Source organism: Peromyscus eremicus, unplaced genomic scaffold, assembly GCF_949786415.1.
Source record: "Peromyscus eremicus unplaced genomic scaffold, PerEre_H2_v1 PerEre#2#unplaced_1518, whole genome shotgun sequence".
Taxonomy (NCBI): domain Eukaryota; kingdom Metazoa; phylum Chordata; class Mammalia; order Rodentia; family Cricetidae; genus Peromyscus; species Peromyscus eremicus.
Genome location: NW_026735753.1, coordinates 1 through 64,115, shown reverse-complemented (window position 1 = coordinate 64,115; position 64,115 = coordinate 1). Strand labels below are relative to the sequence as shown.

The 64,115-nt window shown below is 44.8% G+C and overlaps 2 protein-coding genes and 1 pseudogene across 2 annotated transcripts; 1 reads left to right on the top strand and 2 right to left on the bottom strand.

The window, feature by feature from the left end:
* Window positions 1–32,326: 32,326 nt before the first annotated feature.
* On the bottom strand, window positions 32,327–33,101 carry LOC131902046 (gap junction gamma-3 protein-like; annotated as a pseudogene).
* Window positions 33,102–52,738: 19,637 nt separating this feature from the next.
* LOC131902048 (zinc-alpha-2-glycoprotein-like) lies at window positions 52,739–59,748 on the top strand. Its single transcript, XM_059253096.1, has 4 exons — window positions 52,739–52,803; window positions 54,973–55,253; window positions 57,285–57,560; window positions 59,218–59,748. The coding sequence occupies exons 1-4, from the start codon at window positions 52,739–52,741 to the stop codon at window positions 59,538–59,540; spliced, it is 945 nt and encodes a 314-aa protein (XP_059109079.1). The 3' UTR covers window positions 59,541–59,748.
* Window positions 59,749–62,723: 2,975 nt separating this feature from the next.
* Window positions 62,724–63,251, bottom strand: LOC131902047 (small ubiquitin-related modifier 2-like). The gene has a single exon (XM_059253095.1). It carries the CDS (start codon window positions 63,229–63,231, stop codon window positions 62,902–62,904), a length of 330 nt encoding a protein of 109 aa, XP_059109078.1. The 5' UTR covers window positions 63,232–63,251; the 3' UTR covers window positions 62,724–62,901.
* Between the last annotated feature and the right edge of the window lie 864 nt (window positions 63,252–64,115).

Here is a 64,115-nt window from a genome sequence, read left to right as displayed (position 1 = left end):
CACACACTAGAAGGAGGGATCTTTCCTCTCTCCGTCCCTTTCTTTTTCACACCAGGTCTTAGGAAGAGTGAGAGATACATGGAGGAAGAGGTGTTCAGGGCCAGTCAGCAAAAGCTAAGTGGCAGAACATGCAGAACTAGATACAACTTAACAAGCCTAGCCCTAGAAAACATTCTGGCTAGGCCTGGTCCTATCATCACACAGAAATCTGGAAATTATTAGATTAAACAAAATAGCCCAAATTCACAAAGACAAACATGATGTGTTCTCTCCAATATTTGGATCTTTGTATGTGTGTATTTATGTGGATGCTAGTGTTGGTATAGTTCATGAAACTAGAAAGGAAACCACAAGAGTGGAAAAAGAAGTTTTGAGAAGAGAAGAGTGAGGTGAAATAACGCACGTGACCTGAAAGGGCAAAGGGAACCACTGGGCATGGGAGGGGTCAAGGAGTGGAGAGACAGAGTGGAGAGGGAGAAGGATCGACGGAAGCAAATTATGTGATAAAATGTCATAATGAACCATATTGCTTTATATGCTTATATCAAAAAATTAAGAAGCTAGGGAAATGCCTCCGTTGGTAAAGTGCTTGCCATGCAAGTTTGAGGACCTGAGTTCAGATCCCCCACCCCTCCACAAAAAGCTAAGCATGGCAGTGAACACCTATAGTCCCAGCACCAAGGAGGAAAACAGGAGGATTCCTGGGGTTCACTCACCAGTCAGACTAGCCACGAAGTGGGGTCAGTGAGAGAGACCTTGTCTCAAAAAATAAGATGGAAAGGGACTGTTATCAACCTCTGACCTACAAATACACACACACGCACGCACGCACGCACGCACGCACGCACGAACGCACGCACACACACACACATGCACACACATACACACTAAGTAAGCAGGGCTGAGGCTGAGGAGATGGCTCAGAGGTTAAGAGTGTTTATTGTGTGAGCATGAGGACTTGAGTCTGAATCCCCAGCACCCACAGGAAAAACTAAGAGTGGTTATGCATTTTTGTCGCCTCAACACTGTCTGTAGCTTCAACACCCACTGGGTGGGTGGAGAGAAAAAGATCTGGGCCTGCTGACCTGGCTTCAGGTTCAGTGAGAAACCCTGTCTCAGGGAAATGTGGCAGGGAGTGATAAGGCAGGGCACCCAACAGCCTCCTCTGACCTCTGCACACATACACAGGCATGAGCACCTGCACATGTGTGCACCTACACAACACACACACACACACACACATACACACACACACACACACACACACACACACTCCTGCCTCTACTTCCCCAACATGCACAACCATAGCCAGTTCTGTACAATACAGATGTGGGAGACGGTACCCAGGGCCAAGCACTCTACCAACTGAGCCATATCCCCAGCTCCAGTAATTTTACAAATGTTTAAGGGGAAAAGCCATAATTTTTAAAGCCTGCCGGATTTCAAACTCTGCTGCAACTGGAGCCGGGGAGAACTGGGCTAGAAAGCAGTGAAGGGATGTCAGGTTCCTTCCCCGCCTCAGTTCCAACCGAATCCCTTGGAGGCTAAAAGGTGGGTTTAAGGGTGGATGCCGCAGGAATAGTAAAGTTCGTCTAATAAAGCCGCACCAGAGATCCAAGAGGAATCCAGGGTTCAGGCTCTGCTCTTCCCACACTGAGCAGAGCCCAGTGTGGAAGCCTTGGAACCCCAGGACCAAACACCTCTATGACACGTTTTTGGACAGACAACTGGGGATCCAGCAAAGCCTGGTGGTGTAGGCCTTTAACCCAGCTGCTGGTGCAGGGGGTCAGGGGGAGTGCAAGCTGGAGACTAGCCTGAGCTACATAAGCCTCAAAATAAAAAGGAGATGAGGAGGAAAAGGAAAAGAAGGTACAAGAGGAAGGTGGTGGGGAAGAGGAGGGGGGTGAAGGAGAAGTCAAAGAAGGAGAAGGGGAGAAGAGGGGAGGGAGGGGGAAGGGGAATGGAGGTGATAAAGAGGAGGAAGGGAGGGGAGGAGAAAGAGGTTAGGGATGTAACTCAGTGACAGAGGTCGCCTGCCTTGATTGTTCCATCCGAACGGCCGGGCTTGGAAAAATTCTGCAATCATCTAAGGTTATTCTCCAAAATGTAAAGTCAGGAAGAATAAATCCAGACAAAAGTACGTCCCTGCACCACCCGCACGTCCCCATAGAGGCCTTTGCCTGCTGGCGGGTGCATCCTGAGAGCATCAGTTGAGGTAAATTACACCGCAGTGTTCTTGCTCTCGGGCCCTGAGAGTTGTCCAGGTCCCAGCCAGGATATGGCGCCACCTAGCGACCACTTGGAGCAGTTACAGTGGAATTTAATTTTGTGCTCCTTCCCTAGCGGTTATAGCAAGCCCACAGCCAAGGCCACATTGTCTTTAATTATTTCTGAAATTTCTCCCTTCGCTTAAATGTGCGGGGTTGGGGGGTTGGGTGGAGGAGGGGAGGCGCTGACCAACCCTAATCCCACCGTTCCATCACAGGTGAGTTGGTTGACTCAAGTCAAAGCTTTTTCCACCCTCAAGAACCCCAATGCCTGCAGAAGGTGAGCAATGGGGGCATAGGATCGTCCCCTAGTGTGGGTGCTTCTCAGGGTCCGGAATTACGAACCAGTAAATTAACCTGCTACTGTTTCCAGAACACCTCAGAGACAGGAGACAGGGTGAGAAAGAAAGACCTACAGACTGAGACATCTGCTGCAACACGTGCGTCTTTCTTGGCCAAAGTTCCCTTAGGCCCCTAAAGTTCTAACAATGTCTCTCTGAGGCCAGATGAACCCTGGAAAGATTTATGTTGTAGTCTAGAAATATCGGTCTTGGTGAGATCATGTGCTTGCAGACAGCAGTAAGGACACCGGCTCTTTTTGCAAAGGGAGTCAGCATCTTGTCCCCTGGGAAAACTCCACTTCAAACCGTTCTCTGAGAAATGACCTGGATGAAGAACAGACAGGGTCTTGCATTCATGTGTGGGTGTGAATGTGTGGGTGTGGTGTTATGAGTGTATACGCTCGTGTGTGCAGGTGTGATCACCCATGCAGGCATTTGTGGAAGCCTGAGGTCAACTTCAGACTGTCTCCCTCAGTCACTGCTCCACCTTATAGCCTGTTTTGTTGGGAGCAACAGGGTCTTACTGTGCAGCCCTGGCTGGCCTATCACTTGCTATGTAGGGTAGGCTGGCCTCAAACTCAGAGATCTGCCTGCCTCTACCTCCCAGTGCCAGCTTAAAGGTATATGCCACCACGCCTGGCTCCTTGCTTGTTTTTAAGCCAAGGCCTGTCATTGAACCAGGAGCTGGCCAGCTAACCTGGCTGCTTACAAAGCCTCCAACAGCCCCTACCCACCCATTCCCATGGTGGTCCTGACTCTGACCCCTAGTGCTGGATCACAGGTGTGCACAGCCACACCCAACTTTATATGGGTGCTGGGAATCTGAACTCAGGTTCCCAAGTACTACCCACTGAGCCATCCCTCCAGCCCCAGGTGCTGCATTCTTGACACAGCCAGCAAAAACATTCAGGGAGCATATGACTACGGCAAACTGCCTCCTCCTCACATGTCCACTCTTGAGCTGGATGGATCCTTTATCTACATGGGTGGAGGAGGGGATGGCAAGTCGATTGCTCCCATTGATTGAAGCAGGGTTGCATCAGAATGCTACCAAAGCTTTGATGACTCTTTTCAGTGGTCCACAGTTAAGTTCTGCAGGGGACACACTCGCCAACACCAACCTCCAACTCTGTTCCCATGTATGAGGTGTGGTAGAAGGCTTCTGAGCTGAGATTTACAGAGGAGATCTCAGTGTGATCTCCAAGGAACAGGATGAAGCTTGCTCCTTGCTGACCCTGGAGAGCTGCGGGTGGCCCATTAGGTGACTAAGTCTAAGCAGTGTGGTTTGTTCTGCTTCTGAAGCGCCTTAGCCAAGGTTGGAGAGTAGGAAGGATGGGTTCTCTCCCAGCTTAGCTGCAGAGCGGGTGGGCATGTGGGCCCGGAAAGATGCATAAAAGCATAGACTGTCATCTGGGGAGACAGCTGCCACTAAAGTGCTTGCTATGTAGATATTAGGACCCAAATTCAAGCAAGCAGCACATATGTGTAATGCCAGGACTGGGGAGGCTGAGACAGGGGGATACCTGGGCTTGCTGGCTAGCCAGTCAAGACAAACCTGTGAGGTTCAGGTTCAGTGAGAGATCCTGTCTCAATATAAAGTGGGGAGTAACTGAGGCAGACACAAGACATCAGCTCTGGCCCCCACACAAATGCATATGCACATGCACAACACACACACACACACACACACACACACACACACACACACACAGAGCATGCAGTCCCCAGCAGCCCACACGTGGTAACCCAGACATCCTCCTGAAATAAACAGCCATGCAGGCAAGCTGGTGAAAGCAAACAGTAAAGGAACAACACTTGCAACATCCATAAAGGTCAATAGCCAAAAAAAAAAAAAAAAAAAAAAGCAAGTTTCACGGTGCGTGTGGTATCCATTGGTGGGGAGGAAATAGTGTTCGCTTGTCTTCAGCCCCAGCCCTGGATTCCAGAAGAACTCCTGACTCGTGCTTAAAGGATAACTAAGGCACGCAGCACCAAAGTTTGCTTTATTGGTCATGGATAAGGAAAAAGAAAATTTCTCAAAAGGAAAAAATAAATAAATAAATGGTGGAGGCCACTGCTGCAAAAACCACCCTGAAAAAAAAAAAACAAAAAACAAAAAAACAAACCACCCTGAAAAGAGCTGCAGGTGTGAGGCTTTTAAAGGGATTTGTCTTAGACAGGAGGGTGGCAAGGTAGTTAGGAATTCCAGGATAGTTAGGAATTCCCTCCCTCTCTTCCTCCCTCCCCTGTGGCAGCGTTCCCGCTGGCTGCACGGGGCCTGGCTCCAGAGAGCAGCACCTAGCCCTAATCCGTCTTTTGTTTAGCAGACACCTTTTGTTTCCCTCTCTGTGAATCTTGTCTCTGTGTAAACAAGGGTACAAAGGATATTTGGTGGCTTTCTCGCCTTCATAGCAAAGCTAGTGGGAGACTATATTGTTCAACCATGTGACTTACAAAAATTAGTGGTCTTTAAAGTCAACGAAGGGGCTGGGATGTAGTTCAGTTGGCAGAGTGTTTGCCTAGCATGCGCAAAGGTTCCATCCCCAGCACCACATAAAGCAAGTGTAGTGTCTCATGCCTGTAATCCCAGGGCTTGGGATGTAGAAGCATTGGAATCATTGTCAACCACGTAGGAAGTTGAAGGTCAGCTCAGGATACGTGAGATCCTGTCTAGATCAGTCAGTCAATGAAGTCTACTTGAAGCAAGGGAACCTCGAGGGTGTGTTTAGGTTTTCCCTTGAATTCACGAGATGTAATCTTCCAGAGTACATCTTGCCCACACTTTGGACATATTCAGAACTTTTGTAGAAGGAAGAATTCATTCTTACAACATGGTCTTAGCAACACCCAAATCCTCCTGCTGACACCAGGGTAGGGGATGTCACCGTATACTGTAAGAATGGCACACCTTCAAGCTATCTACCACCTGCTGTACACTCCTCCACCCCACTGCCGTTCTTTCATCTGAGGGACACAGAAGGTCTCTGTCCTTAGGCTGGCTTTCTCAGCTCTCAGCAGCCCCTGTGTGTGAAGCCTGTGAGCACACCTCTGCCCAGCCGGTTTGTGTGTCTGTCTTCAACGCTGTCTGAGGAGGAATTCCTCTAAGCTCTCTCATTGGCTGTGGAATCACCTCCCCTGGGCAGGATGCCAGGCCTCACGGAAAGAGCCATGTTCGCTGTGTAGACTTTCCTCCCGGGCACTATAGTAGCAATGGTGCCTGTCCTGCTGTCCCTGCCTCTCCTTCTGGGTCCTGCAGTCCTTCAGGAGACTGGTGAGTGGGCAAAACAGAGGAAGACTGGGGGAGAAATAAGGGGAAGGCAGAGAACAGAATGCTGGGCCATAAGAAGGATCCCTCGTGCACCTGGGATTCCCATATGTGCAGTGGTAAACCAGTTTTAAACCAGTTTGCAAAGTTACCAGTTAACCTAGATCACCCTTGTAGAAGCATTCTGGAAGTCACTGGACTTGTGTTAAATGAGACCTTAAGGAACATGAATCTGAGGGCTAGCGGTGTAGCTCAGTCCATAGGGTGCCTGCTGTGTATGCATGAAGCCTGGGGTTCACTATCCCAGCACCACACAAGCCATGTGTCTCATTCCTGTCATCCCACCACATGGGAGCTGGAAGCAGGAGGATCAGGGCTGGGGGGTGGTTCAGTATGATCTTGAGGACTCAAGTTCAGATCCCTAGGACCCACGGAAATCCAGATGTGGTCACATCTGTCTACAATCTCAGCTTTCCTATGGCAAGACAGGAGGCAGGGCAGAAGAATCCCCCAGAAGCCCATAGGCCAGCTAACATGGCTTGCGCAGCAACAAACAAGGTGGAAGGCAGGATTGACATCCAAGCGTGTCCTCTGACCCACCTGCACTCTGTGACATACCCATGAGCACACCCACCCACATAGACACACAAAAGACTTTTTTTTTCACATGGGAAAAGTATACCCAGAGAGGCAAAGTGACCTGCCCAGAGTCAGACAGTGGAACTGAATACGGACCTCATGAATTTCCTCTACTTTCTCTCTTGCCCCTCTTCTAAGATCCCAGGGGAAAAATACAGAGGCAGGCTAGAAGAGAGGAAACCAGGACCTTCCTCCGCAGTGAGATGAGGCAGCGGGGAACCAGTGAGATCCACAGTCAGTTCCAGGACAGGGAATGAGGCTGTTTGCTGCACACAAAATTTTGGATGAAGATTTCAAACTGCACCAGTTTAAAAACTTAGTGCATTCCCAGAATGTTACATAGTTATTTATGTCTGTTTTATAATAAGGCACTGTCTTTAGAATGTTAAGTATGTTCTAAAGGGGCTGTAAAGAGGGCTCAGCGCTTATGAGTACTTGTTGCTCTTGCAGAGGACCTGTGGTTTAGTTCCCAGAATCCACTTGGTAGTTTATAACTGCCTGTAACGCTAGCCCCAAGAGATCTGACACCCTTTTCTGGCCTCTTTGCATATTGCACACATGTACAGTATATATAATTTTTTAAATAAAGATTTTTTAATGTTAAGTATATTCTATACCAAAAATATGAATTAGTAAGGGGCCTCTAGAGAACAGAACTAATGGGATAGATATACAGGTAGATAGATGGATGGATGGATGGATGCATGGATGCATGGGTGCATGGATGGATGCAAAGATATAAACAGGGATAGGTAGATAGATGATGGCTGAATGAATAGATAGACAGGAAGATATAGACAGGTAATGGGTAGATGGATGAATATATGATAGATAGATAGATAGATAGATAGATAGATAGATAGATAGATAGATAGATAGTAGATAGATGATAGGTAGATAGACTGACAGGTAGAGGCAGATCCCTAGAGTTCATTTATGGCCCAACCTGCCTGAACTGATGAACTCCAGGTCCAGTGAGAAACCCCATCTCAAAAAAATAAGATGTCAGACCAGAGACATGGCTCAGAAGTAGTAGTACTTCCCACCAAGCCAGATAACTAAATTTGATCCCTAGGACCCACATGATAGAGAGAACCAACTCCTACAAGCTGTCCTCTGACTGCTATACACACAGTGGCATGTGCATGCTTGTGCACACACAGTCACACACACACACACACACACACAAATAGACACAATTTTTAAAAAAGATGGAAAGCTATAAAGGAAGACATCCCAACTTGACCTCTGACCTCTACATCATGCACATGTGCTCACACCCACAAGAACACATACATATCACACACACACACACACACACACACACACACACACACACACACAGAAATAATTTTACATGCAAATTAGAGGATACAGTGTAGAGACAACACACAGAACAGTTTCTGACATGGCATCCCCAGGAGAAACAGCGCCCCTTCACATGAGTGAACCTCCCACAGTGTGAGGCGGCAGTAAAAGCAGAGGAAGAAGCTCCATGGCCGGGTCCTCCCCAGTGGGTCTCCTGGGCATGAACCCCAACCCTTAGAATCTTCCCCTCTTCCACAGGGCCTTATTCTCTGATCTTCCTCTACACCAGCTTGTCCAGGCCCAGCAAAGGCATCCCCAGGTTTCAAGCCACCGCGTTTCTCAATGACCAGGCCTTCTTCCACTATGACAGCAACAGCAGGAAGGCGGAGCCCGTGGGGCCTTGGAGCCAGGTAGAAGGAATGGAGGACTGGGAGAAGGAGAGCCAGCTTCAGAGGGCCAGGGAGGAGATCTTCCTCGTGACCCTGAAAGACATCATGGACTATTACAAGGACAGTGCAGGTCAGTGAGATATTACAGACCAATGAGGTGGAGTGCTTTACCTGAGCAGCCCCATGAATATGACTGGAAAAGATTCCCCAGGCTGGAACTAGTCACACACACACACACACACACACACACACACACACACACACAAAGGAGGAGCAGTAAGCACAGATAGCCATGCACAGGTTCACCCACAACACCTCCCATCCTCCGTACTCACATTGACCTCCTCCTTCCCCATGGCTTCTTTTATTTTCACTCCAGACCTCAGCCCCTAAAAGAAGTGGTATCAGAGTCACTTCTTACCCAGGGACACTGACCTTTCAACTCCATGTTCCTGCCCACTTGAGAAAGTAATTCAACACTATCCAGGTGGAGAACAATAGAGGAACATCCCAGCACTCTGTGGGCTCTGAGTGTGCATGCACACTTACATGCACTTACACCAAACACACACACACACACACACACACACACACACACATATACTCTTGCAATCTCGTGTATGTACACACATGCACACGCACACACACAAACCATAGGATGGACAACCAGGAAAGGAAATCGGTCAAAAGAATATCAGTTAAAAGACAGGTTAGAACCAACAAACATGCTCTGTAATCACACGAAAGCCAATGTCAGCTCTTACTGCCTCTGAAATCTGTGGTGAGGGCAAGTTGTAGGATTTGGGGAAATTCTTTTTTTTTATTAAGAAATTTTTTTATTCATTTTACATACCAATCACAGATCCCCTTCTTCCCTCCTCCTGCCCCTCCAGCCTCCCTTTGGGGAAATTCTTAATGGATCTTAAGGCACACAACCATCTCAGAAGTCCAAATATCTAAAAGAGGACTCTGAAGAACATAGAACATTCTAGAACCAGGTGTTGTTCCACACAAATTAAGTAAGCCAACCTATCAGCAACACATGAGTAAACTAAAAAGGGCTTTCTTCCTTCCTGCTCTTGCATGTCCCAGAAATGTCCTCTGTGACCCATCTTTAGCCGGAAACACACTAAAATGACAATTTGGGATATGTAACTCATCCAGCCAAGTTGACATCATAGAAACACCAGAGTTCATCCAGTTGTCAATGTGGAACATATACACATCTTCCATAAGGCTGAATCTCCCAATGAATGTAATATCACACAACCAAGAAACCCTGTCTCAAAAAAAAAAAAAAAAAAAAAATCACACAGCCAAAGTCATGCTGACCCTTTGCCCAGAGGACTACACAACATTCGTTATTTCTGTGTTGGATGTGGTAAATTCTTCTAATTGAGTCAGATGCCCTGTTTATAACCTAATTTTTTATTTGGATTGATGTGCATGCATAAAAATCACATGAGGGGTTGAGGGGATGGCTCAGTCAGTAAAAGGCTTACAGCTAGTCCAGTCCCCAGAACCCATGTCAAAAGCCAGGAAGAGTGCCGTGCACTGTAATCCCAGACCTAGGAAAGTGGAGACAGGGGCTTCCCTGGGCTCACTAGCTAGCCAGTCTAGCTAAAATCAGTGAGTGTTGGGGACCGATTCCGGACAGCGGTGTCCTTACTTTATCAAACCTTACAAAAGCAGGAAGTTCCTGGCCTAACCTCAGGCTGTACAACTTTCTGGAGTACCTGCTAATCAGCCAGCTGCAGGGGCCTGGGACCAAAGTGACCTCACCCTCCCTTAGGAATTTTCCATCCTTCTCTCCGTGCTTCCCCTGATCCCCCTCCCTGCCTGAAGCCCTGTTTATAAGCCTCAAAACCCAGTCAATAAACGGAGACCTCGACGCAACTCAGAATGTCTCTGTCTTCCTTTATGCGCCTGGTCTCCTTTCTCTCTCGCCCCCATTGATCTTTCAGGAGGTGCCTCCTCGGGTCTCATCAAATAAACTGGCCCGCGGGACCGGCCAAGTGGCGCCCAACGTGGGGCTCGAGGAACGGTGACCTGCCGGAGGACGGATAACCGAAGGGGCCCCGGAGAGGATCAGGGTAGAGACGCCCGGACCGCATCACTCGTGCAACGCGGGAGAGTCTTGAGGTAAGTATGTCGTCCCATCGATCATGGGCAAAAATTTATCTAAAGAGGCTGTTTTCTAAAGGAGATGAAAAGGTAATCTTAGGGAGAGAGGAATAAGAGTTAAGAAAAAGGATTTGATAAAATTCTTCTAATATGTGGAGGAGAAATGTCCCTGGTTAGTGATTAATGGACCAGGAAATCACCCTCTGACTTGGAACAAGGTTGGAAAAGATATTAACAAATTAATCAGAGATGGGGAAAATGTTCCCGACGCCTTTTTTAGTTTTTAATGGTGTGATTAGAGATGTTCTAAAGGAAGCAGAGGGAGATGGGCGTGTTTCACATTTACTAGCCCTTGCAGAGGATTTTCTCTCAAACTCCCCCTGCCTGACACCCAAGGGTCCAGAGGTTTATTGACATCTACCGGTAAGAGCGCTCTCTGTCCTGTCTGTGTCTCTGTCATGTTACTTTTGTTTTGTACCGGTCGATCGATTTGTACTTTGCAGGCTCTCACTGGGGCAGACGTGTCCGGACAGTGAACCTGGCGGCAAAGGGAGACGTCCCAGAGCCCTAAGGCCACCTCAGAGGTGACGATTTGGTTTAGGAGCATCTTTGGGTATCTTCCCCCACAATGGGAGGAAGTGCCACTTTGTATTTTGTCCCGGGAATTTGTCAGAGCCATTTTGTGGGTTTTTTTGTATGTTTTGTTGTGATCATTGTTACTTTACTCTCTCCTTCTCTTCAAAGAAAAAAAAAATTTTTTTAACTAAACGAAAAAAGGGGAACTGCTGCAGGCCACAGGAATATATCATAAAAATTCAGCTGGTTATGGCAAAGTCACTACCTGGAGGAATCAGGGAATTCCTCCAGAGAAAGCCAAATCCTAAGGAGTTTTTGGTGTTACTTGGCTTGTTATATATCAGCTGTATTCTGTTATAAAAATCATGTGTGCCTTCATAGTTTTCCCAATTGATTTTTCCCTAAGAAGGGCTAACAATGTGCACTGATCACTCTCTAGACATACACATTCCAGGCATTTGGAGAACAGCCCCAGGAAAGGCTTTCTCTGGAATCAGATATCTCCCCTAGCCATTTTCAAGGACTAAAGGAGACACCACCCAGGTGGTCACCCAACTTCCGAGGACTAACAGTGATAACCACCCACAGGCGAGTCTCCTGACTTAAGGTAAATTCCACAAGGAGACACCGCCCAGGTGGTCACCCAACTTCCGAGGACTAACAGTGATAACCACCCACATACAAGTCTCCTGACTTAAGGTAAATTCCACAAGGAGACACCGCCTAGGAGAGGTGGATGTTAAGTAATAGCTTTACACAGTTTAGCTTGGACCCTCCCTTTTATATACCGGGACTTCCAGGGCACAGAAAGAAAAAGAAAAAAGAGAATGGAAGAACTAGATGGGTAAGAACTTGAGAGGAACAAACTGAGATGGGGAAGAACTAGATCGAAGGGCTAAAAGAGAGGACTAGAGGAATGAGATGGAAGATGAGGAAGAGCCAGATGGGGAAGAACAAGATGAGAAAGAGCCAGATGAGAGAGAAGGAGATGGGAGAGGAGCTAATAGGGGAAAGAACTAGATAGATGAGAACCTAGAAGGGTCAGAACTATATGAAGGAATTAAGATAGAACCTAGAGGTAGATAAATATAGAGAAATCAGGCAAGAAAGGAGCTAGACATGAGAGCAGAATAGAAGCTGTGTAGAGAGAGAACTGTCACAGAATAATAAAGTGTGTGAACAAAAAAAAAAAAAAAAGGTGCATGTCTGACTGACAGGGATGTGGAAGCCCCTGATGTCTGTTTGATCAAGGACAGAGATCCTCCAGTCTGGATTGTTTTTTATGTGATTGAGCCTGGAGGGTTACCCCCCCCCCCCCCAGAGCACGTCAGGCTGTCATTGTTCTTGGAGCTTTGTTGGTTGTTTTGTTGGGGCAAAGTTTTTTCGTGTGCCCTTGGTCTTATATGATTGTTTTCATTGTTGACTTGACTGTGACGGACGCTATGGGACAGTTCCCTTCTTCTCTACTAGACCTTTGCCTAGCCCACTGGAAGGATGTGTGAGCCACAATAGAGGGAACTGAGCTCCCCACCCCCACTCCCCGATTGAAATGAGATAAACAGGTAGCTCCTGCCAGGTGGGGCTTGCATACTGCAGGAGGGGCTTGCTGGCTGTGAATGAGGCCATCCTCTCACTGCTGATGTTCCAGTTCTTGGATTGTCTGTATGAATGTTATTTGTTTCTGTCTACTAACCTCCCTTATTTTCCTAGAGGAAGAGGAGGAAAGAGAGGCATAACAAAGGCCATCTCAGTCCCTCCCTAGCTCTCTTGCTATCAGGACTACAGCCAGCTAGCTGCTCTCACGAGGGTGGGGGTGCGTGCTCTCGGTACAGGCGGGCAAAGACAGGAGCTCTGGACAGGGCAATGGGGACTGCCTGCAACTGACAAAAACTGTGTGAACACTAAAGAGAGAATCTGACCCTCCCTTCCTTTACTGTGATAACTTCAAGGTCTCTTCTGCTGGCCAGCAGCTTCTCTTGTTAACCCTTCTCTGTCCTGATATTGCTTAAAAAGAAATGTTAAATTACCAGTTCAAGATACTGGGAAAATTATGCTTTTGTTTCCACAGGAAAAATAAAAATTTACATGGGTTTTGGTCATTTGAGTTCAGTGGGTTACAAATACTTGCCATCATTTAAGAGACTTGGTTTCAAATTATTGTTGGTTAAGATAAAATATAATGTTTTTATAAAAAATGGCTTGAGATATATATATATATATATATATATATATATATATATATATATATATATATATATATAAAAGAAACATGTTTCAGATTTCTTTGTCTTGCTATTTTGCTGTTACATTGAGACTCCAAAGGGTCATAGTTGTAAAAATGTCTGTCTACTCTACAGGTATGAATGAAAAATGTGGCCACATGTATGTTTGGTTTTGAATGTCTGAGTTTGTATGTCCTTTGTGTTAAGAAATACAAGTTAATACTAGTCATCTGGCTATTCAGATACTAGTTTAAAGCATAAACTGTTCTATTTAAATAAAAAAAAACTGAGAGGTATATTTGACTAACATATCTATAGGAGAACAAATTGGCCTGGTTATTGTTACCAAACTTAGAGATATTTTCAAGATTAGGCCTAGATTTGTTTGGCTCAGATACATTTAATAGATAATAGTCCTCAAACCTGTCAAAGATCTGTTAAATATGGTATTTACAGTATTTGATAAAAAGCTTACTACAGCAAACAGAGACTCCGAGCTCCCCAGCTCCTAGCAATGACTCCCAAGGTCTCCAAAGAAGATATGAAACAACGATAAGAAGATGCCACCTGAATTGTGGACAATGCTGTCCTGACACCTGTCCTGCCAACACTATGAAGACTATAGGAGCCTGGGATGATGACAGTCTGGGTAATGGATAGTCTATGTTGTTTTTTAAATAGACTTAAAAGTCTGCACTCAGGTAAAGTTTATCCTTCTCAGATCTTTGATGACATTGATGACTGGGCTAGCTATAGCTTTCTCAGCTTAGTAATTGATTGATCAATGGATTAATTAATTAAAGCTAATAAGTCTCTTTAAAAAAGGTTCTAAATATAGCCTTACAGATGCTTTTCATTGGGCCAAGGAAATTTCAGTCTAATCTATTCTTGGTTCTCTAGATAGAAAAGACACTATGGATTTCAGGGCAAATTGATAATACTACAATTACTAAGACTATGGGTCTAAAAGTTCCAAATAAGTTCGTAAGTTTTAACTCCTGTTCCTAGTTTATATCTATCTCAACAGGTTTCCACTTGGCTGACAGATACATCCAAGCATCATTTGCTGGTGACAACCTACTGCAAATGACTATGAGCCCTGAACTTGCTGAAAGCTGATATGGACCAATTCAGCCGATATGCATACCATCTCTTCAGCTGGTCAATAAAACGTTCCCTCTTGTCTTTGACTAACATTCTGGCTTTCCAGGGCCTTGATAACAACGTCCCAATGTCAGCAGGAAGTAATTATAGAAGAGAAAACATCGTCCCTGTTTCCCTCCCACCCCAGAATGTTAGCTCAAAAGGGAATTTCTTGTCATAGGGAACCTGAGATAAAGTTCCAAGTTGCTTGAGGATAAGAAACTCTGTCAGCCATCATAAGGCTTTTGGCCCTTGTGCTTCTGCTAATTACTGTTGGCTCTTATATCACTGATGTCTTAACTAAATGATGATTCATGTCTGGGTACCACTAAACTGAGGATGCTAGAATTCCAATATCCACCTCGGAACCCATGACACACTTGCAGATGGCAAAAACTGAATAAGGGGAAGCTCGCTTTGCCATTGATAATGGGAAAACTCTTATGTTGTGGTCCAATTAGTCTCTGATATGGAATTCTTTGAGCAGAGAGGCAGATACACTCAAGAACCTGTGTCTATGACTATTGCCCTCTTGTTAGGTATTGGGGGCATCACTGCAGGAATTGGTACAGGAACTACTGCTCTCGTGCAGAGCAACCACCTTATGCAGTCACAAATGGCTATGACTACTGACCTAGAGGCCATAGAAAGATCCATTTCTGCTCTGGAGAAATCTTTAACCTCGCTCTCTGAGGTTGTGTTACAAAACAAAAGAGGTCTGGATTTACTATTTTTTAAAGGAGGGGGGATTATGTGCAGCCTTGAAGGGAGAATGCTGCTTTTATGCCAACCACACTGGTATTGTCAGGGAATCGATGGAAAAATTAAGGGAAAGGCTGGCTCAAAGAAAAAGGGAGTTTGAAAATCAGCACGGGTGGTTTGACCTTTGGTCCCTGGGCCTTTCAGTGGTTGACTCAGTTTATCAAAAATCAGATTGATTTGGCCTTACCACAACACGTCTCGATTCATTGTCACAGAGTAGATTCCAAGGAGGCCGGCCAGGAGCCCCATCAAGGACTCAGATTCATTGTCCTAAGGCCCTAACGTCCCCACGGTCCTGCTAGAGGGTACTCAATGACGGGAATAGTACAGGGCCCACGCCGGAGACAACAGCATACAGAGGTCACCCGAGACCGGCTCAACACGGCATGCTGCTGAGCGTGGGAAGCCCCCTGTGTAGCCTAAGACAGGGATTCTCTCGGACCTTAGCCACCCCGATCACATGGACTTGATCCATTTTTGAGAAAAGAGGGGGAACTGTTGGGGACCGATTCCGGACAGCGGTGTCCTTACTTTATCAAACCTTACAAAAGCAGGAAGTTCCTGGCCTAACCTCAGGCTGTACAACTTCCTGGAGTACCTGCTAATCAGCCAGCTGCAGGGGCCTGGGACCAAAGTGACCTCACCCTCCCTTAGGAATTTTCCATCCTTCTCTCCGTGCTTCCCCTGATCCCCCTCCCTGCCTGAAGCCCTGTTTATAAGCCTCAAAACCCAGTCAATAAACGGAGACCTCGACGCAACTCAGAATGTCTCTGTCTTCCTTTATGCGCCTGGTCTCCTTTCTCTCTCGCCCCCATTGATCTTTCAGGAGGTGCCTCCTCGGGTCTCATCAAATAAACTGGCCCGCGGGACCGGCCAAGTGAGCCTCAGGTTCAGCGAGAGACCTTGTATCAAAATCATACAGTGGAAGACATCTGGCATTGATTTCTGGCCTGTACAAGCACTCTCACATGCTCACGCGAGCGCATGTGCGCGCACACACCCGAACACACACACACACACACACACACACAGAGGAATAGGCTTTTCTTTTCTTTTTTTTCCTAGAACTCACTCTGTAGACCAGGCTGTCCTCAAACTCACAGAGATCCACCTGCCTCTGCCTCCCAAGTGCTGGGATTAAAGGCATGGGTCACCACTGCCCAGTGTGAACACACAGGATTATCCACAGAATGAATCATTGCTTTTTAAGAAGAGCTGAGATGTCCTATGGACATCAGGCCCCCTTTTTCTCAGGCATTCCTATCAATTCTCAATGAATCTATCAATGAAGTAACAAAGATAAATATTTCACATGAATTCGGCAAAATGGAATTCTTCTCATCAAGGCCAAGCTGACTGAAGCCAACAGTGATGGCCAAGTCTGACAGCAACCAAGATCGCCATCAAGTCTCCAGTATGGCACCATTCCCTAGGTAAACACATGGCTAAGTGGTAGCAGATTGGTTACTCGAAGGGACAGCACTTCGTTCTTACCACAGTAGATGCTTTCTTTGGACTAGCTTTCCATGTCTGCTCCTCTGCTGCCAAAGCGATCATCTATAGACACATGATTATTCATGGCTTTGGTACTCCCTGCAGCATTACTCCTGACAAAAGAGCTCATTTCACAAAAGACCAGGTGTCGAAATCAGCTGATGCTCATGGAATTTATCAGTCTTGGGAGATAGGAGGTACGTGTAAGATGTGCTGATGTAGATACACACTTCTGAGCATAGAGGCCAACAATCAACCTCAATGATCTTTGGGAGCCATACACCTTGTGTTTTGAGACAGGGTCTCTTACTGGGGCCCGAGGCTAGCCAATTAGGCTAAGCTAGAATTTTGCCTGTTTCCAACTCCTAGTGATGAATTGCAAGCACATGCCACCATGGTGTCAGGATGTGATGTGGGACCAAACTCAGGCCCTCAGTCTTGTGCAGAAAGCTCTTTATTAACTGAGCCATCACCCCAGCCCTTCATTACTCTTACTTACTATAGGACCTTCTGCATCCTGGTACAACTAACCTAGTAGGCTGGTGATGCCTGTGAAGACTCAACTGTCACAACTGCTAATGCAATGCCTTGTCTTGCAGGCAGTGTCATCTGGGATGAGGTAATACTCTAAGCCAACAGTCGATTCATACTTCTGTTTCTCCTACAGCCCAGAATCTCAGAACAGGACTCCAAGGACTTAATGGATACAAATAGGAATGAGTCCTCTCATTATAAAATCTCTAACTAGGAGCCAGAGATATGACTCAGTTGGTAAAGGCACCTGCTGCCAAGCCTAATGACATAAGTTCAGTGCCTATGAGCCACATGATAAAAGAGAAGACTACTAACTTGAAAGAGTTGTCTTCTGACCTCCATATGCTCATGGTGGCATAGGAGTAAACACACACATGCACACACACACACATGCACACACACACACACACCACCACCATCACCACCACACTCACCTACACACATGCACAAATAAATAAATAAATAAATAGATAGATAGATAGATAGATAGATAAATAAATAAGTAAATAAATTGTAATTAAAAAAGCAACAGGACTAGAGAGATAACTCAGTGTTTACGAGCATTTGTTGCTCTTGCGGAGCACCTGGATTCAGTTCTTAGCACCCACATAGTGGCTCACAACCATCTACAATTTCAGTGCCAGGGGATCCAACGTCCTCTTCTGACTTTCTCAGGTACAAGGCACATGTGTAGTACACATACACACGTGCAGGTAAAACACTCATACAAATAAAATAAGAATAAATCTTTTTTGAAAAATTTAAGAGCTCAGACTGCTCTTGCAGAAGACCAAAGTTTGGTTCCCAGCACCCACACTGTGGCTCAGAATCACCTCTAACTAACAGCAGGGGATATGACACCTTCTTGTGGACTCACCAGACCCTGGCACAGATATACATACATACATACATACATACATACATACATACATACATACATACATACACACACACACACTTAAAAATAAAATCTTTTAGCCAGGAGTAGTGGTGGCTCAATCCTTTAATCCCAGTACTCAGGAGGCAGAGACAGGTGGATCTCTGTGAGTTCCAGGCTAACCTGGTCTACATAGTGAGTTCCAGGCTAGCAAGGGCTCCATAGTAAAAACGTGTCTCAAAAAATGTTTTTAATCTTCCTTAAAATCAGTTATCTTCCTGTCCCTGCACTTTAGAAGTCTTAGTTCCAATGAGGAGAACTTTTCTGTAAGGGCACACAGTAGTGTTCCACTTAGTGAGACTTGACAGTCATCCTGCTTTATAGATGATTGCTCTAGGGGAGGTTTCTGTGGGGGAGATTGCTAGAGCAGTGGTTCTCAACCTTCCTAATGCTGCAACCCATTAATGCAGTTCCTCATGTGGTGACCCCTTCTCCCAACCATAACATTTTCATTGTTACTTCATAACTGTAATTTTAATACTGTTATGGATTATAATATAAATATCTGTGTTTTCCAATAATTTTAGGTGACCCCTGTGAAAGGGTCATTCAACCCTCAAAGGGGTCATGACCCTCAGGTTGAGAATCAGTGCTCTAGTGGCTTGGAATGGTTTCTACAGACTTAGCAAGAGAAATGAAGTTGCTGTGCAGTCAGAATGAGGAAGAACTTGTCTGAAATCTGGAGGTTTGTGACCTATGACACAAGTTAGTAGAAAACTGGGGACTGGGGACTGGGGAGGTTTCTCTGTGGTTAGAGCACTTAGGAGTATGATGACCAGAGTTCAGATTCTCAGAACCCATGTATATATCAGGTGGTGATAGCAGCCCACCTGCAATTTCAACCCTGAAAAGTGGAGACGGGAGATCCCCAGAGCAGGGTAACCAACAAGACTAGCCGTATTGCCAAGCTTTGGATTTGATTGAGATGCCTTGCCTCCGTGAGTAATGTGCAAGAGCAATTGAGAATGATTCCCAGCATCAGCCATGGGCCTCCACAAGCACATGCATCTACATACACGTGTGCACACCCACACACATATCCACACATGTGCAAACACATGAAAATGGAAAAAATAGGAAACTTAACCCCAGTTCACACAGGAATGTGACTGGCCCAGATACTTCAGAAATCTGGATTTGAATCACCTTATTAGACAAGAAAACATGATCAATTGTGGACAAAATGAATATGGAATGGGTAGAGGGACCACTCATACATGTACACACACACACACACACACACACACACACACACACGCATGCATAAATAAAAACAAAAATAACTGTACAAAAAAAGGGGTGGCTGGAGAGATGGCTTGGCAGTTAAGAGCACTTGCTACTGTTTCAGAGGACCAGAACTCAGTTCCCACCACCTGTATACAAGCAGGTCACAACCACAAGTAACTCCACCTCCAGGCAACCCAACACCCAATCTTCTGGCCTCCTCAGGCTCTTTAAAACATGCGAACACACACACATACACACACTCACACAAAAAAAAATTAGAAAATAAGTACCGTTCATAATCATGTGTATACCTGTAAGAATAAAAACTGTAATACTGTAAGCATGTCTTCATAATTCCCCTATGAATATTATATATTAATATTGTAAATTGTTTTATGGTTACTTCATTCCCATTGTCATCATTTTTTTTTTTGAGACAGGGTCTCACCATGTAGCTCTGGCTAGCCAGGAACTCACTACATAGACCAGGCTAGAGCTCATAGAGATCTACCTGCCTCTGCATCTGGAGATTAAAGGCGTGTACTACCATACTCAGCTTGTCACCCTGTTATCAAACAGAAAGGATCTGAACAATAGTTAAGATAGTATCTTATATTAAAGAAACTGGATATAAAGGGGGAAATAAGATAAGAACAGAATTTCTGACCCCAAACTGCCTTCTAAATATTTATGCTTATGTCCTACTCCCCACCTTAATCAGAGAAGTTTTTTGCAATGAATAGCAGTGAATGAACACTCCTGGCTGCTCAGGGGACTGAGAATGGGTGCTCACACCTAAAAACGACATTTATTCCTCCCCTTCCAAGACTCAGGAAACATCGTGTAAGAAAGGACAGGGGTGGGGGTGAGAGCCAGAAGACAAGGGAAAGTGATGCAAATGTTCTCTTCTGAGCGTGGTACAACCATTGCAATCAAGATCCTGCAGCAGCTGAGTGTGATGGCACATCCCTGTAATCCCTCTCTTCCAAAGCAGAGGAAGGCAGAGTTCTATGAGTTCCAGGCCAGCCTGGTCTATGTAGTGAGTTCCAGGAAAGCTGGGGCTCTATAGTGAGACCCTGTCTCAAACACACACACACACACACACACACACACACACACACACACACACACACACGAGAGAGAGAGAGAGAGAGAGAGAGAGAGAGAGAGAGAGAGAGAGAGAGGGAGGGAGGGAAGGAAGGAAGGAGAAGAAGGAGAAGGAAGAGGAAGAGGAGGAGAAGAAGAAATGAAATCCACCTTCCCAACATTTACCCTGATTGGTCCAACACAGTCATGATATTGACACACAAGCTTTTGAATCAGTTCATACAGACAGTCCTCCATCTCTTCCTTCACCTATAAATCTCCATAGGAGAGGTGTTTCATCATCTGCCTCTTGTCTCTCCTCCTACCTTAGGAACCTTTCTGAATAATTTTCTATCCCTATTTGTAATCCACCTTCTCTCTTTCTTCTCTGGAAGCCTTCTTCGTATCCTGACCAAATGTCACCTTTGACTTAAAGCATAAGCTGACAGCTAGCTACTTCTGACAAAGCTTTCCAGGATGCTTCAAGCCCCAGTGTTATCTTACCTGGAATTTCTTCAGCGGGTCCTGGTGGACAGAAGAAGCACAGAAGAGAAGTGAAAAGGGAAGGCGTGTCCCCACAGGCATGCACATTGCCTATTGATCATGCCAAGTTCATCAGACTTCCTTTTCCAACCCTGGAAAATTTCCATTTACTGTTGGAGTGGAATTTATTCCATCAAATTTCCATTTACTTTTGGAGTGGAATAGAAATGCTAATGCAACACAGCCATCAATGCACCAATTACCTGAGTCATAGCCTCACGGAAGCAACAGGACATGTGACTCCATGAGATTTTTCACAATCCCTGCTCAGAACATGCTCTCTCAGCCCACAACGATGCAAATTCTGTGTCTGACCTGTTTTCACCCCTACTAAGTCTTGGAAGCCTCCAGATGTTGCCTCTGGATTTAAATATACAACTCCACCACCTTTCCACCCCAATTTCTAAGTTTAGTCAATGGGACTTCTCATTAATACCTCTTTATTAAGATGCTAAACATAATATCAGCTTGATCATCAAAGTTTCCAAAGTCAAAAGAAAATCTGATCCCTAATTCCTGCTGTCCCATGGATCTTGGTTAACCTTCTCCATTGTTTCAAATTAAATCTTATGTAACAAAAATCTATATATTTAGTTTACAAGTAAGGATCCCCTTCCTGGCTGACAACCGTTTCCTCAACAGTAATCAAGACGGACTTGGCCTGACATGAGCCAGTCACAAAGAAAGAGGAACACCATCTATGAGAAATGAAATGTTCCCATCCTGGAGGACCTATGATGTCAGCTAAGACGAGTAGGCATTGGGTAGATAACATTAAGGATTTTACCCAAATGACACATCTTGGATCTCTTTTGGGGAATATTACCCAAGATACTAATTAATCTGTGTCCCACATATAGAGACAAGCACCCCTAAAGATTTTACTTGCGGGAGCTGGAGAGATGGCTCAGAGGTTAAGAGCACTGACTGCTCTTCCAGAGGTCCTGAGTTCAATTCCCAGCAACCACATGGTGGCTCACAACCATCTGAAATGAGATCTAGTGCCCTCTTCTGGCCTGAAGTCATACATGCTGTTTACATAATAAATAAATAAATAAATAAAAAAAAAAGATTTTACTTGGAGTTTGTATGTTGGAGTCTGGGGAATGAGATATTTTAGGGAAATTGGCTCTGATGATAACATGGGAATATTCTCTCCAAGGACCAATAAATTGTACAGGCAAACAACTCTAGAGTCTCTGACTTATTCTCCATTTTTAAATCCAGGCCTTTCTCATAACTTCATATTCAACCCTTTAAAAACAATCTGAGAAAGATCTAGTCCAGTGATTATCAGCTTTCCTAATGCTACGACCCTTTAATACAGTTCCTCATGTTGTGGTAATCCTAATCATAAAATTATTTCATTGTCACTTCATAACTCTAATTTTGCTGCTGTTATGAATCATAATGTAAATATCTGATATGCCACCCCTGTGGGGGTGAAGACCCACAGGTTGAGGACCACTGATGTAGTCTCTCTTACACAGTAGACCATTTTGAGGAGTTTCCCCAGGGGTTCTATCATAGAAAAGAAGTCACAAAATAGAGACAAGTCATTTCCACCCTCACTCTTGATTATACCCCAATTGCATAAGATATAAGAATAAAATATGTGAAGTGATTTTGTCTAAGAGTAAAACAAAAAAATGCCATATCCCTTCATCTTTTTATTTACTTTCATCTAGTCCCAATACATTGACTTCCTTCTCATAAAGATATACTGAAGAAGCCAACATGTGGGATCAGACTAAAGGAACTTTATAAACTATATAAACACAATAGAGTTTTATTCAGCCTGAAAAGTGAACAAACATATGTAATTTGCAGAAAAATGAGTGGACCTGGAGATCATGTTAAGTGAAATAAACTAGACTTAGGAGGAAAAATGTCACCGCTTCTTTTAATGAAGAATCTAGTTTTTAAATCTATGTAATATATATGTTAGATATATACATATATATATATATATATATATACACATAACACATACAACATGAAAGCAGAAAGCGTTCTATTGTAGGGAGGGAGAAGGACAACAGCATGGGAGGAGCAATAAGAGCAACTAATGGGGATAAATATGAGCGAGATGCAATGATATGCATATGTACAAATGTTATAATAAAACCCTTATTTTGTATGCTAACTAAAAATAAATTAAAAGAAAATATAAGTGGTCTTAGTGCTGGAGAGATGGTTCAGTAGTTAACAGCACTTACTTCTCTTGCAAAGGACCTGAGCTTGGTTCCCAGTACTAATGTCAGGTGTCTCACAGGGACCTGTAACTCCAGATTCAGGGTATCTAATGCCTCTGGTCTCCAAGGGCAGTCACATTCACATGAACATACCCCCCCATACACACACACACACACACACACACACACACATACACACTCACACACAATTAAAATTAGTTTTTAAAGAAAGAAAGTGGGTTTTTGTTACTCTATCATAATCTGGATATTAAATGTCTGAGTCGCTCCATATTGTTGCTTGTTCTTTGAGTAGATTAAATGCACCATCGTCTTCTTTACACCAGAATATAGTATCTGTCTAGTTAAGGCAGCTATTACAGCTGTATCATTCATTCATTTATTGGACCACCATTTAATGAGTACCTATTCCATTTCCAGCATTGTATCATTGGTTAGCATTTGTGGAATGTTTAACAAGCACATGATCCTTTCCCTAGTAGGCAATTAAATTGCCAAGGACTTGAGGGATTGCATTAATCACTTCTGTCCAGATGGAAATGATGTGAAGGAACACATATACTGTGTAATGGGAGGATTAACAACCATAGCAATCAGTGGGGCATAACTGACCTCAGTCGTCTTCTGGGAATGTGAGCATCATCAGCACCTTGTCTTTCCATCTTCCATCTTGTCTTGCATCTCATTGTCTCAGACATTCCCGTATGAAAGGTGAATGCGGTATCTAGTTCTATATTCATCCTCATCTCTAAGTTAAAAACTCACTCGCCGGGCGGTGGTGGCGCACGCCTTTAATCCCAGCACTCGGGAGGCAGAGGCAGGTGGATCTCTGTGAGTTCGAGGCCAGCCTGGGCTACCAAGTGAGTTCCAGGAAAGGCACAAAGTTACACAGAGAAACCCTGTCTCGAAAAACCAAAAAAAAAAAAAACAAAAAACAAAAAAAAAAAAAAACTCACTCTAGGGGACCAAAGAGATGAATGAGCAGCTAAGAGCACTGGCTGCTCTTCTAGGGAACCCAGGTTTGATTCCCAATACCACACATGGTGGCTCACAACTATCTGTAGCTCCAGTTCCAGGGAATCTGATGTACTCTTCTGGCCTCCACAGTGACTGTACACACATGATGCAGGCAAAACACCCAAGCTCACATAAAAACAAACATTTTTAGTTAATCACTTTAGAATGGGCTGGGGCACAGCTCTCATCTCATCTGGTAAAGTACTCATCTGGTGTTCTAGAACCCCTGGATTTGATCCCTAACCCTGAAATATAAAAATAAACATCCCAAGAAGATGTCTTCCACAGAGCCTCAGACTAACGGCCACTCTCTGAAGCCTTCACTGTCTACTTGCTGTGTTTGATTTGCTCATAAAGAAAATATGTCTTAGTTAGGATTACTATCGCTGTGATGAAACACCATGACCAAACACAACATGGAGAGGACAGGGTTTATTCATATTTCGATGTAACAGTTCATCATCAGAAGCAGTGAGGGCAGGAACTCTCACAGTTCAGGAACCTGTAAGCAGGAGCTGACGCAGAGGCCATGGAGGAGTACTCTTACTGACTTGTTCCTCATGGCTTGCTCAGTCTGCTTTCTTATAGAACCCAGGACCACCAGCCCAGCGAAGGTACCATCCACCATGGGCTGGGCCTTCCTACATCAATCAGTAATTAAGAAAATAGCATAGAGGCTTGCCTACAGCCCAATCTTTAGGAGGCATTTTCTCAGGTGAGGCTCCCTCCTCTCTGATGACTCTAGCTTGTGTCAAGTTGACATAAAATGACCAGTACAATGTCTTCAAAGAAGTGATGCTTAAGCCAGGCTTGGTGGCACATGCCTTCAACCCCCAGTACTGGGAAGGAAGGCTCTAGCAGAAGGGTTGTAAGTTGAAAACCGTTCTGATCTACTCATTCAGCCTTTGTGTCAAAACACCAAAAAAAGTGACACCGAAGCCAAGATCTTTATACTAAGGTAAGAGTTATCCAATTAAGAGGAGACTAAGGGGGCCTGGGAACTTGGTCGGTTGGTAGAGCACATTGCTAACGTTCATCAAATCTTGTGTTCACTTTCTAGCACCATATAAAACTGGCATGGTAGTGCATGCCTTCGACCCCAGCCCTCAAGAGGTAGAGACAGGAAGATCAGAAGTCGAAGAGGATTAGAAGTTCAAGGTCATCCTCAGCTATATACTGACTTTGAAATCAGTCTGGAGATCCATGACTTTGTATCAAATAAAGGAAAAGACACGAACAGAGAACCTATCTCTTTTATTAATTTTTTTAGTTACTATATAATTTACTGTGTTTCATTATAAGATTTGTGTGTGTGTGTGTGTGTGTGTGTGTGTGTGTGTGTGTGTGTCATTATACTTCATGCCTCTCCCCCACTGCCCTCCTCTACGCTGCCCCTATCCTTGTCTGGATGGTCCTCTTCCTGTCTCCAAGAGATGCCCCCTTCTATTTTCATGTCAAATGCATCCCATTACTCTGAATTCCCCTCACCTTAGCATCTCTTCCTCCCCTCTCATGGTCCCCTTTCTATTTTCATGACATAGACACATACATACACATATAAACACATATATAATTTTAAATTTGTGTTCTGGTTGTGAGGAAAAATGTGTGGAATGTGTGTTTCTGAGTCTGAATCATTTTGCTTAACATATTGACTCAGTTGCATACATTTCTCTACTAGCACCATTATTTCATCTTCTGTACAGTTAAATAAAATTCCATTCTGCATAAGCATCATATTTATCAGTTCATCTGTTGATAGGCATATAGGATGGTATCACTTCCTAGCGATAGTACAGCCATAGACAAGTGCAAGCATCTCTTATGTATGTTGATTTCAAGTCTTCAGGCTCATGCCCAAAAGATATAACTGGGTCATATGTAGTTGTTTTCAGTGGTACGACAAACTCCAAATGACTTCCATGGTTGATGCACCAGTTTGCATTCCCACCAGAGGGAATAAGGGTCTCTCTTCCCCCAGAATTTCTTTTCATGATGATAGCCATTCTGACTCAAATGAGATGAAATCCTAGAGTGCTTCTAGTTTGTATGTCATGATGGCTAATGATGTCGAATGCTTTTTCAAATGTTTATTGGCTATTTGTAGTTCTTTCATTAACTGTTTGATTCATTAGCCCATTTGGAGATGGGAAAAATTAGGGGGTGTTTTATTTTTACAGTTTTTTCTATGCTCTGAATAATATTTATCTACCTACTGTATACTTGGCAAAGACTCTCCACTGCTGTAGGCTCTCTTCGCTTTGGTTGCTTCCTTTGCTCTGCAGGAGTTTCTCAGTCCTGAAGAATGCCATTTGCCAATTCTTGGGATTGCCTCCTGTGCCCCTGGCAGCCTCTTCAGAAAGTCCCTGCCTACACCTACATTTTTGAAATTTCGCCTATTTTCCCACCAGTTTTAATTTTTCCTTAAGGCCTTCATCCATTTAAATTTGGGTTTTGTGCAGGGAGAATCCAATTCTACATGAGGATAGCCAAGTTTTCTGAAACCATTTGCTAGGAGGCTAATCTTTTCTCTACTGTGTGTATTCTTGGCAGTTCTCTCAAAATTTAGGAAGTCTAGCTGTATAGTTTATTTCTGGGTCCTCTATTCTGTTCCATTGCTCCATGGGTCTGTACTTGGTGCCACATTGACTTTGTTACTATAGCTCTGTTGTATAATTTGACAAGTACTATGAAACCTGCAACACCTAGTTGGAATAGCTTTGGCTATTTAGTGGTGTCTGTGTGTGTGTGTGTGTGTGTGTGTGTGTGTGTGTGTGTGTGTCCCCACATGAATTTTTTTCTAGCATAAAAAATGTCGTTGGAATTTTTATGTAGATTGCAATGAATTTGTATATTCATTCCTTTTGGTAATGGAGCCGTTTTCACAATATTATTCTACCAATCCATGAGCATGGGAGATGTTTCCATCCCTTGTGTATTCTTCAACCACTTTTTCAGTTTTCGCTGTGAATGTGTTTCACCTTGTTTAATCTATTTCTAGACATTTTTAAAGATTTGTTTTATTTTTATTTATGTGCACGTGTGTGAGAGAACGGGAGGGACAGAGAAAGAGAATATTCCATGTGTGTAGACCCAGTATGGGTACTGGAAACTGAGCTCAGGTCCTCTGAAAGAGCAGCAAGTTCTCTTGACCACTGAGCCACCTCTCCGGCCCCATCTTAGGTATTTTAGAAACTATTTTGAATTGCAATATTTTCCAAGATTTTCTTCTCAGCTAAGTTCATGATTAGCATATTTTAAAAAAAGCTACCGATTAGTTCTTGGTAGATGGCTCAGTCAGTAAAATGCTTGTTGCACTAATGTGAGGGACCTGAGTTCAATCTCCAGCACTCACAAAGTGGAGGTGGGGTAGATGTGGCAGCATGTGCTTGTAATCCTAGCACTGAGGAGGTGGAAACAGGAGAATTCCTGGTGTTCACTGGCCAGCCATGCTGGCCAATCACTGCGCTCCAAGCCCAATAAGAGATTCTGTCTTTAAAAAGAAGTTGGAAAGGGACTGAGGAAAACACCTGACCTTCACTTGATCTCACCATGTACATTTGCACACACACACACACACACAGAGAGAGAGAGAGAGAGAGAGAGAGAGAGAGAGAGAGAGAGAGAGAGAGAAATAAAATCAACTTTTTTGAAGGATGAAATGTAGAGCAGCTTCTTCCTAGGTATCAAACACTGGAAAGTGTGAGACTGGAGAGGTGACTCAGTGGTTAATAACACTGGCTGCCCTTGCAGAGGACTCAGGTTCAGTTCCCAGCACCTACACAGTGGTTCACAACCACCTGTAACTCCAGTTTCAGGGACTCTGATGCCCTCTTCCATGGACACAAGACAGTCACATAGTACACAAACATTCATGCAGGTCAACACTCAATCAAAAAAAAAGTAAAACTTTAAATAAAAAGTGTAAATGGCCACATACATGCATGGAGTGAGGAAAAGGGTCTGATGAAGTGTAGAGTCTTGTCTCTCCTCTGGTTTATGATGTTGCTGACTCTGCATTGGACAAGTGCTGTCTTCCAGAGTGCTGCATCTGCCTTCACTTAATAACTTGTCTTCTTGGCAGGTCAGTGGCCTCTGCTGACCACACTTAACTATCCACAGTCTGCGCAGGCTCTCTGAACCTTCAGCTGCAATCCCTTGGGTTAACTAGTATTCTGTCTAGGGCTGGGGACTGAAAGTGTCTGCCCCAGGTGTTGGAATTGTGAGTACCACAACACTGCAAACTGTGTATTAATCACCCTGTGGGAGGAGGTACCTATGGATGAATATGTGCACATAAGTACCATGACCACTGAGGCCATAAGAGGGTGTCAGATCCCCTGGACTTACTAGACTTACCGTAGTTGTGATCCTCCCAACTCTGATCCTCTGTAAGAGTAACAAGTGCTCTTAACCACTGAACCATCAGCCCTTGGGTTACTTCTTACCAATGCATCAACCTATGTTTTTCTGTACTTTTCACATACCCTAATACTACTTTGGTAAATTTCTGAAGCTTTTTCTCTCTTTCTTTCTGAAGTTTTTTTTTTCTTGTTGTTCTCACTCTTTTCCCTTACTGGATTCCCTGGAGCCCCCTTCTACCCCACCATCTTACTCGGAAGCCTCAAAATAGATTTAAAAGCAAGGAATAGATAAAGTCATTTCCTAATGTCAAGGAGAGCTATTGTTATCCAAGATTTTACTTGTAAATACATGACAGATTCCACATGCATTTATTCCTGGTTATTTACATAGTTAGTGAATGTATTAGTCTATGGTTCTCCAAAGAAACAGAACCAACAAAATGTCTGTATATGTACATGTGTTCTTGTACCTGTGTGAGATTTATCATAAGGAATTGCTTCACTCTAATATATGTAGGATTTAGGAGGCACAGTAGGGTGAGGAGGCATGAATCAGGAACGTTAAGAACACCAGGATGTTCTTTCAAGGGAAGAAATAAAATACCTGTTATCCTCCCAGAAGGCTGGAAGCAGGTGTGATTTCTAGTCTGGTGACCTTTGCACTATCTAGCCTTTGCACTAAGTATGGGGCTGGAGACAACATTGAACCCTCCCCCAATTTTAAGCTTATTTTTCTCAGTTAATCTATAGAACCTATCACATGTACTTTACAAAGAGTTTCAATGTAATCATATCCAATATTTATTTAGCTTACTTTGTGTTTTAGTGTGCACGTGGGATTAGGTAATCACCAGGAAAGTGTTGAACCAAACAAATGCCTTCACGGGCCAGCAGAGAGGTGATCCGTAGGAGACAAGAAGATTTGGTTCAACATGGCTCAGTAGCTGGTGTTGGTTCAAACATCAAGAGTCTGACCCCGAATGGTTTGTTTTAAGCACATTTAAGCACAGCACAATTTGATGAAGTTCATGGGTCTACCCCTCTAGAACTGAGAGTCTTAGATACGACAGTTTATTTCATAAATTGCCTTGGTCATGATGGTTTAGCACAGCAACAGAAAAGTAACTAAAACAGTAGGTCACCAACACTTATTGAAATATTGGTCAGCTGTAAACTTTTATTTAGCTTTTGTTTTTAACTCACAAATGCCTTTATTTTGCCTTTGATTTGGAGAGTTATTTCTGCCAATGGTAGGATTCTAACAGGATTTTTTTTTTCATTTTTATACCTCAAAGATTTTGCTCATTTACATTATTTCCAATAAGAAATGTATTTTCATCTTTGTCTTTTTTTCTCACTGTAAAAAAAAATAACTCATAAGTGATCAGAGACATAAATGTAGAAGCTAAAAGTATAAAACTCTTAGATGGAAACACAGGTGTACATTCGTAGCTTTGGGTCAAACAATGGCCTCTCAAATGTAGCACCAAAATCACAAAAAATGAGTAATTTGACTTCATCAAAATGGAAAGCTTTTGTGCATCAAAGAATACTGCCAAGACCCTGCTGGCTAGTTTTCCTCGTAACCAACAGTCTTACTCATGTATGAATCCTGTGAGTTACAACAACCAGCCTCACAAGACATACCCAAGGGTGCAACAGTGGTGTAGGTGTTATGGGAGTAACAAAGTGCTTTCTGATTGGATTGAAGATCCACTCCACCGGAGGAAACTCATGCCTGGTACTATAAATCCAGCCAAGAAACCATTCTGGGGAAGAAAAGCCTGTTACTATTAGTTTGCTACATTGAGATAGTATCAAACTGTCTTCTAAATAATTCCCTATACCTATAGATTAGGTCAACTCTCATTGCCCACCAGAGAAATTTCTCTGTGATACTCAGACTCACATTTTGTCAAAATGCAGAGAACAAGTGTCTGTGGAGTACTCAGCCACAAATGAGACATCTGTATCACACCCTTGGCCCCAAAGCTCAGGTGACATCAGAGAAGAGGGGAAGTAAGGTTTAAAGAGCCAGAGCTCTGGGGGGTCTGCTTCGAAACCACGTCTTCTTAACACAGCAGAGATGCTGCACTCAGGAGCTCCCAGAAGCAATTGTTGTCTACACAGGCTCACAGCACTCATCATTCCAGTATGCATGGCTGGTGGACTATCCACAGCTGAGGAACTGTTAGCAGTTGATAGATGATGGTGGAGGAAGAGTCCATGTTCTTCAGGGATGTGGCATCAGGTAGGCTGACCATGTTCTGTTAGGTGGCTTGACACCCATGCACATTTGAGTAGCACTGATTTTGTACTCAGTGAATTATAGAGAAAAAAGAGGACATGAAATCAGGATGGGGACATGATGGGGGATCCAGGAAGAGTTAGATAGGGATGTGAGGGTAGACATGATCAAAATACACCGAATACATGTATGAAAGTATCAAAGAATAAATAATTTTAAAAGAATACTACTCAGAAAAAAATGAAAGACAACCATGGAATGGAAGAGAATATTTTGAAATGACTCATCTGATAATTATCTAATAATCATGTTATATAAAAAGTTCTTACAATGCAAAACAAAAAAAACTGATTTTAATTGGCAAAGAAGAATTTGGTCTTTTCTACAAAGATATACAAGTGACCAATAAGCATGTTGCATGATTCCATCTCTATAAAATCCCAGACTAGGATAACCCATTAAAACAGAAAATGGTTGCTTACATTTAGTGGAAAGACAAGAGAGATAAGGAGTTAAAAGTAATAGCTAATTGATGCAAGAGTTTTTGTTTTGTTTTCTGAGATTTTATTATTTTATTTATCATCATGTGTGTGTGTGTGTGTGTGTGTGTGTGTGTGTGTGCGCGCTGTGGCACATATGTGGAGGTCAGAGGACATCTTGTGGGAGTTGGTTTTCTCCCTTCTCCATGTGGGTTCTGGAGATGGATTTCAGATCATGAGGCTTGGTGGCAAGCACCTTTACCCACTGTACCGTCTCACCAGCCATCTCACTGGATGCGTGGAAGAAGATCCAGTTGCTAGGTTTTCTGCAAGCAAAGCCAGGTAACTTTAGAACTCTGTAACGGAGAAATGAAGCAGAAGCTGAGGACTCTGCCCAATGGCAGTACATGCACTAGTACGCTCATGGTGGTCTACTGGGAGTCACACAACTGATAGGGACAGGTGTTGGGAGATGTTTGCGGGGTAGTAATCAAAGCACATCTGACTCAGCCAGGAGTGGTGGCTTGTGACTTTAATCCCAGCACTTGAGAGGCAGAGGCAGGTAGATCTCTGTGAGTTCAAAGCCAGCCTGGTCTACATAGCAAGTTCCAGGCCAGCCAGGGCTACCTATTTCATATACATAAATGAACACCTTCTCCACCACGAGGGACTGTACCCCAAACTGTTAACCAAAGTAAACACTTCCTCCCTTTAAAAAAATACATTTGGGGGCTGGAGAGATGGCTCAGTGGTTAAGAATGTGTACTATTCTTGCAAAGAACCCTAGTTTGCTTCCAAGCACCCACATCAGGAGGATCACAACTGCTTGTAACTCCAGCTCCAAGGAATCTACCACTCTCTTCTGGCCTCCACAGGCACCTCCATTCATGTGTACAAACCCACACTGACACACACACACACACACACACACACACACACACATACACACACACACACACGCAATTTAAAATTAAAAGTAAATCTTTTTTTAGAGTGCATCTGCTTTGAGAGTGGTTATCTAGTTTGTAACATGGGGAGCTGTACGCCCCAGAGGATAAGGGACCTACCCTGGGTGAAGGTCGCCAACACAGAGACATCAGAGGCAGGGACAGATGACTGTCAGTATCAGTAGGGTCCTCACCTGCTTCTCAAAATGGCTCTTTTGTCTCCACCACCGACAAGTCATCAGCTGGGTCCTTGCATCTTACGGAGCTCTTTGAGGTTCGCGAGTTCTTTAAAAAGGAAAGTTTGTGCTTGTACATCCTCCAAAACCTCCCTAAACCCAAAAGCATAAGCTCCAAGGAAGTGAACAAGAGACAGGCCCCACTGATTCCAAACATGGTATTGAGGAGAATGGTCTTCTCCGAGGGGTGGGACTGGAAACAGGTTGTGCTGCCGATGCAAGGATCCTCATGACATATAAAAGTGCTGGGCATCTTGAAGCCATACAGGTGGTACTGAACTCCCAAGGCTGCTCCCTCAAGGACCAGCCTCGCCCCAAGCTGTGCCACATAGGCCCAGAGAAGCTTGAGGCTTCCAGCCCGAGACACCCTTGCTATGGTCCCCCTTGCAAATCCGTGTCTCTTGTTCCTTATTTTCTTTTTCTGGTTCCTCCCAGTATCCAATCACATGATACAGAGTGAAACCCATGTAAACGACACTGGGTACAGCCATCAGGATGACTTGGAAGGCCCAGAAGCGCAATGGAGAAAGGGGGCGGAAGATGTCATAGCAAGTGGTCTTGCAGCCTGGCTGCCCTAAATGACACATGAATTCATTCTCTTCATCACCGAAGACCCCAGGTCCACTGGAAACCAGAAGCAGGAGGCGGAATCCCATGAGCACCGGAAGTAGGAAGCGCCCAACGGGGGTGGAATGCTGGCTCTCCTTAGCCAACAGCTGCCTCAGGAACTTGCCACACATTCTGCCACTGAGCAGAGAACAATTATCAGTGAAGGTGTCCCACTCACTGCCCTTTAGAGGAGGCTTCAGCCTGTTTTGTTCACCTACTAACCCAAGGATCTGCAAAGCAAGATCTGCTCCTCTCAAAGTTGATCAAACACCATATAGTCTGTTTTGCATGCCTATAAGACAATACCTGAGGTAAGTGCTTTTATAAACACAAAAAAGGTTAGTTAGCTCACAGTTGTGGAGGTTTGAACTCCAAATAGCATAGCACAGATTGGTGAAGGTCACTCACTGAAAGAATGTGTCATGTCTTGGATGGCAATGAGGAGGAGGGCATGTTGGAGCAAAAAGTTTCAATGTAAGGAGTGGGGAAGATGGACAGAATCCCATGATCCCTTTCAAGAGTACATTTTCATGGATTGGGGGCGGAGGGCTCAATCAGTAAAGTGTCGCACAAGCATGAAAAACTGAGCTCAATCCTCAGAACCCATGTAAAAATTTGGAGTGTAGTGGTGTGCACTTGAAACCTCACTGCTGGGGAGGCAGAGACAGGAGGATCCTAGCCAATTGGAGAGCCTCCAACCAGCAAGAGATCCTATCTCAAACACAAGGTGGATGACTTCCAGAGAATGACACGTCACTGAGCTCCAGTACACACACACACACACACACACACACACACACACACACACACATACACACACTGAGGGTCGTGGGAGTATACAGCAGGTGACAACTGATGTTTGACAAGTCAACCCACCAGACGTATACCTCCCTGATGGGGAGCCCCACCTGGCAAAGCCGTGGGGTCACTGACTGTGGAAACTGGTTGTTTTCTGTCTGTAACTTTCTCAGGTGCCACCATCAGACCTCCCTGTAAGAACAGCTGTGGGGTGCTTACGACAGCCCTTTGGTGGTGTGTTTTACATCTCCAGGCACCCATTTAGCTGTGGATTTCTGTTTAAGCTGTATATACATTTTGCAAAGACCTTAGAACAAGTCCAATACAGACTAGCTGCCCCTACAGAATATACACAAAGACTAATTCCTAGTGTTGTCTATTGCTAAATCAAGGCCAGGATGTTTACATCAAGACACAGTCCTTGCAGTAGCTCCCTTTCTGTAGGTACCCTGACCACTCAAGATTCAGTCAATTGTTTATTAGCTGTGTAGAGCTGTGTGAGAGCTTGTGGCTGCATCCCTGCTGAGCTACTCCTGGCCTGGCTCCAGAGAGTAGCACCTAGCCCTAATCCATCTTTCCTTTAACTGATACCTTTTGTTTGTCCTATGTGAACCTTGTTTCAGAGTCTCCCAAGGATACAAAGGCCTCTGCAAAACTTGGTTCAGGAAACCAGGCAAATTGCGGTACCCGGTAAATCGTGGAATTTGCACTTGGCATTGTATTGTTGGGAGCTCCTTTCAGGTTGTTTTGAGCACATGGAAATCAATTGGCTAAACTGTAAATATCAAGAATAATGAAAATGCCCTGGGTGAAGGGAAAGGGGTCAGTCCCTAGAGCCTTGAGTCCAGAGAGGCTGGATCCCCCTGCAGCCTCAACGGCTAAATTCATTCTTAAGATGCCTCTGAGTCTTCTTTCCACTGAACTCACACACCCGTGCTGTGACACTTCTTGACAAGAGCTGCTGCAGAATGTGAGTGAAGTGTTTGTACGTGTGTGTGTGTGTGTGTGTGTGTGTGTGTGTGTGTGTGTGTGTGTGCTGGGTGAGAGATGAAGAAGAATAACCATGAGAGAAGTGTGAGGAAATGAATGAGTGAAAGAATGAATGAGTAAGTGTGATAGACAGACTAAAACTTGTTCCTAATTACCCTCAGATAAAAGTTTCCTACCCCTCCCTACTCTGAGGCATTCCTTTCATTACCCTGAGCGGATCGTGGGGGCTGGTCTCTCATGGTCCACTACACACACACACACACACACACACACACACACACACACACACACACACACCACTCACAGGCCAACCTGATCTAAACAATCCCTCATTGAAACTCCCTTCCTAGTTTGTGTCAGGTTGACAGACTTATCACCACAGATGGCTGGAAGGTAGCTCAGTGATTAAGAGTATTGTTGCTCTTGCAGAAGACCCTGGATCAGTTCCCAGCACCCATAATGGTGGCTCTCAACCATCTGTAACTACAGTTCCAGCAGATCCAGTGTCTTCTTCTGGCCTTCATGGTTACATGCATGGGGTACACATACATACATGCATGCAAAACACTCACACACATAAAATAAATCATTTTTTAATTTAAAACAACCACAACATGTTGGATTAGGGAGCTAGAAAGCAATGTGATGAACAGAGTTAATGTCAAGATTTACTCTAATCTAATGTTCTTTATACCTTACCATCTTGGGAACAAGAATTTGCCATAATTAAATGCTATAGGGTTTGGGGCAAAGCCAAAATGAGGATAAAAATTCAAATTCCTAATCTCTGTTCTTTAAATGTTTATCTCCCCATGATGAGGGGTAACCATTTTTTTTTTTTTTTTTTAAATTTTTTATTTATTGTGTATACAATGTCCTGTCTGCATGTATGTCTGCAGGCCAGAAGAGGGCACCAGATCTCATTATAGATGGCTGTGAGCCGCCATGTGGTTGCTGGGAATTGAACTCAGGACCTCTGGAAGAGCAGCCAGTGTGCTTAACCTCTGAGCCATCTCTCCAGCCCCGAGGGGTAACCATTTTTGAGGATAAATTTCAGAAGTTTCTCAGTTCTCTGTCCATAATACCAAGTTTTCCATCTTTATCTCTGCCCTAATGGGAACCTTCTTCAGTGCCCAGAAGCTGCTTCCAACCATTGCCATTCCCAACCATCTTCCCTTTCTCATTCCCTAATGATCATGATGGTCATGTGCTATGATCTAACTGTTGCCACCCTCCCCAAGTCAGATGCTGAAACCTAGTGAGGAGTCAATGGTAGTGCACCACCTAGAATCCCCCAGTGAGGAGCTGGGGTGTGGATCAGTGGTAGAGCACCTGCCTAGAATCCCCAGTGAGGGGCTGGGGTGTGGCTCAGTGGTAGAGCCCCTGCCTAGAATCCTCCAGTGAGGGGCTGGGGTGTGGGTCAGTGATAGAGCACCACCTAGAATCCCCCAGTGAGGGGCTGGGGTATTGCTCAGTGGTAGAGCACCAGCCAGAATCATCCAGTGGGATACTGGAGGTACACGCCCAGCATGCAAAAAGCCCTAGATGCAACCTCAGAACCTAAAAAAGAAAAGAAAAAGAAGCAAGGCCTTTAAGTCATGAATGGGGTTATAAAGGAGATTTGAGGGAGCCCTTCAGCCCCTTCCGTCAATTGATGACACAGAGACATCACCATCCATGAGGAAAAGGCCTACACACCAGACACTTTATCTGCTGGTGCCTGCCTCTTGGACTTCCAGCCTTCAGAACTTGGAAAAAATAAAATTCTGTGGATTACAAATTACTCCTTTGAAGATATTTTACAGCAGTTTTATTATACTAAGATGTTATGCAGACCCCTAGAAAGCTCCACAGATGATACTTTATCTTTTTTCCCTTGTTTAAGAATTTTATAGATGAGTACTGTATTTACATCACTTCCTCCAACTCCTTCCTACTTTACCCATGTCCCTCAACTCCTTCTCAAAGTAATGGTCTCTATTTTGTTAATTGCTATTGACACACACACACACACACACACACACACACACACACACACAAAACCTGTTGAGTCCCTGTATTATTACTTTTATGTATGTATGTCTAGAGATGGCCATTTGGGATTAGATAGCCTATAAAGCACTTGCCCCTGGAGAAGACTAATTCTCCTTCTTTTAAAAGCCATTAATTGCCTGTAACTCTATCCAGGAATGGGGCCTCATGGGATTTCCCCCTTCCACAGTGGCATGTAACCTGGTGTTGTCACATTTCAGGTCTAGTTCAGGCAACCATATTGTTGGCCTTTCATGGGTGCATTAGATGTCCTGGTCCTCTGACTCTTCTAATCTTTCTGCCCCTGTCTTGTGAAGTGTTCCCTAAGCCTTAGGTGTAGGGTTGTATTGTGGATGTATCAACTGAACCCGGGCACCCTACAGTCAGTGACTCTCTGCATTTTGACTGGTTGTAGCTTTCTATACAGTCTCCATGTGCCGCAAACAGGAGTTTCTTTGGTGAAAGGCGAGAGATACGCTTAGTTGTAGGTATGGAGATAAATATTTCGTTTTCTTTCTTTCTTTCTTTCTTTCTTTCTTTCTTTCTTTCTTTCTTTCTTTCTTTCTTTCTTTCTTTCTTTCTTTCTTTCTTTCTTTTTTTTTGTTTAGTTTTTCGAGACAGGGTTTCTCGGTGTAGCTTTGCGCCTTTCCTGGAACTCACTCTGTAGCCCAGGTTGGCCTCAAACTCACAGAAATCCGCCTGCCTCCCGACTGCTGGGATTAAAGGCGTGCGCCACCACCGCCAGGCTCAAGGTAAGTATTTAGAATGAAGTTAGGGTAAAGAGAACCCACTGCTGTGACTTCCCTAAACCAGTGTGATCACTAGCCACAACTGTCTCTATTGTGCGCACGCGCACTCGTGCACTCGCACATGGAGGTGGGGCATACATACCGTAGCACGCCTGTGGAGGTCAGAGGGCACGTTTGCGGAGTCGGTTCTTTCCTTCCACCTTCCCGTGGCTTCAGGGGATCAAACTCAGGTTGCCACGCTTGTGCAACCAGTGTCTTTACCAGTGAGCTACCTCAACACCCTTCCTTTTTCTATCTTTTTTTTTTTTTTTTTTTTTGGTTTTTCGAGACAGGGTTTCTCTGTGTAGTTTTGCACCTTTCCTGGAACTCGCTTTGGAGACCAGGCTGGCCTCAAACTCACAGAGATCCGCCTGGCTCTGCCTCCCAAGTGCTGGGACTAAAGGTGTGCGCCACCACCGCCCGGCCCTTTTTCTATCTTAATTTTCCTTCTCCTATCTTCAAGAAAGATGCTCCTACCCCTTTGAATACCACCATCCTTTCCAGAGCTAGCACTTCAGGCCTCTCCTTTCCCACTGCTGCGAGGATTTGATCCCCAGATGACCTTCCCTGGAATTCAAAACCCACTCCCTAGTTTTGAAATGGCACAGTAGGTAAAGAGCCCCTCACGAAGCATTTGGGTCTCAGTGTGGGTCGCCAGCACCGACATAAAAGCCAGGCATGGCAGCACTCTTCTGTAACCAACCCTAGGGCTGCTGGGGGGCAGAGCAGGAGGGGGAAGCGAGCAGAAACAAGCAAATTCCTGAAGTTCATTGGCCAGCCAGCCTAACCAATCAGTGAGCTCCAAGTTCAGCAAGCGCTTCTGTCTCAAAAAGTGAAATGGAGACCAATCAATGAAGAGACAAAAGTTAGTATCTGACATCCATACTCATGGGCACACACCCACGGGAAGAGTTAAAACACCAGACACACACAACATGAAGGAAGGAATGAACGAGGGAGGGAGGGAGGGAGGGAGGGAGGGAGGGAAGGAGGGAGGGAGGGAAGGAGGGAGGGAGAGAGAGAGGAGGGTAGAAGGAGGCCAGGAGGCCTTTGGCACGAAAAAGGGAATCAGTAGGAATGCAAGGGGGCAAGAGACCGTAATGGACGGTGAATATAAGAAAAATACATGATAAATGTGTATGAAAATGTCATGATGAAATTAATTATTATGCATTATTAATGTAAGCTAATAAAACATTTTAAAAATACACCTTGAAGACAATAGGACAGATTCCGGGTAAAATCAAATTGAGATATTATATAAATTCAATACCTTGAAAAATAAAATTTAAAGGATGGAATTAATAAAGTAACAAAAAGGAATCAAATCTAAAACAAATGTGGGGTGTTTTTTTCTTTTGAAAATCAAGACAATAATAATTAAATGTCCACTACAGTTTGAATATACTGAATCCAAATATCTAAAATCTGAAATTCTACAAAATCTGAAACTTTCTGACTTTCATGTATGTGGTGTGTGTGTGTGTGTGTGTGTGTGTGTGTGAGAGAGAGAGAGAGAGAGAGAGAGAGAGAGAGAGAGAGAGAGAGAGGACCTCCTCAAACTCAAGGAGAAAGGTCTTACAGGATGAGTAAGGAAAGGGGAACAGAGTAGATCTCACATATGGAAGTGTAATGAGGGGACAAAGGGACTAACCTAGCAGAGAGGGCAAGCATGGGGGAGGGGGAATGAGGGGAGAAATAGCAATGAATCAAAGTATGCATGAAAATACCATAATGAAGCACATTGCTTTGTATGCTAATTTTCAAAACACAAATAGGACCGAGGGTGTAGCCGGTTTGGTAGAATGCTTGCCTTGCATGCACAAGCCCCTGGGTTTTATCCACAGCACTGCATAAACCAGGTGCTGTGGTGCACACCTATAATTCCAGCACTGGGGAGATGAAGGCAGGAGGATCAGAAAAGTTCAAGATCACCCTCAGTTATATAGTGAGATTAGGGCTAGTCTAGGCTGCATGAGACTGTGCCTCAATAAATAAATAAAGTGTAAGTGAAGCAACAATCACAGACTCAAAATTGAGAAAGGAAAGGAAATCCCGGAATTCGAGCAGATTTTCAAGTACCTAAAGAGATTATTTTAAAATCCCATTTTAAGTGAGAATTTTTCAAAGCATCTCACCTAATTTTGGTGATGGAGGGATGGGGTGAGGTTGTCAGGATTCCACCAGTGACTGAATCCATCCCAGAAAGTTAAGGAGCCACAGAGGAAAAGAACCCGTGAGAAGGGAGGAACCTGGCGGTGCAAGCCTTAACTCACTGCTCCCGCTTTACTCCACCCGGCCTGGAATGCATTCTAGATGCTTCTCTTCGAAGCGTGGCCCTGCAAAACCAGTATGAGCAGAGATGCAGAATCTTGGGCAATATCCCTGCCTTCCAGATCGTAGGTGAATTCAGAGCTATCACTAAGCAATCATGACTGCTTCCGCTCACAGACACCTCTCTAGAGCCCAGAATAATCTCAGCCAGAAAAGCTACTCTCTGCCGGTGAACTTACCAGTGCTTGCTGGGCAGCTCCAAACAGAAGCAGCGACCAGAGAGGAAAGAAGCCAAAAGGAATCCTCACACTGGAGCCCTCAGGGTCCAGGCTCTTGGGATGGCCCTGCCTCCTGCAGCTTCCCACTCCTTCGCCTTCTCTTGTTCATTCCCGGCAGGCTCCCCGCTCCAGCCTAAAAGAATTTCAATTTAATGACCCGGCCCTAGAGGCATGAGCCCTGGAGAATGACTCTGGTGTTCATGGTACGGGATGTATTCTCTAAGTGAATGGGGATGGGGATCTTTGAGGTCATCTGAAACAAGAGTGAAGGTTTATTATGTGCATTATATTGGTTAATTGTCTTGGGATGTTTGAGCTCACTGAGAAGCTGGCTCCGGAAGTGGAGCTGTCCTCTCCAGTCTCAGACCCAAGTGTGTTTGTCTCCCTGTCCTCCAAAGCCCTTTGTCTAGAGATGGGCTGCCTCCCAGACTCTGTGACAGGGAGGGAAGGGAACAACAGACAGCCAAAGAATAAAAGCATTATATCCTTGAGAACAACTAGATGGAAAACGAACTGCTGGGAAATACTGCAGAAGTTAACACCGTGTATCCCATAATACAAAACTACCTAGAATCGGAGGAGAGCTGAACGTTCAGACACGGGGAGCTCAGCCATTGGAGAGAAAGCAAAATGAAGAACTCCAAATGACTGCCTCGACTTCCCCAGTCAGTTTCTGCTGGATCTTGTGAGCACCCAATCTGATGATGCTACTTCTGTCTATTATTTATTCTTTCTTTTTTCTTTTTCTTTTATTTGTTTCTTTTTGAGATTTTTATTTTAATTGCAACATTTCTCCCTTCTCTTCTCCCTCCAAACCCTCCCACATGCCCCTCCCCATCTCCTTCAAATTCATGGCCTTTTTTCTTCATCAACTGCTATTGCATACACGTCTGTTTTTGTGTATACATATATATTGCTAAATATAACCTGTTGAGTCCACATAATTATGGACTAGTATTATGATTTTTAGGGCTGACCACAGTTTGGCACTGAACAATGGGAATGCTCTTCCCTGGGAATGACCACCTCTCTCAGCTTCACCCAGCTGCCTGTAGTTCTTTGTGTAGGGTTGTTCTTTTACTTAGAATCTTTGCCAGAGGGACACCTTGCTCTTCCCAGGAATCTCTCTGTGGGAAACCCCAGCTGACTGCCACCCCCCAGTCATTTCCTGCTGGGTGTTTGTAAGCCCCAATTTGATGGTGTTCATCTCTGTCACCCTATCACTTTCCATTTATTCTTTTACATTGTCTTTCTATGGGCTTAATAAACTCACTCACTCAAAACCCGAAAGTGTGTCCAAAGCACCCGAAGAGTAAGTTTACCCATATAAGAGTGTTCAAAAGTCTATGCATGGGGAGGTCGTAGGCCCTAGAAGGAAACCTACTGGTGACGTTTTGCTAACCAGACATGCTGTCAGTCTGTTTAATAATTGTTTATGTCTATGACATGGATCTGCACCAGGTCCTCCGCATATATATTACAGCTTTCAGCTTTGTATTCTTATGGGACTTCTGTGTGAGCTAATGGGTCTCAAATTCTTGTGCCTGCTCTCGGGGTGCTTTCCCTTCTGTTGGGTTGCCTTGTCCAGCTTCAGTGGGGTGAGTTTTGCTTCATCTTATTGTATTTTATTTTGTCATTTTGGTTGTTATCTCTTAGAAGCCTGTTCTTTTTTAATGAGACAGAAAGGGAGTGAATCAAAGGAGGGAGGTGGGGAGGAGCACAGGGAGGGAAACTATAATCAGGATGCATGGTATGAGAAAAGAATCTATTTTCTTTTTTGCTTGGCTGTTTGTTTTGTTTTGTTTTGTTTTGTTTTGTTTTGTTTCTTTGTTTTTTCAAGACAAGTTTTCTCTGTGTAGCCTGGCTGTCCTGGAACTCACTCTGTAGCCCAGGCTTGCTTCAAACTCACAGAGATCTGCCTGCCTCTGTCTCCCAAGTGCTGGGATTAAAGGCGTGCATCACTACTGCCTGGCAAGCATCTATTTTCAATAAAAGGAAAAAAAATAGTTGCTTATGTTTATACCCACAGAGTAGTGTTACCCTAGGTCAGAGAATTTTCTTTTTGCTGTGAAAGATGATTACATAGAGTCTCGTGACTATTCAAAGTGCCCAGAGAAGTGAGTTTTGAGTGCTCAGCCCTAAGTAGGCATCTATATTGTCTCCTCCAAACCCCAGGGAACTCCTCAGAAGAGGGGAAGAAAGATTGTAGGAGTCAGAGGATAGAGAGGAACACTAAGAAATGCTGTCTGCCGGACATGACATGGCAATCATGAACTCAGGGTTACCTGCTCAAGGCTTACACACACACACACACACACACACACACACACACACACACACACGAGAGAGAGAGAGAGAGAGAGAGAGAGAGAGAGGTGAAAAGTACCAAAGGGATTAACTAGGAAGAGGAAGGTAGAAGAAGGAGACGGGGAGGGCCAGATAATACAGAATAAATACAATCATAACTCAATGTGTGCAAGTATGCGATGGTCAAAAAAATTAGAAAGGGAGGCTGGAGACAAGGCTCAGGGTTGGTTAAGAGCACTGGCTGCGAGCCGGGCGGTGGTGGCACATGCCTTTAATCCCAGCACTCGGGAGGCAGAGCCAGGCGGATCTCTGTGAGTTCGAGGCCAGCCTGGGCTACAGAGTGAGCTCCAGGACAGGCACCAAAACTACACAGAGAAACCCTGTCTCGAAGAAGAAAGAGAGAAAAAAGAGCACTGACTGCTCTTGCTGCAGACCCAGGTTCAGTTCCCTACACCCATATGGCAGCTCACAACCATCCATATAACTCCAGTTCCAGGGGATCCAATGCCCTTTCAGACTGCCCCACACACTAGACATGCATGTGGTGCACATACATACATGCAGGCAAAACACTCACCCACATAAAATAAATAAATCTTAAAAAAAATTAAAGAGTGGTGTGTGTGTGTGTGTGTGTGTGTGTGTGTGTGTGTGTGTGTATGTGTGTGTACGCACATACCTTCCTCAGGTAGTTCTCATCCCAGAATTCATGTGACTTGTCAATGTCCTCTTGGCTAGAAGAAATATTGCAACTCTTAAAGCACCATGGGAATCCACTCCGTGTCCTCTCAGCAGCTCAGAAAGCCCCAGTGAGAGCTTTCTGCTCCACACCCATTCCTTCCTGCATCACTGCAGCCAGGGTCCCTGCAGAGATGCAGCTGAGAAAGGGGAAGAGCAACACTGGGCATGCAGAGAGGCTTAATCCTGAACTTCTTTTGTGGGGAAGAGAATAAACACATCTGGTTTTATGCCATTAAAATGTCTGCTTGGTTATTAGTAGTCTAGGGCAATTCTTAACCAACCTACCTCTACAAACTACAAATATTGGGGAGGTATGGACTCGAATGTTCATGGGTGCATAGATGCATGTGTGTGCTTGCATGTAGAGGTTAGAGGTCAACTTCAGCTGTCATTCCTCAGGAGTTATCCACCTTGTTTTTTGAGACAGGCTCTCTTTCTGGCCTGTAATTCACCACGTAGGCTAGCCTGGCTGGCCTACAAGCCCTAAGAATCTGCATATCTCTGTCTCCCCAATTCTGGGATCACAAATACACCCCACCATGTCCAGGGTATTTTTTTTTTTAATATTTATTTATTTTAGTCGGGCAGTGGTGGCACACATTTTTTTTTTTTTTTTTTTTTTTTTTTTTTTTTTTTTTGGTTTTTCGAGACAGGGTTTCTCTGTGTAGCTTTGCACCTCTCCTGGAACTTACTTGGTAGCCCAGGCTGGCCTCGAACTCACAGAGATCCGCCTGGCTCTGCCTCCCGAGTGCCGGGATTAAAGGCATGGGCCACCACCACCCGGCAGCACACGTCTTTAATCCCAGCACTCAGGAGGCAGAGGCAGATGGATCTCTCTGAGTTCAAGGCCAGCCTGGTCTACAGAGCAAGTTCTAGGACAGCTGGGCTACACAAAGAAACCCTGTCTTGAAATACCAAAAAAAATAAAAAATAATTCTATTTTTTAATTGAAAGAAATTCATAAAATATATCTTGATCACACATTTTTCCTCCCCCCAACTCCTCTCAGAGACTCCCTACCCACCCAACTCCATGCCCTTTCTCTCTCTTTATTTTTTTTTTATATACATTGGTGTTGGACCTGCATGTCTTTGTGAGAGAGTCGAATCCACTGGATCTTGAGTTATAGACACTTGTGAGATGCCATGTGGGTGCTGGGAATTGAACCTAGATCCTGTCTGGAAGAGCAACCAGTGCTCTTAACCGCTGAACCATCTCTCCAGCCTCTCCTTTCCCTCTCTTTAAAAAACAAACAAAAACAAAAAATAAAAACACACACAACACACATACAATAATAGTAATAATAATAGTAATAATAATAATAATGATAATAATCACGTAAACCAAAATTCACAAGCAAAAGACCAAGAGGACAAAAAAAAAATACCCAAACAAAACAATATGAGACAAAGTCTACAAAAATACCATTGAGTTCATTTTATGCTGGCCGTCTACTTCTGCGTATGGGGCCTGCTCTGAACTGGGGTTAACATGCTCAGTGAAACACCATTGAAGAAAACTAATTTTTCCTTTGCCAGTGAGTATCAGTTGCAGATAGTTAAGGGTTGGGAGCCCTTGTTCACTTTCCCCTCTCAGGGCTGGGACCCCAGCTGGCTTGAACCTGTGCAGGCTCCACACCCAGGTTGGGGGTGTTGCTCGTTTGTTTGTTTGTTTGTTTGTTTGATGTGAGTTCTGGAGCTCAAATCCTAGTACTCACGCTTGCAAGGCAAGCCTTCTACTGATTGAGCCCCCTTCCCAGGCCCTTTTTGTTTTGTTTGCTTGTTTGTCTTTGTACAGTTCTAGCCAAAAAAACTGATCCTCCTGCCTCCACCTCCCAAGTACTGGGATTACTCAAAAATATTTTTAAATCATAAATATTTTCCTAAATCTAGTGAGACTATATTGTAACATACATGCAAAATAAATAAGTAGATAGTCAATTTTTAATGCAAATTGGTCTGGTCCTTTGATGAACACTTGAGAACTATCTACCAATCATTAGCTTTAATTATGCTCCTCTTGCTAAGCCAGCCATTGAGAGACAGATGCCCTGAGAAGTAACGTGATTGCACTACATTCTCTCTATGGTACATGCATACATGTGCGTATATGTGAATGAGCAGCAGGTGTGTGAGCTTGGCATTGGCATTTCATGTCATTTTTTTATCTTCTGTCACTCACTCTTTTCTTTGAATGTCCACAGACTGAGAAGTGTAAATTGTAGTCTGATTTTGTGACTGTGTTCCTATTCATTTCTCCATCTCCTGTGGGTTTTTTTTTTCTATAATGAGATAATGTTAGTGAATTTGGTGTAGACATAAATCTTGATGACTGTAAATTGCACAACATTATGGAAGTAGAGAACTGACCACTGAAGGTTGTTCTCTGACCTCCACACGCATGCCACGGCACCTGTGTACCCACATACATACACACACAAAGATGAACGAATGAATGAATGAATGAATAGAAGAAAGCTCAAGTCAAATGCGTTCTTTCTCATGATCCCAGAATTTGGGAAGTAGAGGTAGGAGAAGATCAAAAACAGAAGGAGGAGGAGAAGGGGAAGGGAGAGGAGGGGAAAAGAGGGAAGGAGGGAAGGGAAAAGAAAGTACAAGGAAGGGAGAGAGGGAGAAAGGAAGGAGGGGGTCAGAGGAGCAGGCTGGCTAAGGTGTACTTACCAGCTACCTTCCTAAACAGTCACAAATATGACCTCATTTGACCCTCATTCCAAGCCTAGGAAGTGGACTTTAATACCACCCTTGGGTTATAGGAAACTAAGATATGAAGGGGTTAAAACTGACCTGGAGAGGTCACTGAAACAGCGACTGGAAGAGGCCAAATGGAAAGAAATGAAAGGTCAAGAATCCTATTTTCCCCATTTGCTAAACCACTTCTTAGGAAGGATCCACTGAGTCAAGTACACCTCACCTCTGCTCATGGTAAGCAAGCACTTGGAAACTAAGAGGGGTGACCCCGCCATTTGGGGTTACACAGATAGTCCAGCCAGAGAGTTAAAAATGTCTGCACTGGGGGTGGGAAGTGGGTAGATGACCAGGACCCAGCAATAAGAACATTTCTCAAGGGTGCAGGAATTTCCCCCTGATTCCTCAATGGCTCTATTTATAAATGCCCACAGCCCAGGTCAGTGTGGGTCTCAGGAGAGGAGGCTGCAGTTGGCCCCGAAGGCTGGAGGGAGAGATGTTCCGCCTATTTATTTCTAAGCTGCTGTCGAGACGTTAAAACACCAAGACAAACTTCTCTTTCATAATAACTTTCTTAGGCTCGGTGCCAGGAAGCTTTCACTGCACTGCTTTATGCCACCAACAATGTCCCTGCTGTCCCCTCTCTTCCCACCAGATGAGACCAGCCTCCACCTACAGCCAGATGTTAGTGATGTGTGCCAAGACCTGGAGTAGCTGGGTACTCAGGGAGCAGGCATCACCCAAGGGTAAGCAGTAGAAAGAAGCATACAGCCTAGAATGGTGATTCTCAACCCATGGGTCACGACCCCTTCAAGGTACACCATCCCTTTCACAGGAGTTGCCTAAGACTATAAAAACAACACAGATATTTACATTCCAGTTCATAGTAGTAGAAAACAAGATTACAGTTATGAAGTGGCAACAAAAATAATTGTATAGTTGCGGGGGGGGGGGGCATTGTAAGGAACTGTATTAAAGGGTCACAGCATTAGGAATGTTGAGAACTACTGGCCTAGAACCTCTATACACACACACACACACACACACACACACACACACACACACACACACACTAGAAGGAGGGATCTTTCCTCTCTCCGTCCCTTTCTTTTTCACACCAGGTCTTAGGAAGAGTGAGAGATACATGGAGGAAGAGGTGTTCAGGGCCAGTCAGCAAAAGCTAAGTGGCAGAACATGCAGAACTAGATACAACTTAACAAGCCTAGCCCTAGAAAACATTCTGGCTAGGCCTGGTCCTATCATCACACAGAAATCTGGAAATTATTAGATTAAACAAAATAGCCCAAATTCACAAAGACAAACATGGTGTGTTCTCTCCAATATTCGGATCTTTGTATGTGTGTATTTATGTGGATGCTAGTGCTGGTATAGTTCATGAAACTAGAAAGGAAACCACAAGAGTGGAAAAAGAAGTTTTGAGAAGAGAAGAGTGAGGTGAAATAACGCACGTGACCTGAAAGGGCAAAGGGAACCACTGGGCATGGGAGGGGTGAAGGAGTGGAGAGACAGAGTGGAGAGGGAGAAGGATCGACGGAAGCAAATTATGTGATAAAATGTCATAATGAACCATATTGCTTTATATGCTTATATCAAAAAATTAAGAAGCTAGGGAAATGCCTCCGTTGGTAAAGTGCTTGCCATGCAAGTTTGAGGACCTGAGTTCAGATCCCCCACCCCTCCACAAAAAGCTAAGCATGGCAGTGAACACCTATAGTCCCAGCACCAAGGAGGAAAACACAGGAGGATTCCTGGGGTTCACTCACCAGTCAGACTAGCCACGAAGTGGGGTCAGTGAGAGAGACCTTGTCTCAAAAAATAAGATGGAAAGGGACTGTTATCAACCTCTGACCTACAAATACACACACACACACACACACACACACACAACACACACACACACACACACACATACACACTAAGTAAGCAGGGCTGAGGCTGAGGAGATGGCTCAGAGGTTAAGAGTGTTTATTGTGTGAGCATGAGGACTTGAGTCTGAATCCCCAGCACCCACAGGAAAAACTAAGAGTGGTTATGCATTTTTGTCGCCTCAACACTGTCTGTAGCTTCAACACCCACTGGGTGGGTGGAGAGAAAAAGATCTGGGCCTGCTGACCTGGCTTCAGGTTCAGTGAGAAACCCTGTCTCAGGGAAATGTGGCAGGGAGTGATAAGGCAGGGCACCCAACAGCCTCCTCTGACCTCTGCACACATACACAGGCATGAGCACCTGCACATGTGTGCACCTACACAGCATACACACACACACACACACACACACACACACACACACACACACACTCCTGCCTCTACTTCCCCAACATGCACAACCATAGCCAGTTCTGTACAGTACAGATGTGGGAGACGGTACCCAGGGCCAAGCACTCTACCAACTGAGCCATATCCCCAGCTCCAGTAATTTTACAAATGTTTAAGGGGAAAAGCCATAATTTTTAAAGCCTGCCGGATTTCAAACTCTGCTGCAACTGGAGCCGGGGAGAACTGGGCTAGAAAGCAGTGAAGGGATGTCAGGTTCCTTCCCCGCCTCAGTTCCAACCGAATCCCTTGGAGGCTAAAAGGTGGGTTTAAGGGTGGATGCCGCAGGAATAGTAAAGTTTGTCTAATAAAGCCGCACCAGAGATCCAAGAGGAATCCAGGGTTCAGGCTCTGCTCTTCCCACACTGAGCAGAGCCCAGTGTGGAAGCCTTGGAACCCCAGGACCAAACACCTCTATGACACGTTTTTGGACAGACAACTGGGGATCCAGCAAAGCCTGGTGGTGTAGGCCTTTAACCCAGCTGCTGGTGCAGGGGGTCAGGGGGAGTGCAAGCTGGAGACTAGCCTGAGCTACATAAGCCTCAAAATAAAAAGGAGATGAGGAGGAAAAGGAAAAGAAGGTACAAGAGGAAGGTGGTGGGGAAGAGGAGGGGGGTGAAGGAGAAGTCAAAGAAGGAGAAGGAGAGAAGAGGGGAGGGAGGGGAAAGGGGAACGGAGGTGATAAAGAGGAGGAAGGGAGGGGAGGAGAAAGAGGTTAGGGATGTAACTCAGTGACAGAGGGCGCCTGCCTTGATTGTTCCATCTGAACGGCCGGGCTTGGAAAAGTTCTGCAATCATCTAAGGTTATTCTCCAAAATGTAAAGTCAGGAAGAATAAATCCAGACAAAAGTACGTCCCTGCACCACCCGCACGTCCCCATAGAGGCCTTTGCCTGCTGGCGGGTGCATCCTGAGAGCATCAGTTGAGGTAAATTACACCGCAGTGTTCTTGCTCTCGGGCCCTGAGAGTTGTCCAGGTCCCAGCCAGGATATGGCGCCACCTAGCGACCACTTGGAGCAGTTACAGTGGAATTTAATTTTGTGCTCCTTCCCTAGCGGTTATAGCAAGCCCACAGCCAAGGCCACACTGTCTTTAATTATTTCTGAAATTTCTCCCTTCGCTTAAATGTGCGGGGTTGGGGGGTTGGGTGGAGGAGGGGAGGCGCTGACCAACCCTAATCCCACCGTTCCATCACAGGTGAGTTGGTTGACTCAAGTCAAAGCTTTTTCCACCCTCAAGAACCCCAATGCCTGCAGAAGGTGAGCAATGGGGGCATAGGATCGTCCCCTAGTGTGGGTGCTTCTCAGGGTCCGGAATTACGAACCAGTAAATTAACCTGCTACTGTTTCCAGAACACCTCAGAGACAGGAGACAGGGTGAGAAAGAAAGACCTACAGACTGAGACATCTGCTGCAACACGTGCGTCTTTCTTGGCCAAAGTTCCCTTAGGCCCCTAAAGTTCTAACAATGTCTCTCTGAGGCCAGATGATCCCTGGAAAGATTTATGTTGTAGTCTAGAAATATCGGTCTTGGTGAGATCATGTGCTTGCAGACAGCAGTAAGGACACCGGCTCTTTTTGCAAAGGGAGTCAGCATCTTGTCCCCTGGGAAAACTCCACTTCAAACCGTTCTCTGAGAAATGACCTGGATGAAGAACAGACAGGGTCTTGCATTCATGTGTGGGTGTGAATGTGTGGGTGTGGTGTTATGAGTGTATACGCTCGTGTGTGCAGGTGTGATCACCCATGCAGGCATTTGTGGAAGCCTGAGGTCAACTTCAGACTGTCTCCCTCAGTCACTGCTCCACCTTATAGCCTGTTTTGTTGGGAGCAACAGGGTCTTACTGTGCAGCCCTGGCTGGCCTATCACTTGCTATGTAGGGTAGGCTGGCCTCAAACTCAGAGATCTGCCTGCCTCTACCTCCCAGTGCCAGCTTAAAGGTATGTGCCACCACGCCTGGCTCCTTGCTTGTTTTTAAGCCAAGGCCTGTCATTGAACCAGGAGCTGGCCAGCTAACCTGGCTGCTTACAAAGCCTCCAACAGCCCCTACCCACCCATTCCCATGGTGGTCCTGACTCTGACCCCTAGTGCTGGATCACAGGTGTGCACAGCCACACCCAACTTTATATGGGTGCTGGGAATCTGAACTCAGGTTCCCAAGTACTACCCACTGAGCCATCCCTCCAGCCCCAGGTGCTGCATTCTTGACACAGCCAGCAAAAACATTCAGGGAGCATATGACTACGGCAAACTGCCTCCTCCTCACATGTCCACTCTTGAGCTGGATGGATCCTTTATCTACATGGGTGGAAGAGGGGATGGCAAGTCGATTGCTCCCATTGATTGAAGCAGGGTTGCATCAGAATGCTACCAAAGCTTTGATGACTCTTTTCAGTGGTCCACAGTTAAGTTCTGCAGGGGACACACTCGCCAACACCAACCTCCAACTCTGTTCCCATGTATGAGGTGTGGTAGAAGGCTTCTGAGCTGAGATTTACAGAGGAGATCTCAGTGTGATCTCCAAGGAACAGGATGAAGCTTGCTCCTTGCTGACCCTGGAGAGCTGCGGGTGGCCCATTAGGTGACTAAGTCTAAGCAGTGTGGTTTGTTCTGCTTCTGAAGCGCCTTAGCCAAGGTTGGAGAGTGGGAAGGATGGGTTCTCTCCCAGCTTAGCTGCAGAGCGGGTGGGCATGTGGGCCCGGAAAGATGCATAAAAGCATAGACTGTCATCTGGGGAGACAGCTGCCACTAAAGTGCTTGCTATGTAGATATTAGGACCCAAATTCAAGCAAGCAGCACATATGTGTAATCCCAGGACTGGGGAGGCTGAGACAGGGGGATACCTGGGCTTGCTGGCTAGCCAGTCAAGACAAACCTGTGAGGTTCAGGTTCAGTGAGAGATCCTGTCTCAATATAAAGTGGGGAGTAACTGAGGCAGACACAAGACATCAGCTCTGGCCCCCACACAAATGCATATGCACATGCACAACACACACACACACACACACACACACACACACACACACACACACACACACAGAGCATGCAGTCCCCAGCAGCCCACACGTGGTAACCCAGACATCCTCCTGAAATAAACAGCCATGCAGGCAAGCTGGTGAAAGCAAACAGTAAAGGAACAACACTTGCAACATCCATAAAGGTCAATAGCCAAAAAAAAGCAAGTTTCACGGTGCGTGTGGTATCCATTGGTGGGGAGGAAATAGTGTTTGCTTGTCTTCAGCCCCAGCCCTGGATTCCAGAAGAAATCCTGACTCGTGCTTAAAGGATAACTAAGGCACGCAGCACCAAAGTTTGCTTTATTGGTCATGGATAAGGAAAAAGAAAATTTCTCAAAAGGAAAAAATAAATAAATAAATGGTGGAGGCCACTGCTGCCAAGACCACCCTGAAAAAAAAAAAAAAAAAAAAAAAAAAAAAACCACCCTGAAAAGAGCTGCAGGTGTGAGGCTTTTAAAGGGATTTGTCTTAGACAGGAGGGTGGCAAGGTAGTTAGGAATTCCAGGATAGTTAGGAATTCCCTCCCTCCCTTCCTCCGTCCCCTGTGGCAGCGTTCCCGCTGGCTGCACCGGGCCTGGCTCCAGAGAGCAGCACCTAGCCCTAATCCGTCTTTTGTTTAGCAGACACCTTTTGTTTCCCTCTCTGTGAATCTTGTCTCTGTGTAAACAAGGGTACAAAGGATATTTGGTGGCTTTCTCGCCTTCATAGCAAAGCTAGTGGGAGACTATATTGTTCAACCATGTGACTTACAAAAATTAGTGGTCTTTAAAGTCAACGAAGGGGCTGGGATGTAGTTCAGTTGGCAGAGTGTTTGCCTAGCATGCGCAAAGGTTCCATCCCCAGCACCACATAAAGCAAGTGTAGTGTCTCATGCCTGTAATCCCAGGGCTTGGGATGTAGAAGCATTAGAATCATTGTCAACCACGTAGGAAGTTGAAGGTCAGCTCAGGATACGTGAGATCCTGTCTAGATCAGTCAGTCAATGAAGTCTACTTGAAGCAAGGGAACCTGGAGGGTGTGTTTAGGTTTTCCCTTGAATTCACGAGATGTAATCTTCCAGAGTACATCTTGCCCACACTTTGGACATATTCAGAACTTTTGTAGAAGGAAGAATTCATTCTTACAACATGGTCTTAGCAACACCCAAATCCTCCTGCTGACACCAGGGTAGGGGATGTCACCGTATACTGTAAGAATGGCACACCTTCAAGCTATCTACCACCTGCTGTACACTCCTCCACCCCACTGCCGTTCTTTCATCTGAGGGACACAGAAGGTCTCTGTCCTTAGGCTGGCTTTCTCAGCTCTCAGCAGCCCCTGTGTGTGAAGCCTGTGAGCACACCTCTGCCCAGCCGGTTTGTGTGTCTGTCTTCAACGCTGTCTGAGGAGGAATTCCTCTAAGCTCTCTCATTGGCTGTGGAATCACCTCCCCTGGGCAGGATGCCAGGCCTCACGGAAAGAGCCATGTTCGCTGTGTAGACTTTCCTCCCGGGCACTATAGTAGCAATGGTGCCTGTCCTGCTGTCCCTGCCTCTCCTTCTGGGTCCTGCAGTCCTTCAGGAGACTGATGAGTGGGCAAAACAGAGGAAGACTGGGGGAGAAATAAGGGGAAGGCAGAGAACAGAATGCTGGGCCATAAGAAGGATCCCTCGTGCACCTGGGATTCCCATATGTGCAGTGGTAAACCAGTTTTAAACCAGTTTGCAAAGTTACCAGTTAACCTAGATCACCCTTGTAGAAGCATTCTGGAAGTCACTGGACTTGTGTTAAATGAGACCTTAAGGAACATGAATCTGAGGGCTAGCGGTGTAGCTCAGTCCATAGGGTGCCTGCTGTGTATGCATGAAGCCTGGGGTTCACTATCCCAGCACCACACAAGCCATGTGTCTCATTCCTGTCATCCCACCACATGGGAGCTGGAAGCAGGAGGATCAGGGCTGGGGGGTGGTTCAGTATGATCTTGAGGACTCAAGTTCAGATCCCTAGGACCCACGGAAATCCAGATGTGGTCACATCTGTCTACAATCTCAGCTTTCCTATGGCAAGACAGGAGGCAGGGCAGAAGAATCCCCCAGAAGCCCATAGGCCAGCTAACATGGCTTGCGCAGCAACAAACAAGGTGGAAGGCAGGATTGACATCCAAGCGTGTCCTCTGACCCACCTGCACTCTGTGACATACCCATGAGCACACCCACCCACATAGACACACAAAAGACTTTTTTTTTCACATGGGAAAAGTATACCCAGAGAGGCAAAGTGACCTGCCCAGAGTCACACAGTGGAACTGAATACGGACCTCATGAATTTCCTCTACTTTCTCTCTTGCCCCTCTTCTAAGATCCCAGGGGAAAAATACAGAGTCAGGCTAGAAGAGAGGAAACCAGGACCTTCCTCCGCAGTGAGATGAGGCAGCGGGGAACCAGTGAGATCCACAGTCAGTTCCAGGACAGGGAATGAGGCTGTTTGCTGCACACAAAATTTTGGATGAAGATTTCAAACTGCACCAGTTTAAAAACTTAGTGCATTCCCAGAACGTTACATAGTTATTTATGTCTGTTTTATAATAAGGCACTGTCTTTAGAATGTTAAGTATGTTCTAAAGGGGCTGTAAAGAGGGCTCAGCGCTTATGAGCACTTGTTGCTCTTGCAGAGGACCTGTGGTTTAGTTCCCAGAATCCACTTGGTAGTTTATAACTGCCTGTAACGCTAGCCCCAAGAGATCTGACACCCTTTTCTGGCCTCTTTGCATATTGCACACATGTACAGTATATATAATTTTTTAAATAAAGATTTTTTAATGTTAAGTATATTCTATACCAAAAATATGAATTAGTAAGGGGCCTCTAGAGAACAGAACTAATGGGATAGATATACAGGTAGATAGATGGATGGATGGATGGATGCATGGATGCATGGGTGCATGGATGGATGCAAAGATATAAACAGGGATAGGTAGATAGATGATGGCTGAATGAATAGATAGACAGGAAGATATAGACAGGTAATGGGTAGATGGATGAATATATGATAGATAGATAGATAGATAGATAGATAGATAGATAGATAGATAGTAGATAGATGATAGGTAGATAGACTGACAGGTAGAGGCAGATCCCTAGAGTTCATTTATGGCCCAACCTGCCTGAACTGATGAACTCCAGGTCCAGTGAGAAACCCCATCTCAAAAAAATAAGATGTCAGACCAGAGACATGGCTCAGAAGTAGTAGTACTTACCACCAAGCCAGATAACTAAATTTGATCCCTAGGACCCACATGATAGAGAGAACCAACTCCTACAAGCTGTCCTCTGACTGCTATACACACAGTGGCATATGCATGCTTATGCACACACAGTCACACACACACACACACACACACACAAATAGACACAATTTTTAAAAAAGATGGAAAGCTATAAAGGAAGACATCCCAACTTGACCTCTGACCTCTACATCATGCACATGTGCTCACACCCACAAGAACACATACATATCACACACACACACACACACACACACACACACACACACACACACAGAAATAATTTTACATGCAAACTAGAGGATACAGTGTAGAGACAACACACAGAACAGTTTCTGACATGGCATCCCCAGGAGAAACAGCGCCCCTTCACATGAGTGAACCTCCCACAGTGTGAGGCGGCAGTAAAAGCAGAGGAAGAAGCTCCATGGCCGGGTCCTCCCCAGTGGGTCTCCTGGGCATGAACCCCACCCCTCAGAATCTTCCCCTCTTCCGCAGGGCCTTATTCTCTGATCTTCCTCTACACCGGCTTGTCCAGGCCCAGCAAAGGCATCCCCAGGTTTCAAGCCACCGCGTTTCTCAATGACCAGGCCTTCTTCCACTATGACAGCAACAGCAGGAAGGCGGAGCCCGTGGGGCCTTGGAGCCAGGTAGAAGGAATGGAGGACTGGGAGAAGGAGAGCCAGCTTCAGAGGGCCAGGGAGGAGATCTTCCTCGTGACCCTGAAAGACATCATGGACTATTACAAGGACAGTGCAGGTCAGTGAGATATTACAGACCAATGAGGTGGAGTGCTTTACCTGAGCAGCCCCATGAATATGACTGGAAAAGATTCCCCAGGCTGGAACTAGTCACACACACACACACACACACACACACACACACACACACACACACAGGAGGAGCAGTAAGCACAGATAGCCATGCACAGGTTCACCCACAACACCTCCCATCCTCCGTACTCACATTGACCTCCTCCTTCCCCATGGCTTCTTTTATTTTCACTCCAGACCTCAGCCCCTAAAAGAAGTGGTATCAGAGTCACTTCTTACCCAGGGACACTGACCTTTCAACTCCATGTTCCTGCCCACTTGAGAAAGTATCAGATTCAACACTATCCAGGTGGAGAACAATAGAGGAACATCCCAGCACTCTGTGGGCTCTGAGTGTGCATGCACACTTACATGCACTTACACCAAACACACACACACACACACACACACACACACACACACACACACACACACACCACAATTATCTAATTATTAAGAAAGAAGGTAACAGTAACTTACATTTACTGAGTACTTGCTCTGTGCTAGCCTCAGGTATGATCACATTTAATGCTCAAAATAACATCTTCAAAGATTATTATTACTGTTGTCATTTCAAAGATTTTTTTAAGTGTTTCACTTAAGCTTAATTATATTTCATAGTTCACTTAACAAGGTAGGTGGGTGGACCAGGGGAAGATCTGGAATTTAAACCCAGACAGCTTAAGAGCTTTTTTTGAGCCTGTGCCAACAGCACCACTCAGGACTGGGTAAACATCCGCTGTTGTAATCAGACTGACCTGTGCTAGGCAGGTCACTTTGTGTTCATAGGCAAGGGGATTAAGGCTTTAGAGGTTTGGAGTAAACACCAGGAATGGTGGCTTATCAGTAATCTCAGCATCCAGAAAGCAAAGACAGGTAGATTGCCATGAGTTTGTGGCAGCCCAGGCTACGTAATGAGATCCAAGCCAGCCTGGGTTACAAAGTGAGACCTTGTCCCAAAAATAAACAAACAATAAATAAGATACTAACCACTGAAAAGAGGGAAGTGATCCAATTATGTAAAGAGTAATGATTTAAATGCAAAATAGAAAGTGGCATGTAGAAATTCCTATAATCTATAAGAAACCACAAATAATTCCTATTTAACGTGGAAATGCAGTTCAGTGTGACTATGTTTAATTCTGAAGAATTCACCATCCACTAAAACACATAAGTTTGTTAGATGAGACGATGAAAAAGACTTGAAATCTGAGTGCTTGCCTAGCACACCAGAGGTCCTGGGTTCAATCCCCAGCACCACATAAAACTGGGTATGGTGTCACACACCTGTAAACCCAGCACTAGTGAAATGAAGACAAGAGGGTCAGGAGTTCAAAGTCACCCAGAGTATCTGACACTGTTAGAAAGAAATAGACTTGGAATCTGTCCATAATCATGAAATTCTCCAAGTATAAAGAATGCATTTCCTCTGAGAGAGGCCTGAAACACCCAGCCAAATACAGTTTCTTCCTCTGCTGTGTGCCTGGCTAGTAACCTGTAAATGGACATTTCTCTCCCACCTGCCAATTCCCAAATAACCACTCAGAGGGTTATACTAATTACAGAATGCTTGGCCATTAGCTCAGGCTTATTATTAACTAGCTCTTTTTACATTTGAATTAACCCATTTCTATTCATTTATGTATTGCCATATGGTCTGTGGCATTACTGGTCCTCTGGCATCTTGTTTCTTGGGTGGTTCACTGGCATCTCTCTTGCTCCATCCTTCTCCATCCCCTCCTTAGTTTGTTTTTTCTGCCTAACCTTATCCTGCCTGGCTACTGGCCAAACAGATTCTTTATTAACCAATGAGAGTAATACATATTCACAGCGTACAGAAGGATCATCCCACAGCAGTAACCTGTTTGCCAAGATAAAGAATTGAGTGTTTAGATTCCCAAGCATGTAGGAATGAAAGTTGCTCAGCTGGAGTTGGCACCCATCTGACTGAATCCCTGTGGGGTCGGGGAGGCTTCAGGGTCTCACACCTTCCAGGGAATGTTCGGTTGTGAGCTATTGAATAACAGAAGCAATGGAGCATTCTGGAGGTATGCCTACGATGGACAGGATTTCATCGAATTCAACAAAGAAATCCCAGCCTGGATCCCCTTAGTCCCAGCAGCTGAGAACACCAAGCTGAAGTGGGAGGCAGAAAAAGTCTACACACAGCAAGCCAAGGCATACCTAGAGGAGGAGTGCCCCACAATGCTGAAGAGGTACCTGAACTACAGCAGATCTCATCTGGACCAAAAAGGTATGCACTGCTTTTATGATCTGCTCCAAGTACTAAACTGAAAACCAAGGTGATCTCAGGCTCAGGGGACCATGGCAGGTTGTCCCATCAATCCCTATTAGTCCCTTACTCCCTCAGCTTTCATCTACTAGGATTCGTTCCTTCTGAAGACATGATGTGAGAGCCAAAACGAATGTTCATCAAAAAAGTGGAAAGAACTAGGGGTTACAGCTCAGTTTTAGAGCACCTGCTTAGACTCCCCCAATGAGAGGCTGGGATGTGACTCAGTGGTAGAGCACCTGCCTAGAATCCCCCAGTGAGGGGCTGGGGTATGGCTCAGTGGTAGAGTACCTGCTTAGAATCCCCCAGTGAGGGGCTGGGGTGTGGCTCAGTGGTAGAGCACCTACCTAGCATGTACAAGAGTCTGGATTCAATCTTAAATACATACACACACACACACACACACACATACACACACACATACACACACACACACACACACACACAAGTCAGGAACAAAACTGGCTTAATTGCAAGGTTCCCTAAATAATCCTTGCTTTGCAGCACATGCTGTAATCCCAGCACTCAGAAGGTTAAGGGTAGAGAGCATTGCCATGAGTTCAGGGCCTGCCTCCATGACAAGTACCAGGAGAGCTATACCCTGTCTCTGAAAGGGGTGGGAGAGATGGAGAAAGAAAGAACTGGGATTCAGCTTCAGTTGGCACTCAAATTCCACATTTCAGATTCCAAACTCCATAGCAGTTCCTCGATACAGTGATGCCTCTCATCTTGTTTGTAGTGAGGAGGTAGGTGTGTTAAACGTCTGGCTAGGAAGGAAGAACAAACAGGAGCAGAATCAAGTGCCACACACTGAAACATCACTGGAGAAAAGGGGAAATGACTATTTAGAATATGAAACAGCTTAATGGACAGAGATGTGGACAGAAGGAAGGAGCTGGGCTGAGATGGGGGTGGGGCTATAAAGCACACTTAAGACACTCAGAATCTGGGCATGGTAGTACACATGCCAGTAATCCTAGCACTTGGGGCAGGAATAACACAAGTTCAGGACCAGCCTGGGCTACGCACATAGTGAGGTCCTGTCTCTATGTTTTGTTCTCTCCGTGTGTGTATGATGTATTATATATGTATGTATGCATAAATGTATGTATGAGGGTGCATGTGTGGAGATTGGAAGAGAGCCTCAGCTGTTGGTCCCCACCTTCTACCTTGTTTGAGACACCAGGCTAGCCTGCCAACCAGCTTCCAGGTATTTTCCTGTCTCTGTTACCCATCACCATATATGAGCTCTGGGGACAGAGACATGCATGACTGCATCCAACTTTTACATGTGTTCTGGAGATCCAAGCTCAGATCATCATGTTTATGCAGCCAGCCCTTTACCCACTGAGCTATCTCCCCAACCCTGTCTCAACTGACGTCGGTTGCCAGCTGAAGTCAATACACCACAACATGAGGCAGGGAGTGAGAAAGTAGCTGTGGACATATTACATAACCCATCAGGGAAGGCTTGGGGGAAGCCTCAGACCTTCCTGAGCTTCACAAAGGTCTCTTGGTGGAGTCAGATTAAATGGTCATCCAGGGAGTTAGGAATGAAAGCATGGAAGGAAAAAGTCCACCTTAAAACTCTCAACATCCACACTTGATCCCTCCACAGATCCTCCCACTGTGACAATCACCAGCCGTGCAGCCCCAGGAAGAAAAAGGACATTCAAATGCCTGGCCTATGACTTCTACCCACAAGGAATAAGTCTGCACTGGAACCGGGCCGGCAAAATGCTGGCATCCAAATCAGGAGGTGTTTTTCCCAATGGAAATGGCACCTACCTGTCCTGGGTGGAGGTGGAAGTCCCTCCTCAGGACAGAGACCCCTACTTCTGCCACATAGAACATAGTGGACTGTCCCAGTCACTCTCGGTGCAGTGGGATGATACAAAGAAAGCAAAAGCCGAAAGCAACCCAGCAACTCAGCCTCAGTAAGTTACTCTCTCTGTGTGACATGAGAGAGTTGAGCTTCAGAAGTCAATGTCACCCACAAGGTCTTCCATGGGCAGCTGTGCGACAGATAACTAGAATCCAAGGAACAGGAGTGGGGACAGAAGACTTGAACACCAAGCACTGAGTACACACTCAATGTCAAATCACCTGGCCTTGTAAAACTCCTCACCGATTAATCTGTAAGCCCTCACAACCCCTCATGCCTAGTACGGCATAGAAAGGCATTTTAACCTTGGAGATGCTATAAAAGTGTGAGTTGATTTTACCATGTGTCCTGTATAGTTGTTTTGTTTTTTGTTTTTGTTTTTTTAAAACTCTTTGGGGACCCACCACCCAGCTCCCAAATAAATACATGGAGACTTATTCTTACTTATGAATGCCTGATCTTAGCTTGGTTTGTTTCTAGCCAGCTTTTCTAACTTAATGTGTTTCTCTTCTACATTTTGCCTCTGGGCTTTTTACTTTTCTTTATTCTATACTGAATCATGAATATAATTAATCTTATCAATAAAAACCTGAGACGAGAGCAGGAGAGAAGCCACAGTCGTTTCCTTCCTCTTCCGTTCCTCCAGTCCAAAAGGGCCATTATCCTGTCTCTGCCCCGCCTTTTCACTTCCTGTTCCTCTCTGTGCAGACCTCCAGACCTCTATGGTTAACTAGTAGCTAGCTCCAGCCTCTGACTGTCCAAGCAAGCTTTATTTGTCAGAACACAAAGTATCACATAACAGTATGTCTTTCTTCCCTTCTTACTCCATGGCTGGTGGTGTGGCAGGGTGCCGGGCATCCTCCTCTCCTTCTCCTTTTCTTGCCCCTCCCTATTCTCCTTCTTCTTTTCTAACCGAGATTTCTCCTTCTATTTATTCTCTATGCCTAGCAGCCCCACATATCCCTCTCCCGCCTAGGCATATCCCTCTGTTGGCCATTCAGTGCTTTATTAGACCAATCAGGTGTTTTAGTCAGACAGAGTAACACAGCTTTACAAAGTTAAACAAATGCAACATAAAAGAATGCAACATCTCTTGGCATCATTAAACAAATATTCCATATACAAATGTAACACATCTTAAGCTAATATTCCACAATAGTCCTGCCCCCAAACATTTGTTCTCATATTCACTCAAAGATGTCTTGGCTTTATTTCTGTTGTTGTGAAAGGATAACCTGACAAAAACTATTTTAAGAGAGAAAAGGGCTGTCTGGCTTATCCTTCCAGGTCTCTGTTGTATGATGCTATTCCTGGGGAGACGTGAGCAAACATTTACTAACCCCAGTTAGGGAACCAACTACAGATCGAAGAAATGTCCCACCTGGTGAACCAATTAGTTGAGATTATTTACACGAATATGAGTAAGGGATTACTTACAGGAGCAGAAATAACTCAAAGACAGTTTCATTACCAAAGTCCACTGAAGCACGGGTGATAGCATATGAAAACTGGAAACCTTGAGCCCACTACACAACCTGCAGGCAGCTCAATAGTTTGGAGATTGTCCTTTGCAGTTAGCTCAGCTAGTCTGAGCCTCTCCCAGGCAACAAGGCTGGTCTATGCTTCTTCCAGAAAACTCATCTTGTCTGTGACTGTCTCGTGGTAGTCTTTATTACTCATGTAGGCTTGGAGAGGGCGGGGCCTAGTAAATCTAATCAGTTTCAGTGACTTCCTGAAGCTAGTGAATCCCCTGAAGAATGAAATATTTCACATTCCCTTAGCCCATCCTGTTCCTTCACCTCCCTTTTAACATTCTATGTCTTAACAAGCTTTCCTCCAAGATGAAAGTATGTAATCTTGAAAGAAATTACTAAACAGCAGTTGTAGTCCATCACTGTGGAGAAGCCAATGCAGGAACTTGAAGTAACTAGTCACATCCACAGTCAAGAGCAGAGAGAAAAATGAATTCATGCATGCCTACAACTGCTTAGTACCATCTCTACATACAGTCCAGGATCTCCTGCCTAGGGAATGGTGCCACCCACAGTGGGTAGAGAACTTCTCACCTCAATTAACATAGTCAAGATAATCTGAACAGATATACTCATAGGCCAATCCAATATGGGCAGTCCCTCATTGAGACTTTTTCTGGGTGACTCTAGGTTGTGTCAAATTGGCAATTAAAATTAATCATAAGGGCTGTCAAGGTGGCTCAGCAGGTAAAGGTATTTGCTGCCAAGCTTATGACCTGAGTTCAATCTCTAGGACCTACATGGCAGAAGGAGAAAACCAACTCCTGGGGCTGGAGAAATAGCTCAATGGTTAAGAGCACTGACTGCTCTTCTGGAGGACCTGGGTTTAATTCCCAACACCCATATAGCAGCTCACAACTGTCTGTAACTCCAGGTCCAGGGAACTCAACACCCTCACACAGACATACAAGCAGGCAAAATACCAATGCACATAAAATAAAAATAAATTATTTTTTAAAAAAAGAAAACCAACTCCTGCAACCTGCACATACATATTCTTTCTCTCTCCCTCCTTCCCTCCCTCCCTCCATGCTCTCTCTTGTGCTACCTCTCAATTTTAATCTCTTTAAATTTTTAAAAGAACTTTTTTAGATTTATTCATTTTTATTTTTATTTTATTTTGCATACATACTTATGCTGCCTGTATCTTTGTCTGAGCACCATGTGCATCCCTGGTGCCCACAGAGGTCAAGAGAAGGAATTGGATCTCATGAAACTAGAGTTATAGATGGTTGTGAATCACTCTGTCGGTGCTGGGAACTGAACTCAGGACCTCTCCGAGGGCAACAAGTGCTCTTTTTTTTTTTTTTAAACGAGAAGTTTATTAAAACAACAAGACCCTTGACTTGAAGGGAAAACTAGGATCATTTGTTCAAGAGTAATTTACCCCTACTTAAAGAGAGATTGCCCTACATCTAACAAAAAAGTTATAAAATTGTCCTTGGTTTTACAATGATAAATGAAAAACATTAAAATTCTCCAATCAAACAAGGTATGCAAGGATTTTGTTGTTGGGTTCTTTTGTTAAAACATTGAGAGCAAAATAACTTACTGGAATATAAAGGTAAGAGCTGGATGAGCATGCCACTGATGGAGAGAGGGGGATATTTTCACAGAACCAGTACTTTCCCCCAGACCATCTCCATCTGATGTCAATCAAAACAGAACATTGGCCATTTAGTTTAAAAAAGAAAAAAGCTCAAATGCTTGTGCACGTACACCAGTTACTTTATGTACAATAAAGAAATGGGGACAGGGAAATGAAAGAATAGAGAAAACTACACTGCAGTAGTCAGGATGTGGTGGAACCAAATTGCAGCTTTCTAATTGGGAATGTATTCTTGGTCTATAACAAAATTCTGGAGTAAAGTACCAGGTTCACTTTTTAGTAGACATCTCCTGTCTGCTGCTGGAACACATCAATCGTATCTTCATCCTCCACGTCCAACTGTGCAGGTGTATCTGTTTCATTGATTGGTTGCCCATCAAACCAGAATCTGATCTGCCTCATTGACAAACCCTGTCGTTCACAATAGGCTTTCATTAGTTTACTAAGTGGTGTATGCCTCTTAATCTTAAACTTAGTATGTTCGTTGTTCTCAGTCTTGACTCCTTCCTTGGGTTTCTCGTCCGCCATGGCGAGCGCTGGAGTCTCCTCATCTGCCGCGTCACAAAAGAGGCACCGGTCGGCACTGCAGCAAGTGCTCTTAACCATATCTCCAGTCCCCTAAAGAGATTTACTAAGGAAAAGAAAAAAAAAAACAAAACACCACTACAACTATGTTTTAAAAACCTTTGAGCATCGTTTACCTTGGGGTATCACATGACCTGGATCCTGGGCATCATTCAGGCAACCACTGCTGGTAGCCACAGATATAGCCATAGCCCTGATAACTGTGGCAGTCAAAAAATCTGCACACTCGAGGCAAGCAGATCTCTATGAGTTTGGGGACAGATTGGTCTACACAGTGAGTTCCAGGCCAGCCAAGGCTACATAGTAAGACCCTCCCTCAAAAAAGAAAAGAAAAGGAATCTACATAAATAGACTTAGAGGCTGGACCCCCTTGCAGCCAAGAAAGGCTAGATTCATTCTTAAGGTGCCTCTCAGTCTTCTTTTCACGGATCCGGGTGAAGCCACACACCGGTGCCACCGACACACCGCGACAACATTTTATTATTTAAAATTATTTTAAATTTAAATATAATTTATCATATTCTCCCCATCCCCCAAGTCCTTCCAGATCCTTTACCCCTCCTTACCCACCCAACTTCGAGTTCTTTCACAAAAAAACAAACAAAACCCTATAAAACAAAGCCCCCCAAACGAAGAAAATAAAATAAAACACCACCCCAAAGCAAAACAGAAACAAAAAAACAAAACCCACCAAACTGTGACCAAACAAAAGCATACAAAAAATTGTGGAGTACATTATATGTTGGTCAACTACTCCCGAACTCCTGAACATGAGACCTGGCCTGGAGTGGTTGGTGTACCCATTGTCACTCTATTGAAGAAAACTGATTTCCCTCTCTTAGCAGGTATAAATGACACTTCAGTTGTTAACCTTTCACTCTAGTGGCCAGGTTTTATTCATTCAT

Bases quoted from the DNA above. Each gene is read 5' to 3' on its own strand.
- LOC131902048 (XM_059253096.1), top strand. From the start codon at position 52,739: ATGGTGCCTGTCCTGCTGTCCCTGCCTCTCCTTCTGGGTCCTGCAGTC. The intron at 52,804-54,972 runs GTGGGCAAAACA...CCCACCCCTCAG, and splicing joins GTCCTTCAGGAGACTGATGA to AATCTTCCCCTCTTCCGCAG. The intron at 57,561-59,217 runs GTATGCACTGCT...ATCCCTCCACAG, and splicing joins ATCTCATCTGGACCAAAAAG to ATCCTCCCACTGTGACAATC.
- LOC131902047 (XM_059253095.1), bottom strand. From the start codon at position 63,231: ATGGTTAAGAGCACTTGCTGCAGTGCCGACCGGTGCCTCTTTTGTGAC.